Source organism: Ctenopharyngodon idella, chromosome 10 (genome assembly GCF_019924925.1).
Source record: "Ctenopharyngodon idella isolate HZGC_01 chromosome 10, HZGC01, whole genome shotgun sequence".
Lineage (NCBI taxonomy): Eukaryota > Metazoa > Chordata > Actinopteri > Cypriniformes > Xenocyprididae > Ctenopharyngodon > Ctenopharyngodon idella.
In genome coordinates, this window is record NC_067229.1 from 23,861,245 (window position 1) to 23,933,333 (window position 72,089).

The window sequence follows — 72,089 nt, forward strand, 5'->3', positions numbered from 1 at the left end:
TTTTCTGCAGTGCTGATATATAGATAAATTACCTTAATGAATAACTATTGATTTTTACAACAGAATGAATCAATACTGTTTTTAGTTAAGCTGGACAATGACACATTTTCTTTAAGAGCTGCTGTGTAGCCAAAATTATTTGACAAAATCTGCATTGCAAAAAGCGCTATATAAATAAAGGTGACTTGACTTGACTTAAAGCTTTAGGAATAAATGGCATTTACTCAACCTATTACACTAAAAGTGGTACTTGAGGCCCACTCAATGAAAAATTCACTCGTATATCTAATTTTCAAACCAAGTCTGCAAAACTGCAAGCACATTATCTGATTTACACTCATGAAAGATGAAGGTAAAGTTCTCTACATTAGACACATTCCAAACTAATGTCTCTTTTGTTTCATTTTGAAAACACTGCCATTTACTGTGAATGCCACACTATAAAACAAATCACCAGGAATTTACAGGATTAAAGAGTATTATTTTACAATTATTTACTGTAGTCAGAAATTTACAGTGAAATTAATGCACTTTTTTAAAATTAATTACTGTAAATCAAAAGCAAAATTATACTTATATCACAGCAATTTACTGCTCATTTTACTGTGAATTCACATTATAAAGTTGTCTTTAACCATGCCACTGTAAGAAATTATATTGTTTACCACTTAAAAATATCTTTTTCATTCTATATTGTTACTAAAATTATCTTTGTAGGCCTACATATTTCTGTCCATTACGTTTTATATATTCTAGGGCAGTTGTGGTCTGATGGTTAGCGAATAGAATTTGTAACCTGAAGGTTGCAGGTTCGAGTCTCAGTACCGGCAGGAAATGTAGGTGGGGGGAATGAATGAACAGAGCCCTCTTCCACTCTAGTTACCCACAACTGAGGTGACCTTGAGCAATTGCTCCCTGGGTGCTGCAGCAAAAAAAAAAAAAAAAAAAAAAAAAGGGGGTGCCCACTGCTCTGGGTGTGTGTGCACTTGGATGAGTGAAGCACAAATTCCGAGTATGGGACACCATGCTTGGTTACACGTCACGTCACTTTTATGTTTAGGTTTGGGGTAGGTTTAAGGGATCCAAAATTTATACAATAAGTGCAAATATAGCTGTAAATACGTAATAATGTTTACATTTTAGATGTTGTCAATACGTCCATATTGCACATTTCAGCATCTATGCAAATGTATTTTTGTACCTGTAAACGTTACATACTAATACCTACGTATAAACAATGAGACAAGGCAGGCCTACCACACCAATGTTGTACCACAAAAAGCCAATTAAGGTGGCTAGTCAGGTAAAATTAGTTTGCGCCAGCCCTGGGTTTTAGGTTCCACAAAAGTGGTTCAGCTTTTACTGGTGTTCATCTCCATAGTAACTTATGCTTCATTGCAGGTTTTTCTTCTCACTCACAAATCACAAAGAGATATTCAACCAAAGCAGCAGAATGGCTGATCTCCACTGACTATGGGGATACTCTTAAGATATTTGGTCCCAATCCTGGTTCTGGGGTACCCCTAGCACTGCACAGTTTAGATGTTTCCCTAATCAAACACACTTGATTCAACCCAAGACCTCATATGGGTGTGCCAGATAAGAGAGACATTCAAAATGTGTGGTGAACCACTGATCTAGGAAGGAATGATGCCTTACCACAACACCACAAATATTTTTGCTGCTGTACAAATATTACCATTTCATTCTATAATACGGAACTAATAAAAAGCATTAAATGCATTTTCAATTTTTTATTTCATCCAGTCACATTTGTATCTATATAACATTTAATTTACATTTTAAGAAATCAGTTCTCAACTCTCCTTAAAAATGTAATGGTTAAAACATTCTACATAAATGTTTACAGGATTCTACATAAGCATCTACGTAAGTGTTTACAGGATTGACCCTTCAAATTTTTTAGTATCATAGCTAAAATATCTTATTTTGAAAAGCAAATGTACTTGAGGCATTTCTACCATGTTACCAATAAGTGAAGATTTATGCATAAAGTAACATGTCGTTGTTTTTTAAGAAACAGCTTGTGATTCAGCATCTATGCAAGATGCACTAAAGCACTTTCTGTGCTTTAGGCACACAAAGTACCTTCATGATATTAAAGTGAAAAGAACGACATTTTCTTTGATACCAGTTCTCGATGTAATGCAGAATATTTACATGTACGCTTATTCTACAATAAAGTTTTTTCTAGAGCGTTAACAAAAGCAGCGCATTTTAAGCATCACATTACATTATCTAGACTTACACACAAAGTAAAAAGGGCCAAGATGAAGCATTCGAATACATAAATGAGATTGAACATTCAAGTGCATTTAAACATTCCCTTTAAACGACAGGTGTAATTGGACATGAAAATGGGTCCGAAAACGAATGAAAAACTGAGCTGTCTGGCCATATTAGTGTATTAAATTCACAACATGATATTTATGAATTCTTACACATTCTTAAAAGTTTAAGACATGGCAATATGTTACAATGTGTATTTTAAAGAAATAATGTCTATATACAGCAAGACTGCCATCGTTGCAAAGTATTTAAGATATATTTCCAAAGATTGTTTCCAATACATAACATGTAAATTATGTGCAGATAATCAGTTGACTTCAATATACAATTTAAAATTGTGACAAGGAATAATTTTAGTGACAAACCAGTATGTACTGTAGAAACTTGACAGGGACAAATGCAGAGAGCACCCTAGCGAACCAGTGTATGTCACATCCTCTGTCAAACACGCTATGCTGTTGGACTGAGCATTTTTGATCATGATCAAAAATCACATTTCCATCCAGATGAAGCCATCCAATACAACAAACAGAAAAAACAACAACATAAAATTACAAGATAATAAAAAAATGTGCTGATTTAAAGCAGGCTTTCTAATGAGCAAATCCACTTTGGAAGACTAGGATATGTTAACGCTATTTCACAAATTAATAAAATAGTTAAATTCACAAACCGACAGAGTTGGTAAATGTAAAGTAATGTGTAATAATTTAATTGAGTTCAGTTTTTACAAAAATCAATATCAGCAAATGTAATGGAAGGAATTAAGAGGCTTTTTGACTTGCAGTCAGTGAGGCAAGACAAATAAAATGTGGAGCTGCACCTTTTTTCCACAAAGTGAAAGTCACTTGAGACAAATGTTGTTTCAACACTGACATTTTAAAAAAAATATCTTCTGTTTTCCACAGAAGAAAGAAAGGCATACAGGTTTGAAACATTATGAAGGTGAGTGAATGATGACAGAATTTTCAGGGCACACGGATGTTACAAGGTCTGCGTTTTCTGTTGGTTCTGTCCCTGCTTTGAGGTTGGCAAAGAATCAATTCTTTAGGAGAAAAAAAATATTAAATGCAGTCAAAGCTAGCACAATATGTGTCACAACACAGAGCCACAGGAAGAACAAGAAATAAAAAAATAAGCACATTGCATAGTGTATAAGCTCATTTTAGTGTTTTGTGAAAGCATGCGTAATGTTTAGTGTCTTTAGGGTGTGTAGTCCACATAACATCCACTACATTGAATGCTAACGTAAACAAACGTGGTAAAAGTAAATGAAAATGTAGTGTTAAATAATGGAATATCTATCAGTCTAACTTGCGTGCCTTCTTGTATTCTTCATATTGTGTGCTAACTGCATGAGGATAACTGAAGTGACATGAACGACCCTCTACTTTTAGGCCCATAAAAACACAAACACAAAAAAATTTGCACTGAGCACTGCTGAGGGAATGTTTCCCTTCTTAGGGTGTCTGAGATCCAGATCTTTTAAAGCTACCCAGCAGACTCTGAACACCCTTCTTCACACTTGAGCCGACCCGGCGGGCGACAGAATCAGCAGGTGGGCCGGGCAGACAAGAGCTGCTACTGTTGGGAGGTCGAGCATCCAAACACTTCTGATACCTCAGCTGTAAATGATGGAAGATATAATTTAAACTCATTTAAATAATATAATTTAAAAACATTTTAAAAGAACAGCAACATATTTCAACTTCAACTAGCTATTAGATTATACAAAGTCTGTACAGCCATGGCCAAAAGTATTGGCAGTGACATAAATTTTGTGTTTTCTTGCTTATTTTGTGTTTGCTGCTTCAGTATTTGTGGTGTTGATTCACATTGTTTCTAGATTATTGTGCAAAGATTACATTTTAAATAATTGCAAAACGCTTCATTAGCCAAAAAACGAAGAATAAGAAGTAGTAGTAGTAGTTAATTCACAAAAATGCAAATTTCAGTTTTTTGGCCCTGGCACAAAATGTGCCTGAAGCTGAATAGGAAATTTGGAAAGGAAATATGTGAAACTCCAAGATTAAAATAGATAGATTAAAGGAAGATTAAAAATGAGAAAGCAATTCATGCTTACAAAACTAAGTGTCCAGAAGAGATGGGTGAGAAATACTGGAAATAACATGTTCAGCACTTAAAGTGGCAGTTCTTTGAGAGACCAAAAGCCTTAGTTCAGTTCAGTATGTGTCACTGCAGCAGGTTTGCTCCGATTTTACGGTGCCCCTAAAAGGACATGGTGATGGAAAAAATGCGAGATGGGACGAAAAATTTATTGCAATGCTTTGTGTTCTCTTGCAATTATAATTCTATTATTATCAAATAAGCTATCACGCATACTCTGTGTAAAGGTAACGGTGGTACTGATCACACATTTGGCAAGATATTTGTCAATGACACTCAGGATCTGTTGCGCACCAAAGCCTCAGAAAAGGTCCTGTCAGTCATCTCTCCTTACTATCTTCACGTGATTAATGAAATCTGACGCTTGCTGCACTGTGCTGTGACTCAGCAGCTTGTGATGCATGGAGCAGAGCAGACGCTTTCAGTTTATAATTGAAGCGGCCGTTGTCCAACTGAACTAAATGGTTTTTATTTCTATAAAAAGAGCAAAACCACAGTGGAGGCGGTGCTGCTGTGGGCTAGTAATTTAATGTATTTGCTGTCTATGGAGGCCTCACTGAGCCATCGGATTTAGTCAAAAATATCTTAATTTGTGTTCCATAGATGAACAAAGGTCTTACAGGTATGGAATGACATGAGAGTGAGTAATAAATTACATTATTTTCATTTTTGGGTGAACTAACCCTTTAATCCTATTGAGAACCTGTTGTCAATCCTCAAAAGGCAAGTGGACAAGCAGAAGCTCACAAATTGTGGGCACGCACTACAAGATATTCGGGGCGATTTTGGGCCGATTTCTCCCCTTCCGACAATCCTAGGTAAAGTCCTGATTATCTTCCTGCAGTTTGAGGTGTGTTAGGAATGACTGAATCTGCTCGGAAAAACGTCTGGGCCACCCCGATCTCGAACCGCAAATATTCAACATGTTAAATATTTATCCTATTGTGTGAGGGGAACCCCAAGGTCAAACGTGCGCACTCTCTGGAGATTATCACGTGAAATTAATCAATACCCAGTCAGAAAGCGAGCTGACGGAAAACTCACCTCCAGCTCATGCTTTAACATGTAAAGTCCACGTTCACACGTCTCTATGACTTTATCTAAACATTTTACTTTCCCCCACGAATTTTCCGTAAAAAGCAGTCCACACTATAAGCCCCATTTCTTCTTGTCGGTCGTCAGCCATGTTGGTTTACTTTAGTCACAGACGGGACCTCTGCTTGTTTGTGAATGGAATCTCTTAGTGTGTGGTGTGCTTTCCTAGTCACATCATGTCACTCCACACACTAGAGGAACAAAATGGTTAAATCTACGATTTCTTATCGTCATGTTTGTGGTCTGTCACATTTTGAAAATCTTGTAAGATTTGAAAAATCTTTTAGTGTGGCCCCAGCTAATAAGGCAATAACGCATCGCCATCAGTCAGGATTTGGCCCAGAAGCTGATATCCAGCATGCCAGAGTGAATTGCAGAGGTTATGAAGAAGGGTCAACACTGTGACTCTTTGCATATACTGAATGTTTTTGTCAATAAAAGCCTTTAAAACTTATGAAATTCTTATTTTCCAGTATACTGCTACAAATGATCTACATATATTGATGCAGCAAACTGCAAAACACAATTTTTATGTCAATAAATTATGCCAATACTTTTGCCGACGAAAGTATACAGTATATCATCTAATTTATACTGTTAAAACTGTATGCATAAAAAGTGTGTAATTTCAGTGATGACAAACACATGTGAATTAAATTATGAGAGCTGCAGTGGAGGGATTAACAACTTAAACTTTGGGTTTATTCCCTAGACCAAGGATATGACATCAGAAAGCTTGGAATACAGAGCAAAAATCATATGGACCAATTTATGATAGTGTTACGTTGCTTATGTTGTGGAGCTGCCTGCTTTCATTGTATGGAAAGTGTGTACAATCTGTAAAACTTCTCCTTTTGTATTCCACATTCACAAAACTTATGATTTTTGGGTGAACTATCCCTTTAACATAAAAAAAAAACATGTGCAGCTGCTTTAACTAAAAATGTGACGTACTGTGTGTAACAACATGAGCTACCTGATCTCTTCTAAATGTGCAGTGAAGAATTAATTTCACTTACAGTGGGTACGGAAAGTATTCAGACCCCCTTAAATTTTTCACTCTTTGTTATATTGCAGCCATTTGCTAAAATTATTTAAGTTCATTTTTTTCCTCATTAATGTACACACAGCACCCCATATTGACAGAAAAACACAGAATTGTTGACATTTTTGCAGATTTATTAAAAAAGAAAAACTGAAATATCACATGGTCCTAAGTATTCAGACCCTTTGCACCTGAGATATCCCTGTACTTGGTCGCATTCATCTTTCCCTCGATTGCAACCAGTCGTCCTGTCCCTGCAGCTGAAAAACACCCCCACAGCATGATGCTGCCACCACCATGCTTCACTGTTGGGACTGTATTGGACAGTGCCTGGTTTTCTCCACACATACCGCTTAGAATTAAGGCCAAAAAGTTCTATCTTGGTCTCATCAGACCAGAGAATCTTATTTCTCACCATCTTGGAGTCCTTCAGGCGGGCTTTCATGTGTCTTGCACTGAGGAGAGGCTTCCGTTGGGCCACTCTGCCATAAAGCCCCGACCGGTGGAGGGCTGCAGTGATGGTTGACTTTCTACAACTTTCTCCCATCTCCCGACTGCATCTCTGGAGCTCAGCCACAGTGATCTTTGGGTTCTTCTTTACCTCTCTCACCAAGGCTCTTCTCCCCCGATAGCTCAGTTTGGCCGGACGGCCAGCTCTAGGAAGGGTTCTGGTCGTCCCAAACGTCTTCCATTTAAGGATTATGGAGGCCACTGTGCTCTTAGGAACCCTAAGTGCAGCAGAAAGTTTTTTGTAACCTTGGCCAGATCTGTGCCTTGCCACAATTCTGTCTCTGAACTCTTCAGGCAGTTCCTCTGACCTCATGATTCTCATTTGCTCTGACATGCACTGTGAGCTGTAAGGTCTTATATAGACAGGTGTGTGGCTTTCCTAATCAAGTCCAAACAGTATAATCAAACACAGCTGGACTCAAATGAAGGTGTAGAACCATCTCAAGGATGATCAGAAGAAATGGACAGCACCTGAGTTAAATATATGAGTGCCACAGCAAAGGGTCTGAATACTTAGGACCATGTGATATTTCAGTTTTTCTTTTTTAATAAATCTGCAAAAATGTAAACAATTCTGTGTTTTTCTGTCAATATGGGGTGCTGTGTATACATTAATGAGGAAAAAAATGAACTTAAATGATTTTAGCAAATGGCTGCAATATAACAAAGAGTGAAAAATTTAAGGGGGTCTGAATACTTTCCGTACCCACTGTGTATATACCACACCCAGTATGTGTTGAATTTGTACTGTATGTGATTAACTATCAATCGTGTTCTAGACATATCCTTACCATGCAGGCAGCCTGTACGGCCTCACTTAGACTGGCTGCGTTAGGATCACACCAGAACATGTGACAGATAAAGTCTCCAGGTCCCTCTGCCATGATGAATGCAAACATGTGCACATCCTTCCCGACTCCCATAAACGACAGGAAACGCACACGACACTCAGAAAGAACTTCCTCTGTCTGTGTTCGTGACATTGAGAGGTCTAATATTAGTGCAGTGATTCATCCAAGCAGATTTTTATAATACAGCGTTACATATTACATATGATACTGAAGTACTGCAAGATTGTCAACAAACACAAACTTGACCTCAGAAGTTAGAATGGTGAGTGTAGCGGATGCCACGTTCACAGTCACAGCTGTCCAATCCTCCTCGTCTTTGTTGATGAGGGCCGTCTCCAACGCTACATTAATAACGTCCATGCCTTCAGGAGACACATACCAACACAACAACTCCACTTTAGGCAGCTAAATTTGATTTGAACATGACAATAAATAGACGTTATTTTGAGTGCTTACAGGTGACGACATAGCCACATAAAAATGTGACAACAATCAGTTGCGGTGTGGAAAAAAAACAGGTAAAGCATGCATTTTGTATATAATAGCATGAGAGTAAGGCATTAATGAAAAGAGGGCATCCTACCAACTGGCTTTGTCACTGGCACACGACCCAAATACCGCACCTGGAAGCGCTGGACCAGCTCATTCTTGGGAGCTGGGAACTCTGGAGGAGAAAAGATTAGAGTCAGTGATAACAGTATAATTCCATTATCCATTATAATACTCATTTAAGGAGGTGAGAACAAAATATCTGATGTAAACATTTAAAGCAGACACTTGCAACAGTGTTACATACTGTATAACATTTAGATCTGCACTGGAGATCATCCACAAAACAAAAGCTATATTCAGCATATCTGTCATGTTACCCTGGAAAGGGATGTCCCCAAGTCTGGAGAGCTCAGTGTTTATTCTACTGGAAGACTTCCTCTGGGCCATGATCTGGAGAAATACAAAGATAAAGCAATTACCAATCATGAGTGGGATGCTTACGTGTTATGGTCTCTATCTCTAAATTGATCTCAAAGTGCAAGCCACACAGCTGTAAATGCAAATAGAAGTAGTGACACTTGTGTATAATAAATGTTGAAATTGCTATATCATTTTTTATCATGTGTATGACGTTAAAAAATGTTTTGTGCAATGTCATGAAAAAAGGTCTCAATGTGCACTTGCGCTGACTGACACACCCAAAGCGCGCATACACAAAGCCGCCTCTCTCAGACAGCATGTAATCCCGATTAAATTCTCTTTTGTGGCTTATTGCGCTCGTACTCGTTGATCCCGCTCACTGCAATCATAAAGCTTGGATGCTTCAGGATATTTATTAATATATTTCCGATTGTGTTCATTAGAAAGAAGAAAGTCATATACACCTAGGATGGCATGAGGGTGAGTAAAGCTTGGGGTAATTTTCATTTGAAAGTGAACTAATCCTTTAAATGGTCAAATACACACAAAAATCCCCATCATGTGGAGTATTCTCATAAACAAAGACAGTTTTGTCTTAAATAAGCGTATCAAAAACAGGATCTGTGTCAGTCTATTCAGTACGTCCATTCAGTCTTAAAGTGACAGCAGCCTAATAAACCAAACCTGCTGCTGTCTGTCATTAATGTTAATCAATCAACAAAAGGCAAAGAGAAATTCACTCACTGCTAGACTAAATAAATTTTGTATCTTTAATAAGAATCAGTGTATATTTAATTCATACATTATTTAATTTCTGTAGTATTTCTTACGTTAAATAATCCTACTGTAGCCTATCTGAAAGTTAATTTAATTTAATTAATTTACTTTGTTCTATTGTATTCATCCTATTGTTTGAGTTATTTGCTTCTTTGTTCTTATTTTTAATAACTAAAATAGCTATATTGTAGGAATGTTAATTTAGTTTTTTCCCTAACCGACAACCAAAGTTCGTTAATCATTAAGTGTTAAAATAGAATTTAATTAAATGAGAATGTTTCCATGTAAAAAGTTTCTGTGACCCAATAAAATAACAAAATCTGTTTTCCAGGGGTTTAGTTTTATATGTCATAATAGCAGCATAAACAACAGAGCATGAGGATTAACACATCATCACATCACGCACCTGCAGCGCTTCTGTGTGAATGGAGAAATGTTGTTTCTGCTGTTATATGGAAACAATTCAAGTGATTGCATAGATTGTCTCAAGCGTAGACACATATCACTTCTAGCATTGGAACACGAGTGAAGTACAAAGCCTAGTTTACATAATTAATAATAGATACATTGCGAATACCACATTTGGATTCATGCCGAATTAGTGAGATTGTCTACATGGGCCCAACGGTGGTTTCTGTTTCAGTTTCAGTTTAAAAGAATTCATTTTGGCTTGACGTTTATATAGCTACTTTTATTTTTCATTCTTGTTCAGTTCTGAATATCGTTAAATTGAAAGGATTTATTGTGGACTGAGGGGAACTAAAATAGCCTATAGCTATGTTTATAATATTTTTAATGTTTGTAAACATTTAGTTTAATGCAGGCTAATAATAAAATGCAACTTGTATGCAAATTATCAGTTTTTTCCTCTCTCTCTAAAAACAATTTTATAGGTATATTTTTTTAACCATGCAATTTTTAAAAAACCAACCTCAAAAGCAGGTTTTTTATGCTTGTAGGTATGAGCATACCTACAATATTGTGATATACAGTATATTGTTACTGTGAAATACAATCTTATATCGCAAAATAAGATTTTGGTCATATGTTTGGCACACCAAAGTGATATGAATTGAACATATTTGCTAACACAATTTGGTCCAACACCTGGATGATCCTCCAAAATAAACAAGCAACCTAGAATGGTTCAAAACAATAACAATTTTGGGCTCTGATTAAATTAGGCGAATTTTTGTGCTATTAGTTGATTTAAGTCTCTCCATCCTGTTTGACAAAATTACACAAGTCAATTTGATAAAATCAACATTTTAAAAGATGGTAAAAATGAAAAAACTAAATATTAAGCTTTCCTTACATCCTCATGTAAGCTAATTGTCAATCCCTCTGAGCAATGACTAAGTTTAGGTCTTTAATAACTTTTTGTAACTACAACACAAGCATAATCAATTTTTAAAAAGAGTACAAAATGCTCTGCAGCACAGGAAACACTATTTGAATATATGCTTGTACCTGTTGTATATAGTGATAAAACATACGCTATCATCACAAGTGCTCCTAATAAAAAAAATTTAGGAGCACAGTCAAAAATTTGAGCACTTTCTGGTCAATAACAGACATTAACTTTCCCATTACAGGGCAATATTTGCCCCCTTTAAATGAATTTCCAGAAGCATTTTTACCATTATAAGAGCAATTTTTTCTAATCTTATTAAATGTATGCATCATATTTCATCAATTTCTTAAATTAAAATAGAAAATTTGTTTTTAAATGTTAAACAATAAATTCAGTTCGAACAATAAGACACAATCAGACTGTTACCAATCAAAAGAAATCATCAAAAAAATGCATCTTTGCACTGCAGAAGTGGCACAGATGCTCGAACTGAAGTGGTATTATTTAGAGATTTACATAGACTGCTTAATGCAGCTCATTGGTAAATAATGTTGTACGAACTTTTAAATATAATTTTTTTAATTTAGAAATATGTAAAAATTAAACTTTAAAAGTTTGATATTTTAAATAGAAGCAGTCTATGTAAAGTGTAAATATGAAAATAAAATCCCCAGTAGGTGTGAGTCATTCATTCAGTCATTCAAAAATGCAGATTCATTCAGGAATCACCGTTGCTTGGAGATGCGCAACAGTTCTGGTGTGGCTTTGTTTAAAACTATTAGAGCAATGAAATAGAGCAAAAACAGACAGTATTGTGGCTAAAATGTTAAGTCACTTAATATCAACTTGTTTATTGGACTTTAATCAGATCAGTAAGTACCACATTTGCAATCATGTCAATACTCAGAGAAACAGGAGTCTACTCCTACTACTGTGTGATATTAACATTACTTAACTTATATATTAGGCTTGCTGCAATCGACGGTGTTACCGGTGTGCAGCCGCAACACCGGTTATAGGCTATCACTTGCCTACCGTGACCGTGGCACCACCCCCCACCGTCATTTTGATTTTATTATTGTAGGCTAATAAAATGTATTTAGTTCAACTAAATGTATTTAGTTAGAGAACACATACAGGTAAAAACTGAATGCATGCGTCTGCTCAATTCAGCGCGAGCCGAACGAGAGTCGCAGCACAGATCAGCAGCAGGGGTCAGATTTCACCTCACTTCATAAAAGTTTGGGGTCAGTAAGAATTTTTATTTTTTTGAAAAGAAATTATTCAGCAAGGATGCATTAAAATCAATCAATCAATCAAAAGTGACAGTAAAGACATTTATAATGTTACACAAGATTATATTTCAAATAAACGCTGTTCTTTTGAACTTTCTATTCAAAGAATCCTGAAAAAATATGTTGTACACAAATATTTTGTACAACTGTACACAATAAATGTTTCTTGAGCAGAAAATCAGCATATTAGAATGATTTCTGAAGGATCATGTGACACTGAAGACTGGAGTAATGATGCTGAAAATTCAGTTCCCTTTCGAAAGGGAACTTTTACTCTGCATTTGCAAACGCTATGAGGAATGTCACGTGACTCGGTGTCTGAAAGCCAACTATCCAATAACTCCAATGCCTATTGGCCGGCGACAGCCTATGATGTCATACGGCGCGACCCGGAAGTATAAAAGGCGCGCCTGGGGAAGCAGTCATTATCTCATCGTCTTTCGGGACTGTCTGTGTCTTGCCACTGTCGTGTATAACTCTGCTATACTTGTGTGTACATCTCTGATTATGTCTGAGGACAAAGAGAAACGTGTTAGGAAGTGTGCGGATCCACGCCCGAGATTTTTGACTCCGGATGATCCGCACACCCTATGCGTACACTGTCTGGGAGAAGAACACGCACGGACAGTGCTTGAAGGCGCTGTCTGTGAGAGTTGTGAGCGTTTTCCCATGAGAACGCTCCGTTCCCGCCTGGCCCTCTTCTCAAGGGAAGAGGCGTCAACATCTGCGCCTGGTGGGTCCGGCCCTGCTCGTGCCGAGGCAGAGCGGCGGCTGCACTCATGGGGCTCGCAGGTGGAGCTCGCCGCCAAGTTTGAGAGAGGTGTCACAGTCTCTCAACCTCCGGCGGCGGCTGGCGGGGATGAGCTCTTGGATGACGATGATGTCTTATCACTGACATCATCGGATCCAGGAGCGAGTGTTCTTCTGGCTGCTAGCCCCCGTGAGCAGGAGATGGCAATGGAGGAGGAAGAAGTTGTGACTTCTTTCTCCAAGCCTCCTTGCCCAGCATATGCCGAGTTACTGGAGGTTGTGGAGCGCGCTGCCGGCAGGCTGCAGCTGCCGTGGGAGCGCGTGAGGAAAGAGCCCGTTCGCGGCAGGTTAGACGAACGGTTTCTTTCTGACCACAACCCCGTAACTCCAGTGAGCCTTCCATTCCTTCCAGATCTTCACGTAGAGATCAAGAAGGCAAGGAAGAACGAGATAGTTGGCAAACATCTCGTCAATGGGCGGCAGCAACACATACCCATGCTGGCCTAATCCCTCCACATCAGCGAAATTCCTCCGCTGATGTGGATGAATTCTGGCCGAGTATGGGTATGTGTCGCTGCCGCCCATTGACGAGACATTTGCCAACTATCTCGTCACGGGCAGGGCACTGACACTAAAAGCTCCGGTTCGGATGTCCAGACCCCTTAAGCTGACATCTCGTCTGAACGGCAGAGCATATGCTGCTGCAGGTCAGGCTGGCGCGGCTTTGCACACTATGGCGGTGTTGCAAGCCTACCAGGCTGACCTGCTGAAGGACCTGGATCAGGGGCAGGGTTTGTCCCCTGATGCGGTGGCTGAGCTGCGCCGCACCACAGATCTTGCTCTCCGGGCCACCAAGCAGATGGCCGCCTCGATTGGGAGATTGATGGCGGCCATGGTGGCCACGGAGAGGCATCTGTGGCTGAACATGGCGGACATCGGGGAGAAAGAGAAGGGCTCTCTCCTCGATGCCCCGGTTTCGCCAACTGAACTTTTCGGCGGCTCCGTTGAAACGGTTGTCGGAAAGTTCAGGGAGGCGAAGGCACGCTCAGCAGCATACAAAAACTGCATACCGCTCAGGTCCGATTCTGGGTCTAGACAGCCGGGAGGCCCTGGCCCGTCTCGAGCCGAGGCTCAGAGGCAGGGCCAGAAGTCTAGTGTCGCCGCTCGAGCGCCTCCTCCACCTCGGAGCAAGTCGCAGAAGCGGCGGGATACGAGGAAGAGGAAGATGGACTTAAGGGAGGTGATTGATCACCGGCGCCAGTAACGCCGCTGTTCGATCCCCTCTCTTAGCGAAGGTAATTCTACATCTGCCTTCGCCCCTCTTCCTCGGCCTCCTGGGCATTTTTAATCACTGTGCATGTTCAGGACGACACCTTTGAACAGTCAGGCTGACGGCCGGGCCCATGATGAAATTTTTCTGAAGGCCCGCCTTCTGGCTTGATAGTGAAAGGGTTCTTTGGGCTTTTAGAACCATGGATTTCATCCTTCCCATTTCAAATAAGTAAAGGAGGAGTCTTTGGTCTTCGAGCCACAGGAAGGTAAGACAAGGTCCGATTTAATTATTTAAATGTTTGACCTTGTGTTGTTCCTGTATAAATTTCCTGAACATGTAACAGTAAAATGTAAACTATTTAGGGATTTTTTGGGCAAAACTGGAGTGTTGAGACTGACTGAGCAGGCCACAAAATGGCTGCCGCTTAGTTTTTTCTCTATATAGGAGTAGCCTCTCGGCTATTTTTCAGTATAGTTTGAGTTGGCACTCATTATTTCAGTTTATATGTCTACGACATTTTAGCTTTGAGCTTCGCTTTATTTCTCTCATCATGAGATTTGGAAGTGAAGATCAGGCTTTTGTTATGGGCCTGTTGTAGTATATAGGCCTATAGCTTAGCGGCCAGGCTAGAGCTAGGTGATGTGTGGTATATGAAGTAACCCCATATGTATTTACTATCCTTTCAGGATGTGTATTTCCTAGTTCTGGCTTCCTCCCGAGGGAGTTGTTTAGGCTGTATGCCCAATTATCCCCTTAACAGCTACGTTGTAGACTGTTTTTGACTCCCTGATGCTGTTTCTCAGGTGGTAGGCCCTTATCTTCATGTAGTTAAGTTATGCAGGTGTGTGCTAGGCGCCACTTTCTAGAACTTTCATGCTAAAGGAAATGATTTTCTTCTGAGCCACTTGATGTTTTGTATAAGTTATCAAGTTTGAGTTGACGTTGCTAGTTTTTAGCTCCTGTCCTCTAGGGCTTAGATCAGATTTGAGAATCTGTACAGAGAGCGTTTTTCCTTTCAAAGACAGCATGTATATCAAAGTTTGTGTTACTTTGAGTTCTAGACTTTTGCCCTACATTTGTATGTGAGCTTATTTATGCTGCCACAGGTTAGCACCTGCTCTCATAATAGCAGGCCCTTTTGCTGTAAAGTGGCCTCTATTTGAGTATATGGTGACTTATATTCCCCAGTTAAGAGGTTTATTTGTGTCACTGAGTGCATCACCTGTTGGATTGCATACTCAGGGTAGTTAGAGCCACTTTTTTGAGGAAAGTTGGTATCTATTAGCTCCCTTTTTGGTGATCTTGTTAACAGCTATGCATATAACTTATGATACTTGGCCTCCTTCTAGTTAGCAGTTGTTTTTACAATGCTGTTTAACTGATCATAATATGCTCACATATTCTCACAGATTTACGCTGCCACAGGCCCTGCCACATGTCTGTTTGAGGTAGTAGGCTTGTATCAGCCTCCCTTAGACCATGTTGGCTTTGTTTGGTTCCCTTTAGTCACAAATATTTAGGGTACATTGCCTGTTGGAATGTGTAGCCTAGCGCAGGTCGCAGTTAGCTTCCCATAGCTATTTGGGTTAGAGCTGGTTCCCTGTAGCTTGGTTCCCTTAAAATTCACGAGCTAAAGCCACGTGTTATTGAATTAGCAGGCCCCTTCAGGCCTCCTTTTTGTTTAATTGATGGCACAGTTTGTATTATTTAATCTGTGAGCAGGCTGATCGCCACTTGATGCTGGAATGGAGGCCCCTTAAGGCCTCCTTTTCTAGTCGACTTGTTGGCAGGATAGGCCCTAACAGACCTGTTCACGATGTTCGGCAGCGTTTTTCATGTATTAATCATCTTGGAAACTTCTAATACATGGCCTTTGGGTGGTATGGTTATGGTAGCCAATTGCTGATGCCACGTGTTTACTAAGGCAGGCCTACTTCGGCCTCCGGTGTAATATGTGGAGTTCAGTCATGTACTCCTCTCGCTGTGAGAGTAACAAGGTGCTTTTTACCGAGTATTCAGAGTGGCTAGCCCCTCAGGTTGATTATGGTAGTGAAACCTTACGGAAGGTTGGTTTAACCTACATCTGCCTCCCTGAGTCTGATTCTAATCTAGTTGAGCTAAGAGACACCTAGCGCCTAGGGTGGATCTTTTGTGCTCCTAGAAACGGCCATAAGACTTACGGGCCGCCTTTTTTGAACACACTGGAGTATGTTTGGGTGTATTTCTATTTGAGAATTATCTGTATACACTTTCGTTGGCCAGAGGCATAAGTGATAAATCCAACCTCCTTTTTGTCTGGTTGTTTATCGTCCTTGGGGCCTAAACACTGCCACGAGCTGATGCCACGTGTCTGTTGAGGTTATAGGCCCCTCCAGGCCTGCCTTAATACGTGTTGGCATACGCTGTACTCCTCTTGCTTTAAAGAGTAAAAGGTGCTTTTTACTGAGTACACTGCTCGTTGGATTGTGTTAGGTGGATTGTCATGCGGGCACTTTGCAGCCTCTTATGCTGCCATTGAAGTCGTCTGTCTACCCCAGAAAAACAAGACAGGTGTTCAGGGTGGCCCTTAAAACCAGGCCACTTTCTGTATAAGACTTCTGTTTTCACATAACTACTATCATGCTGTAGGCCCCTCCTCGGCCTCCATGAGTATGTGCCCATTGTATGGTCTACCTGTTAGGTGAGCTTCGTACTTCCCTTTTAGGGTTACGTTTGTAATAGTGCTTAGCTCCCTAAGCTGATCATAGTGGTAGGCCTTAATCAGGCCTCCTTCTAAGATTCAGCCTCAGGCTGGTTTGTGCTCCCCTGGATCAGGGTTCTCTAGCGCACAGCCTCCTCAGTGCATTAATTAAGCACTGAGTAGATCCTAGGATGAGTGGATTGTACTCCTCTCAATACAAGGGTTCATAGCACTTAGCTGAGTTCTGCTCTCCGGGATGCCCGTCTCTACGCGTGGGTTTGAGTTTGTTTCTGCCTCTTTGCAGTCACTCTTACTTATTATCTTCTATGAAGAATGCGTTTTAGAGGCTCTGTATTCAGACAGGATTGGCCAAGACTAAGTTTGTCTCGTGACAGACCAGGTCGGCCTCCCTGGTGGCATTGGGGGGGACTTTGTTTCCCTCTAGATTGGATGGAACTGGAATAAATACTTTGAATGTTGCGATCCTGTCGGACTTATGATAGCTACCTGAATCGTAACAAAGCACTGTTGGCCAGAGGCGAACTGGCCCCCCGACTAAGCCTGGTTTCTCCCAAGGTTTTTTTCTCTATTTAAACACCTATTTGCCACTTGTCTGCCACCTGATGTCACCTGATGGAGTTTGGGTTTCTTGCCGCTGTCGCCTTTGGCTTGCTTAGTTGGGGACACTTGACATTTGACTTGACATTTGATATTCAACAGTGCTTTGATCTGCCTGCATTGACACTATTCTTTTAAGAGCTGCTGTGCAGCCAAATAATGTACCAGTTATCAATGTAAAGCTGCTTTGACACAATCTACATTGTAAAAAGCGCTATATAAATAAAGGTGACTTGACTTGACTCTAGTGACTGGCCGAGGTTCCCTTTGGTTCCTTGGCCACATTCCCTTAAAGGGACCGCTTTCTCTTCGGAAAAGCTGGTTCCAGACGCCTTAGCAGCTTCTGTAGGACCTCTGAGGAAGGCCTTCTTGAAGTTCAGCTTGGGCTGTTGGCCAAAGGGAATGCTGTCACTGACAGCCTGGTGTGACCCGAGGGGGAGTTGCCAAGCAGTTCTCTAACTGCTCTGGAGCCATTGTCTCACTCTCCTCAAGCATGGCGGCGTGGGTATATCGTTCCCCATAGCGTTTGCAAACGCAGAGTAGAAGTTCCCTTTCGAAAGGGAACGTCTCAGGTTACGTATGTAACCATGGTTCCCTGAGAACAGGGAACGAGACTCTGCGTTTCCTTGCCATGCTTCGGGCTGCCCGCTGAACAGTCCCTCAAGACGATGGATAATGATTGCTTCCCCAGGCGCGCCTTTTATACTTCCGGGTCGCGCCGTATAACGTCATAGGCTGTCGCCAGCCAATAGGCATTGGAGTTATTGGATAGTTGGCTTTCAGACACCGAGTCACGTGACGTTCCCCATAGCATTTGCAAACGCAGAGTCTCGTTCCCTGTTCTCAGGGAACCATGGTTACATATGTAACCTGAGACGTTTTGCCAACACAAGAATAAATTACATTTTTAAATATTTTCAAACAGTTATTTTAAATTGTAATAATATTATATATATATATATATATATATCTCTTCTCAAGGGACAATACTATAGAAATTAAACTTGGATATATTTTAGAGTAGTCAGTGTTCTGCTTGTATAGCAGTATAGATTTCTTTTAACCATGCAAAGCCACGTGTCCTATTCATCATGTTCATTTTTTTGTCTGCTTAATAGGACAATACAAATTTGTGTATCTTGTATTAGAGCAGTTAAAATTTGGTGCTTTGAGTACAATTCTCTCAAACTGACCACTGAATGTTCAACGTGACACCTCATGGCAAAGAACTCTCTGAGAATTAGAATTGTTGCTCTCCACAAAGTTGGCCTAGGCTATAAGAAGATCGGTAACACCCTGAAACTGAGTTACAGTACAGTGGCCAGAGTCATACAGAGGTTTTCCAAGACGGGTTCCACTCGGAACAGGCCTCGCAAGGGTCGATCAAAGTAGTTCAGTCCTCATGCTGTGCGTCAGGTGCAGAAGCTGGCTTCAAAAAACAGATGCATGAGTGCTGCCAGTATTGCTTTAGAGGTTGCAGAAGCGGAAGGTCAGCTTGTCAGTGCTCAGACCATACGTCGCACACTGCAACAATTCAGTTTGCATGCCCGTCTTCCCATAAAGAAGCCTCTTCTGAAGCTGGCTCACAAGAAAACTGGCAAACAGAAGACAACCTGTCCAAGAGCATGAATTACTGGACCCAAGTCCTGTGGTCTGATGAGACTAAGATAAAGTTGTTTGGGTCAGATGGTGTCCAGCATGTGTGGCGATGCCTTGGTGAGGAGTACTAAGAAAATTGTGCCTTGCCTACAGTCAAGCATGGTGGTGGTAGTATCATAGTCTGGGGCTGCATGAGTGCTGCTGGGACTGGGGAACTGCACTTCATTAAGGGAAACATGGATTCCAACATGTACTATGACATTCTAAAGCAGAACATGATGCCATCCCTTCAGAAACTGGGCCGAACGACAGTTTTCCAACATGATAACAACCCCAAACACACCGCCAAGATGACAACTGCCTTGCTGAGGAAGGTGAAGGTGATGGAGTGGCCAAGTATGTCTCCAGACCTGAACCCTATTGAGCACCTGTGGGACATCCTCAAGTGGAAGGTGGAGAAGCGCCATGTGTCTAACATCCAGCAGCTCTGTGATGTCATTATGGAGGAGTGGAAGAGGATCCCAGCAACAACCTGTGCAGCTCTGGTGAATTCCATGCCCAGAAGGATTAAGGCAGTGCTAAATAACAATGGTGCTCACACAAAATATTGACACTTTGGTCACAGTTTTGACATGTTAACTTTTGTTGCCAGTTATTTAGACAATAATGGCTGTATGTTGTGTTATTTTTAGAGGACAGTAAATCTGTACTGCTATACAAGCTGCACATTGTCTACTATATATAAAGCATCTTAAACATGTTTTGCTCAAACCTCCACTGAATGTGAGGGTAGACTTTTAAGATTACATATATACATATATATATGTGCAGCTTGTATAACAGTGTAAATTTGCTGTCCCCTCAAAATAACTCAACACACAGCCATTAATGTCTAAACCGCTGGCCACAAAAGTGAGTACACCCCTAAGTGAAAATGTCCAAATTGGGCCCAAAGTGTCAATATTTTGTGTGGCCACCATTATTTTCCAGCACTGCCTTAACCCTCTTGGGCATGGAGTTCACCAGAGCTTCACAGGTTGCCACTGGAGTCCTCTTCCACTCCTCCATGACAACATCAAAGCGCAAGGTCTCTAACATCTGGTGGATGTTAGAGACCTTGCACTCCTCCACCTTCCGTTTGAGGATTCCCCACAGATGCTCAATAGGTTTTAGGTCTGGAGACATTCTTAAGCAAGGCAGTGGTAGTCTTGGAGGTGTGTTTGGGGTCGTTATCATGTTGGAATACTGCCCTGCGGCCCAGTCTCCGAAGGGAGGGGATCATGCTCTGCTTCAGTATGTCACAGTACATGCTGGCATTCATGGTTCCCTCAATGAACTGTAGCTCCCCAGTGCGGGCAGCACTCGTGCAGCCCCAGACCATGACACTCCCACCACTATGCTTGACTGTAGGCAAGACACACTTGTCTTTGTACTCCTCACCTGGTTGCCGCCACACACGCTTGACACCATCTGAAACAAATACGTTTATCTTGGTCTCATCAGACCACAGGACATGGTTCCAGTAATCCTGCTTGTCTTTAGCAAACTGTTTGCGGGCTTTCTTGTGCATCATCTTTAGAAGAGGCTTCCTTCTGGGACGACAGCCATGCTGACCAATTTGATGCAGTGTGCGGCGTATGGTCTGAGCACTGACAGGCTGACCCCCCACCCCTTCAACCTCTGCTGCAATGCTGGCAGCACTCACATGTCTATTTCTTAAACACAACCTCTGGATATGATGCTGAGCACGTTCACTCAACTTCTTTGGTCAACCATGGCGAGGCCTGTTCTGAAAGGAACCTGTCCTGTTAAACCGCTGTATGGTCTTGCCAACCGTGCTGCAGCTCAGTTTCAGGGTCTTAGCAATCTTCTTATAGCCAATGCCATCTTTATGTAGAGCAACAATTCTTTTTTTCAGATCCTCAGAGAGTTCTTTGCCATGAGGTGCCGTGTTGAACTTCCAGTGACCAGTATGAGAGTGTGAGAGCGATAACACCAAATTTAACACACCTGCTCAACATACGCACCTTAGACCTTGTAACACTAACGAGTCACATGACACCGAGAAGAGAGGAGAGAAAATGGCTAATTGGGCCCAATTTGGACATTTTCACTTAGGGGTGTACTCACTTTTGTGGCCAGCGGTTTAGACATTAATGGCTGTGTGTTGAGTTATTTTGAGGGGACAGCAAATTTACACTGTTATACAAGCTGTACACTCACTACTTTACATTGTAGCAAAGTGTCATTTCTTCAGTGTTGTCACATGAAAAGATATAATAAAATATTTACAAAAATGTGAGGGGTGTACTCACTTCTGTGAGATACTGATTATATATATAAATACATATACACACACACACACACACAGGGACAAAACATAAAAAAACATCCATATACTAATGCACTAAAATGCCAGAGAATACAAATATGATTTTAAATGGTCCTTAAAAACATTAAGAGTTAAGGAAGATCTAACATCCAATGGCAGATTATTCCACAGTCTTGGGCCAGCGATAGAGAAGGCAAGATCACCCTTCAATTTGACACACGCTCAGGAATTTTGTGTATTTTATTACCTTTATCCTCATACCCAACAAAAGTTAGGTTGTCATCTACATCACATACTATTAGTCACCTCACTCTCAAGTAGTTTTCTGATGAACCACTCCATTTATTATTCTTTGCTCATAAATACCTGAAACGTTATAATTTCAATAAATCTAGGATATTTTGCACTCTACAGCAAAATGCACAACAACTTCAATGTTTAAACAAGAATGTGAATATTTTCAGCCAGCAGCTAAGGTGTCCTTACCTTAGAGCAGATGTCATGCATGCTTGTGGCAATGTTTTTCGCAGGGGTGTCACACCGAAATACATGACACTTGAGCACATGAGTCAGCTTGTCTCGGGCCACATATGCAAAGTCCCTGCAATAAGAGACAAGAGACAAACCTAAACAGCTGCATATATGTTGTGATAGAAAACATTTTATGTCAACATGAAATCTACAGAAAATGCAGACTAAGGATGCTCAGGTCAAAGACCATGAAGACTAGGGGTGGGACGGTTTGCTGAAAAAAAAAACAAAAAAACAACAACAACAAAAAAAAAAAACGAACCGTTCAGTTCTCCACACACGGTTCGGCACGCACAAATCTGACGATGCATCTATAATATGGTTTGTTGAAAACAACGTGCAAAACAGACAGACGGATTCGGCTAATGTATGTTTCAGTCGATGGATATGCATTGTGGTTTCCCAATACGTTACAACAGTGATGATCAAAAGAACATGGACAAAACAGTCACTCGTTGTAAACAAATGTTCAATGACGTGCCGAATGCTCTATGAGCAGTCATTTACGCCGTCATCACCCGGGTGTAGATAGTGCGCGACGCAAGCGCAGGTGAGACCTGAACATCTCACATTGCTATCTGTGTTTAAACAAAACTCATTTAAACCTTACCAATTTAAACATTCATCCGTAAGACGCGAAAGACAACTCGTGCATGCTGTGAGGAGATTTGTGTGTGTGTACTCATCCGAAGCGCGTACATGTAGAGCCGCGTCACAGCGCGCAAATACTCTCGCGCAAATTCTCTTTCAAGTCTTGAATCTAAATGGACAAATTCACACAAAAATTATGTCAACATGCCCATCTTAGCGAGTATCCTAACAAACATAGTAGGTTATGTCTTAAGAGAAAAACGAGACAGACAACGCATGTGTATCAGTATCAGTGTACTGGATCTTTGAATTAGGTCTTAAAGGGACAGCAGACTAATATTCCTGTTCTGTGTGTTTTAATGTTAATCGAATGACAAAGCATGAAGAAATCACTCTTGACTGAATAGCTTTTGTAACTTCAATAATGTTTCATCTTTATTTAACTATTCAAAGAAGTTTATATGCAGTGTTATTTTATATTTGATTACTTTATTCAATTTCTGTACCTGAAAGCTGTTAGATACCTGAAAAACCTGTAAAGCATTGTTTATTTTATTTGTATCTTAGCTCTCACGTATATTTGTGCTGTTTCTTGTAGTTAGATTATTTGTTTTTATTTTCTTTATCTTTATTTGACAATTGTCCTATTTTTTTTTACTGAACATAGCACATACCGAACTGTACCGAAACCGTGACACAAAAACCATGATACAAACCGAACCGTGAGAAATCTGAACCGTCCCACCCCTAGTGTAGACTTACCCAAAAAGTGCTTAACACAGTAGAACAGTCATATGATTTGCTTAGATCATTACAAACCAATCACCAGAACAAAACACAGTGAAGTGTTTTACTCCACTGTAAGACTTAAAATGTGCAAAACTAAAACTCTCTTCGATACAAAAACATGCCCTTCTGTGAGTTATTGTTTTCATTGTTGATCATTATTATACGAGCAAGAATGCAATGTTTCCCGAAAATCCACATGATTTCAAATGTGACAGTGACTGTGCACACAGTGAAACACGCGCTTTGTGCTTACAATGTTCAGTATCGTTTTACCTTAAATGCTCTACAAAGACATAATTTATGCTGTTTGGAATGCAGTTGACCTTTATATTTCAATACACGAAACTAACTTAACGAAGCAGCAAGAGACAACTGTGATTGCATTGTGTAAGAGTCCAAATCCATCTGAAAATGTCATTCGACAGACATTTCAAATGCTGCACAGGCAAGATCTGATGGAACTGACCAGGCACCCATCTAGACTTATGGCATGTCACATGACTACCTGGAACAATGTCCATGTCACTGAGCGGTGCATGAAATTTTTGACATTTTTGACACAGAGCCCTGAAACAACATTCAGAAAACATATTATCTGAGAAGGACCTTGCAGAAAAACCTTAGTTGTCAACATCAAGCCAATACATCTGTTAGGACGAGTCCATGGGCCCCAATCTTTGGGAGGGGGTACCAAAGCTGCTGCATCACTCTTCTGCTCCCCTTGATGCAGAGGAAGAATGAGAATGACTCACAGCTGGCACAGGTTCTCAAACACTACAAGGAATAAGTTGCTGAAGCGCTGCTGACTGTTGTGCCTCTGTGTAGTAGTTACTACATTAAATATTCAACAATATTATTGATCTGACTGCATTGACACTATTGTATGAGAACTGAACTGACATGGACAATGACATCACTGTCTTTTCTCCAGAGCTGCTGTATAGATAAATTAAGTAAATTAATAACTAATGATTTTTACAATGGAAATGAATCAACACTTAACTTACTTAAGCTGGACAATGACACTACTTTCTTCTAGAGCTGCTGTACAGCCAAAACAAACTTTGTTGCATAATTAATTAATTTATTAACCCTGGTCATCGCTCTCCGTGTTCCCCCTGTGCAGCGCACAGCATCACGTGTCAATATAAACAACACGAGGCGCCAGTGATAGTTTTTATTTTGCCTCTAGAGGCCCCTCTCTTTCTGTATAATGCCATCAGACCACACCAATGCTCAGCACTCTCATACTGTGTAATGACAGCGCACCCTTCTCAACCGCTCCAGCAATGGATGCAACCCGGAAAAACTACTGGTATGGATTTTGGCCGATAACCGATTGTTCCATCAATCAACTATCTCTCAACTAATGCTGTAAACAGGAGCAACAGTTGGTACATCATTATATTATTAAAAGGTTAAAATTAAATCGATTTGTACACTAAATATAAAAACATTATTTGAAAACGATTTTCTCTTTCATAAACATTTAACATTTCCTTCGTTAAACATTTAAATGGTGGCTGCCATAAAACGGATTTATTCAAACATACATTCAATATTGAAGCACATGTTAAGTACAAATAAGGGATATTATCTAACGAGTTTTTGGACACTGAACGGCTTTTCTGAGGTAAATGCGACAGTAAACGTGACACTTTTTACAATCTGTTTTATTGATGTATTTCTGCGGTTGAAACACTCATTGAGCGATTACATGAGACATAGTACAGATTTTTTTTTAAGTTGTACTGTATCTTTCAACATACCTTCAGAGGTTCATTCATGTTTATTTCATGTTGTAACAATAAAGTGGAAGAGATGATCGGTTCGTGCGCGCTGCTTGAACTGATGGCACTGTCACGCGCCACAGAACGCCAGGAAAGATCGCGACAGAGACGTGATGTCTATGATCTCACTCCAGTTTATGGGAAAGTAGCCTATTTTCGATTCTTGTGAGGTTTATTGTGATGCTTGCCTTGATTCAACTTCTCGTGTCGACTGCGCAGATATCAACAGCGCAACGGGGTTGTAGGTTGCCAGGTTGAGGTCACAAATGGGTTTGAATTTGTATGTGTCGATTGCGCGAGTAGAATGTGTTTCATACAAAATCTGGCAACTGGACAACCTTGGAATAATATAATTATTTGATTATTCTTATAACGAGGTTTGGGCCATACAAATTATGGGAGTTTCCATAGAAATAGCAAAACGGGAGGGGGGAGGGAGATGGGTGTGAAAACGGGAGTGTTGACAGGTAGGCTATGTGGTTGGTTCATGTGCTCTCTGCGTGAACTTAAGCGCTGCAGCGATCAGTCACTCTACAGAGTGCCAAGAAAGATCGCAACAGCTCGAGAGACGTCCATGGTCTCAACCCAGTGTATGGGAAAATAGTCATTCACTCCTTGTGTTTGATGAATAACAGGTGAGCTGAAGGATAGCACAAAATTACACAAATCTCTAAAATTACTACGCAATAGGCTAATGTGTGTGTGTGAAGTGAATGAGTGTAAACTGAGCACAGCGCAAATCAAATAGCCGCGCTGTTTGTCTCTCAGAAATGAGTGCTTTGACAAAATTTGTCTAATACATCAATAAGATACTGCATCATAAACATTTTCTACTTTATATGTATTTAAATGTTTAAACCTTGCGAGATGATAGACGATATGATACACAAATGGGTGAAAATTCTAATGAGCAGCGCGTTCGTAAATCAAATAGCCACGTTTCTCTTGCGTCTCTCAGAAATCAGCTTTGTCAAAAGTAGGCTGCTATCAACTAAAACACTACATCATACACACTTTTACTATTCGATTGTACAATATGATCAATTAATGAGTACAAACTGTATGAATGAAATGAAGCACGATAGGAAGTCAAGACAAATGTAGGACTATATTTTTTTCCGCAGCCAAATGCCGCACGCTGGAGATCTGGCACGGTGCCGGAAAACTTTAAGCCCTGTATTTAAATAGCAGTCTTTTTGCATTTTAATATTCACAGACACTAGTCCATAATCACGATTTAACCCTCTGGGGTCGACGAACGTGCAGGCGCGTTTTGGTGAATTTTTTCAAGCAGCAAAATAAACAAAATGCTCCATCATTTATGGTCATATTGCAGATAAATGCAATAAATCATTTGAAACTGTAAAGGGTCTAATTTTTTATTTGTGTCCAATTACAATCATAACATTGTGCTTTTGTAAAATAAAAAACAGGGCGTGCATTCTACCGTCTTGGTCTCTGTAAACGTTTTTCTGGAGCGCGTCACAAAAATGAACAAAACTCAGCGAATGCTTGTCACACAGACATGAGCAATATATCTATAGAAACATTTAAGTGTTGACTTATAAATTATCTAATTCAAAACGAAAACAAATATTCTGTTTATGTAATCTGTATGAAAACAGAGAGATGTACAGTCTTTCCTGTGTGAGCTCATCACCGCTAACATGAACACGTCTACAGACACTGCGCTATTCATACGTTAATGATCTGCGGCGATCCATGCAAACAGTCAACACCCACATCAACTTGATAAAAAGCAACAAGTTTAATAAGATTAATTTACTTTACATCGTTTTGGGACGTGATGAGAAATAATCCTGGAAGAATCATAGGGTCTTATATTTATAATGAGAAGCATTTATAAACCTGCTGTCAACTGCAGTTTTCCATCAAAATAATTTTATCTTCTGGAAGTGAAGAATAGGCAGCATTTCATTAATTTATATATTGGAAAATAAGGAATTGTTAACCCTATGAGGAAAAAATTGTCATCACTTACTCCAGGGTTTCGACTATAGCTATACTATAGCACAGGGGTATTCAATTAAAGTTCCAAGAGGTTCTCTATATTTCCTTCCCAGGGGATTTTCGGACAATACTTTTTTTTGATCAGTTATACATTTCCATCGGGGCAACCGTAGTACTTTGTAAAAGAAAAAAAAAAAAACTTAAACGCTCAAAATAGAGAATCTTGGGCCCCGAAAGCCAAAGCGGTGATGTCTAAGAATTTTTACCAATATTCACCAAAAAAAAAAAAAAAGTAAATATTTCTCCCAACTGGATATGAATATAAAATGTTAGATCAGATTTTTTAGCAGGCTATTTTATGCATTTATTTATTTATTTTTACATTTAGACACCTATGTGTATGGCACATGGACTGAGAAAACATACTGGGGGTGCAGGGTTTACCTCTTAAGAAAAGTATGGGCTGTTTTTATATTTTTGCTCAAAGTAATAAACTACTAAAAACAACGTACATAATCTAATAAGTTAAACTCTCATCAAGAGCACAAAATAAAGTTAACTAGTAGTTTCAGGTTTTGTTGTCTTCCCTTGTCTTAAATAATCAACTAAATAATTCTTCCAAATTATAACATTGTTCATTATGAAATGCTCTTAATATGCTAAGTAATCATGCTAAATATGGGAGAAAAACAAAACGTAGAAAGGTGCCACACGTTAACTTGGTTGTCACAAACATGTTTACTTAAACAGTTGGAGTCATCTGTATGCAAACAATAAAACAATAAATACAATACACAGCACACTACCTCTCCCTGGGATCCATGATGCAGCAGGACAGACAGAATGAAAACACAATAACATAGTAATTCAGCATCATATTAATTATATATTAAAAAAGCTTCAGTCAGAGTATTGCTGTTACTACAGAAGATAAAAATGAGGCAAAAGAAAGGTTAAGATCAATTATCTCTTATGCCGGCAACTGAGTTGCTTACAGACTCACCTGCCATCATCGCGTCCCACTCCCCAAACACGGATGCTGACGATTGGCTGAGAGTGGAGCAGCGTTCGCTCACGAGGCTCGATCAGATTCAGAGTCTCATTCTCCAGCACCAGCAGCATTTCCTTCCCCTACAAACCAACACAAACACAAACAATGGCATACTATCATATAGGCCTTTATCACACTTCCGCGTTCGAAAAGCGGAAGCTTCAAACAGCAGCATAAAAAAAAAATTCCGTTGCAGCCTGTATCAATTGCTGTGCCCATATTTTGTGATTTAAAAGGGAGTGCGCAAGCTATACTCTATGTGTATGCCCAATACTTCAGAGTCTGATCACCTTATTTTATAGCAGAACTGCAAGAATACAAAATATAAACAATATATCACGTTAAAGAGCATTAGAATTAGACAAATCTTAAAACATTAATTACGACTAGTCTATTTTGGGGGGATTAAATTAAAGGTTTTGGGGAAACATTGTATTAAACAATGTTTACATTTTTTCATGCACTTAGCCCCTAACAATAGTTATATAAATAAATATATTTATAAATAAATGGTCAGTTCTTTTTTGTTACAAGAACAAAACGTTAATAAACATATGAAGACAACACTTAAGTTTAACTTTTTGTAACTTAATTCAATACTGATAATACTGTATACTTGACAAAACCTTCAGCAATTATTGTGATATGAAAAGTTGATACAGTCACATGCCTAACTGTTATCAAACATAGCCAATGTCTCTTTTATCCATTCATTCTTTCAAATTCTAACGATTTCCACACATATGCACATACCTCACCCCAGATGCCAGCTGTGTCATCTAGATTGTGTTTCTGGTAGGACAGTTGTCGAATACAGTTATTAACGGCAACACTACTCCTGCCAGGAGCCATTTCCTCCTCTGATATCTCCACCCAGCCCAGAGAACGCACTGCAAAGCACTGCAAAACACACACACACACACACACACACACAAAGAAAACAAACATGGAGAAAACAAACATCTTGATGATGTGCATGTGATCAGTCATTTGTGCGTTTACCTTCGCCCCCTCAATACTGCTGACATAAGTCTGTTCCTCTTCCTCCTCAGACTGAGAAAAACTGCACACAACAAGATGATGACACAGAGAAGGGTCAATGCTCCTGTAACTCAAACAGTAGAGCAGAGGTGCCCAATCCTGTTCTCTTCCTGCACAGTTCAGTACCAACCCTGCTCCTACAATCTTGCTTCTACAAACATTTGTGCAAGAATGGGTCGCTCTCAGGAGCTCAGTGAATTCAAGCATGGTACCGTGATAGGTTGCCACCTGTGCAATAAGTCCATTTGTGAAATTTCCTCACTACTAAGTGAGTGGCTTTAGATAAGTGTCTACGAAATGCATAAATGCAATGCAACGTAAATGTTATTGTGGAGTAATACTGTTTCATGCTCAGTCGTCAAGTCTGTGATGTTTGATCGATCTTGTACCTCAGATTGATGGAGGCGTAGCGTAGAGTCGCTCCCTCAAACTCCTTCAGACTTTTATCAGAAGCTACATCCTCCTTCTGAGCGATAAAAAAAAAGCATTATATGGACTTAAAAAAAAAGAAGAAAAAAAAAGAATGAGGTGTTTGTCAAGTCAAGTGACTCCATTATGAACCTACCTGCCAGAGTTCTTCAACACTGAATGTGTTTGGTTGTGAAACACAGCTCCATGTAATCTAATTAATGTTTAAAGACACGTACAAAGACATTAGCATTCACATGGGTTAAAATAATACTTATTAATATTAATAACTGCAAACCATTTAAATAAGAAAGAAATATTTTTGTAGACATATATATGATGACATGCATGCACCTGTGGCTCGTCAGTGGGTGTGAGCGCAGGCGATGCACTGGCTGGTCTCTCCTCCAGGGGCCCAGGTGGCTCCCACTGTGTGGTACCTGTGGGAATGTGCCAGTAGTAGGTGCCTGATGTGTCCTGCACTCGCATCCAACCAGCGGGCAGGTCCGTGTCTGTTTCAAATGCACTGCCATCCCAATAGGACTCTACAACCAACAATGAAACATGTTCTCCTTGGGCCTGTTTACACCTGGTATTAACATTTCGAGTGATCCGATCACAAGTGGTCAGGTAAAGCAGATGGCAGTAATATGCGTCACAAATGTGAATTTCAATAGTTCTCAATAGCTTACTCGCCAAAACCAGTTTATAATGTATGGTCGTTATGGACTAAACAGTTAATAAGAGGTCTTTTTTTCCCTATAGGCACAGCTCAGTTACACAAGATGAGCCTGCTTGTAGTAGATATGATGTTCATTGTGCTCATTGTTATTTTAGTCAGTTTCCTAGATTAAATTCATATAATCAGTCTCAATGACATCAGGCATACAGAAGATGCTCTGTGAAATCTTGTGTATGTTTATGTTTGCCACGATATAATTGGTTATACTCTTTACTCAGGTAAAAGGGAAAAACACTGAATAAAACTTAATTGATAACAACAGTTCCTATAACAATAGCCTAACAAACACTTGAGAGCTAGATATTTTTATCGACATAATTAAAATCACTAAATCACAGGCAGCATAGCATGTGTACTGACAGAAGTAGTTACCTTTTATTTTACAGGAACAACAGCGCAAAAGTCAGCAAGATATGATTAATCTGGTTACACAACTAATACTGAGGTTTAGTGAACGACACACAGTTTAATCTGACTACACTTTTTTTACTTGGGAATTTTCTCTGTGATCACCTGCCATTCTGTGTGACCTACCTGGCTCTTCATCGGGGGTGCTGCTTGCAGTGCTTTCCTGTGACAGCGACATGCAGCTGGAGTCCTCGTCACTGGTAACGCCGTTCTTGCCAAACAGCAAACAAGCATTTCTGCTGCCACTTTCGCCTCCTTTCTTCTGAATTTCAGATGGGTCTATGTTCACGCATCCACTGGGATTTAAATTTTCCTCTTCCTCTCTTTCTGCTTCCTTGTCTCTCATCTGCTCTTGGTTTTCCTGATTCTTCTCCATCATGGCAGCAGAAGAGTAAATCAGAAGATGTTCATCAGCCGCCCAATCATGCAGGTCAGAGCAGAGCGCTTTCAGGGTCTTGTTCTTCTCTTCATTTCGCCGCTGTGAGTTCTGGTTTGGGTTTCTATCTGTGGATTCATTCTTGTTTTCAACCAGATTGAGATTCTGGTCTTGCTGCTGCTGTTCTGCTAGCTTGCATATTTGGTTCTGATCTTCTTTCATCCACTTGGTGTTGCTCTCAGAGACTGGAAGACCATGTTCATTTTCCTGATTTCTGCTCCATTCATCTTCCTGGTGCTGGAGGGATGCATCATCATCTAGTCCTCCCATGCCTTTGAGGAGCTGGATGGAGGTTGTACTGGCGTAATTGTGTCGACTCTTTGGAGAGAAAGAGGTTGACCCAGGAGTATCTTTCAGGCCCAACTTTCTTTCATAGGATAAGCAGAGGTCAAGAGTCAGTGAAGGTGGTATGTACGTGTTTTCATTGAGTAAGTCTGAGGGGCTCTTCACAGACATGACACAGAGCTGTAACAACACCACACATTATATGCATCTTTAAAAGGCACACCTTCACTGTAACGCCATCAAAGACATGAACATTTCACACACAAACACACACAAACTCACTGTGACAAACATGCTAATCCTGGGCACTAAAATTGGGAGTTAATTATTTTACACTTCAATTTCACTATTCATAGCTAGGGATGACTGATCCTATACCCTGATCTGTCTCAGCACTGAAAAAAAACAAAAAAAAAAAACTTTTTTTGTTGTACTGGGTATGACTAATTGCGTCTCTGAGCAACACAGTGTTTCCTTACCTTGAATGAATCAGCTTTTTGAATGAATCAGTTTAATCAATGACTAAGAGTGGCTGTGTCCGAAAACTGGAAAATGCTGCCTTCGGAGGACACTTTTCAAGGTAGGAAGGCATCAAGGCACATCCGAATCCAATGTTAGCTTCACTTCGTGCAGTAATTACTGTAGTAATTAAATGTTTGTTTAGTTCTCACCAAAGCTTGCGCTATTTTGTTGTAGATCATTAAACTGTTACGCTGCCTCAGTAGTCTGTACGAAATCAGTTTCGTCAGGTGCCTTCATGCACAAACGCTGCCTTACACGTCATTGCCTGATAAGGCAGTGAGGCAACAAGTCAGCTGCCTAGGTTTTCGGATGCAGCCATAGATTATTTAGGGATGCACCGATACCAAGCTCACGTACTTCTACTCGTACTCGTAAAAATACCCCCGATACCAAAGACCGATACCTCACGTGACGTAACTGGCAGATTTTTCCGTGTACAGAGACACCGATGGCAGCAGCAGAAACAACGTCAGCCTCGGGGATGTGGAAATACTTCAAAATTAATGATGACAACCCACACATTGCGAACTGCATGCAAAACATGCTGAATGACACAGACCAGAAGCGCTCTCTCTCTCTCTCTCTCGATCCCAGTTCTCTTAGACGGCGCACAATCAGTTCTCCTTGTGCCTGAATGGTCAAATGCACAAATAGCTGTCAAAATGTCCTTAGTGTGGAGTATTTCACGTAAATACAGTCGGTTATGGCTTAAGTGGACGTAAACAGGTGGGTGAAAAAAAGGGTATGTCAGTAGGCCTATATTATATCCATAGATTTGGCCTTAAAATGACAGTAGCCTAATTAAATATTTGTCTGTCATTAATGTTCATAATATATATATATATATATATATATATATATATATATATATATATATATATATATATATACACACATACACACACACACAGTTGCAAGAAAAAGTATGTGAACCACTTGCAGAATCTGTGAAAATGTGAATAATTTTAACAAAATAAGAGAGATCATACAAATGCATATTATTTGAAAACCTTTGAACAGGATGAAGATGTATCAATTATCCTTATTTTGTTGAAATATCATTGTTTTTCATTTAGTACTGCCCTTCGGAAGCAACAGAAGATACTTGCATGCTTCCCAGAAGAAAAATTAAGTACAATTTAGATACTATTTATATTTTATGCTGGCAGATACATACATTAACAGGATGCAATAATAACAGTGTAAATGATTTTATCATTATTAAACACTCGTTAGGCAATTTACTTCAATATTTAGAACATTTTCTGAATTTTTATTGAAAAATAAATGCTTTCTGATTTGATATGTGATGGGAAAAGAGAGAAAAGCGAGCTTGGCAAAAGGCGGATTTGAGCCCGGTCAATCGCGTCACATGTTTGTTCTCCGCGCCCAACATGCTACTCTCTACTCCACTGAAGCCATCAATCACGCTTGTTGTTTTTAACTTTGTGTGACATTGGTGGGCAGTGGCAGTGCTACTATAGATTTGCACTTAAGACACTCTGAATAATCATGTTATAATGTTTTCCTTTTGCATTAAGATTATATTTATAACCACACTGGCAGATAATTTTACAAAAGTAAAATGCACTTAATTTAGATACCCCCCAGGAAACAATACTAAATATCTTATATCATTTTCTTAAATCAAGATGGATTATCTAGCCTATATAACAATTTTTAGATATTTGTACTTGAAATAAGACAAAAAAAATAGGCTACTCAGTAAGAAAAGCATTTTTGCAATGTGAATGAATGATTTAAATATCACTTGCACTTTAAAAAGGGGGAGGAGACCGAAAGAAATTCTGAGTTTACCGAAGAAAACCTGCTCGCGACCAGGTAACTGACTGAGTGTAAGTTACCTCTCTTCCAGAAACGGGCTTGACTTACCCTGCTTTCTCGGGTTTGACATACCTCCCATTCTGAAATGGAAAACCCAGAGTTTAACCCATTTTAGGGTTAACATACTCAGAGTTTTCACTTAACCTCCTTTCTGAAATGGGCCCCTGGGGCTCTGAGTTGACTTACCCTGAAATGGGAAACTCTGAGTTTTCTGTTTCAGAACAGTTGAATTGAGTTAGTTCAATCGACTCTGAGTAGGTTGACTTGGAGTTAAGCGCGTGCACCACGACTATGAAAAGCCATCATCAATGGAGCTCCGATATTACGATTCACCATGGCAACAGCACGTGACAAAATGACGTCTGCATACTTCTGAGTCAATGCAAGTTTAATTCTTATCACTGTTATAATATCAGAGGTGAAAACTGGTAGAATGGTAAATTATTAAACTAATATTCGTTTTCATGGTATCCCACATGCAAAAAAGAAGAATAAAAAAATAATAATTTAACAGGATGCAATAATAACAGAGCGTAAATGATTTTATCATTATTAAACACTCGTTAGACAATTTACTTCCATTTTTAGAACATTTTCTTCATTTTTATTGAAAATAAATGCCTTTCTGATGTGATATGTGATGGGAAAAGGGAGAATAGCGAGCTTGGCAGAAGGCAGATTCGAACCCAATCAATCGCATCACAAGTTAATTCTCTGACCCAACACACTACTACCTACACCACTGCAGCCACAAGTACATATGTCAATTTTAACCTTGTGTGACATTGGTGGGCGGAGCTACTGTAAATTTGCACTTAGTAATAGACACTCTGAATAATCTTGTTTTCCGTTTGCATTAAGATTATTTTTATTACCACACTGGCAGATATTGATAATTTTACTTAAGTAAAATGCACTTAATTTAGATCCCCCCATGAAACAAGACTAAATATCTTATATCATTTTCTTATATGCAAATTCCATCTTGATTCAAGAATTTTTAGATATTTCTACTTGAAATAGGACAAAAAATACTCAGTACGAAAAGCATTTTTGCAGTGTGAATGAATGAATGAACGAACTATTTAAACATCACTTGCACTTTAAAAAGGGGGAGGAGACCGAAGGAAACTCTGGGTTTACTGAAGAAAATCTGCTCCCGACCAGGTTAGGTTCACAAAGTAAGTTACCATGGTAACTGACTCTGAGTATAAGTTACCTCTCTTTCAGAAACAGGCTTGACTTAACCTGCTTTCTCAGGTTTGACATACCTCCTATTCTGAAATGGAAAACCCAGAGTTTCCCTCATTTCAGGGTTAACATACTCCGAGTTTTCACTTAACCTCCTTTCTGAAACGGGCTCCTGGTCACCCTAGGTTGTTTACATTGGTTCACAGTGTTATGTTATAAACATTTGTTCTGTAATATTTGTTTAGCACATTTTTGAAAGGCAGATTAAAAAAGACTTGATGTTTGTTTTTTATTATGACTTTGGTAATTATGCCCTTTGAAGGTTATTGGACACTGTGAAATTTGTGCTTTAAGTTTGTGACAAGCACATACAAATTATTACTTTTTTCATTGGAGTAATAATCAAGAAGCTGTCCTACATTCATTAGTTTCACTGTGTTGTGCTTGGAAAACTGCCACATGCGTCTCATGTCCTGGGGTTCGCAAATGGATGTAGCAGCGGGGTTAGAGACGGGCCCTGCCTTATCTCTGCCTTCACCTGCTGCATCCGGTGTGTCGATTCGGAGGCAGGAAGCACGCGTTGCGGTTTCTTCCGCTCCAGTCGACACAGTCACGTTAATGGCGTCTAGTTCCGAGGAGCTGGACGTTGTTAGCGTGACAACGGGAGAGACTGAAGACTCGCCACTTCACTCTCCCGCGAGCGAGGAGCTCATGGAGGTGCTTACTCGCGCTGTTGCCAGGCTTAATATCGATTGGCAGCCGAGAAGCAAGAGCAGAGAACTGGAAGTAAACTTGATGAACGCTTCCTACCATCAAGGTCTGCTCTACCTCCACGTCGGGCGCTACCATTTTTTCCCGATCTCCACACTGAGGTGTCGAGATCGTGGAAGAGACCGGTGTCATCCCGTGTTTACTCTCCTCAAACCTCCACATACAGTAACGTGGTGGGCATGAGGAAACACGGGTATGGGGCGATGGCGAGAGCGGAAGAGACGCTCGCGAGCCATCTCTCTCCACAGGCGGCATCGTCCCTCAAAGCCCCGACGTTGCCCACTAAGCCGCTAAAAACTACATCAGCATTAGTGGGCAAAGCGTACTCGGCAGCAGGTCAGGCTGCGGCATGCTTACACACTATGGCCATCATTCAAGCATACCAAGCTGACCTGCTGAAAGACTTGGGCGATAGTGAGGAAGTGGGGGCTGATTTCATCCATGAGTTGCGTCAGTCAGCAGATTTAGCGCTCCGTGCCACCAAGGAGACGGCCAAGTCAATCGGCCGCTCTATGGCAGCCCTGGTGGCCACGGAGCGCCATCTCTGGCTAAATTTGTCTGACATTAAAGATCCCGACAAGACGTTTCTCTTGGATGCCCCACTGAATCCGTCTGGCCTCTTTGGTGACGCTATCACGTCTGTCACCGAGAGGTTTCAGGAGGCAAGGAAGCAGGCTGCTGCGATGCAGCAGTTTCTTCCTCGTCGTGCCCAAGTCCCTTCGGCTGCTGGGCGGGAGCAGCCGAAGCCGAGTACGAGCACCTCGCAACAGCACAGACAACACCAGAAGCAGAGCGTTGCTACCCGTACTCCCCCTCCGAGGAGCTGGGAGTCGGAGCAACGCTCGCAGCCGAAGTCCTACAAGGGCAAGACAGATCTGAGGGCTGTCACTGCGGCTAAGAGGGCTTCGGCAAAGAAATCCTGACGCCAGCAGCGTCAGGATCCTGAGGCTGGTCCCCTCCGGAGTCAAACAGTGTTCACCTCTCTCAACGGTGCCTGTTTGTCTTCGGTGCCCTCAGGGGGGAGCTCTGCCAACCCCGCTATCATACCGGGGCGCAGTAGCTCCTCGCGGGTCACCCGAGGGTGGCGTGCTTTCTCTGCAGTCAGTTCAGTTGTTCCCTGCCGGGGTTCCGCTTCAGGGCACTGTGCTGGCTGCCCATATTCCACCAGAGGCCAGCCTCGAGAGGCTGGTTCCCTTAGTAGATTTTTTGTCAGAGTGGAAAAATCTGTCAAAAGTATCTCAGTGGGTCCTGCACACGATAGAGAGGGGGTATGCGATTCAGTTCAGAACACGCCCACCCCGATTCAACGGGGTCCTGCCCACTATGGTGGGCCCCGAGCAGGCTCTGGTAATGGCACAAGAAGTACAGACTCTCTTGCAAAAGGAGGCTATAGAAAGGGTTCCTCCTCCCAGCAGGGAGTCAGGGTTTTACAGCCGCTATTTCATTGTGCCAAAGAAAGACGGGGGATTGCGTCCAATTTTAGATCTACGGCAGTTGAATCGAACAGTAGCAAAGCTCAAGTTCAAAATGCTGACAGTCAAACACATCGTGTCACAAATCAGGTCCGAGGACTGGTTTGTCACGATAGATCTAAAAGACGCATACTTTCATGTATCAATCCTCCCGCAACACAGGAAGTTCCTAAGGTTTGCTTTCGGGGGCGAAGCATACCAATATCGCGTTCTTCCCTTCGGCCTAGCATTGTCACCTCGCACCTTCACCAAGTGTGTAGACGCGGCTCTGACGCCCTTGCGTATGCAGGGCATCCGCATCTTAAACTACATAGACGATTGGTTGATTCTGGCTCAATCAGAGCAGATGGCGGTCCAACATCGAGATGTTGTTCTCGCTCACATGAGAAGGTTGGGGTTGAGATTAAACACAAAGAAAAGTGTGCTTTCTCCTGCGCAGAGGACCACTTATCTAGGCGTGGTGTGGGATTCGGTGATTATGCGCGCCCGTCTATCTCCGGCTCGCATAACATCGATTCTCTCGACTGTCTCAGACATAAAGCTAGGCCAGTCACTCACTGTCAAACAGTTCCAGAGATTGTTAGGTCTTATGGCAGCAGCGTCCAACGTGATACCTTTTGGCCTGCTGAACATGAGACCATTGCAGTGGTGGCTCAAAATCAAGGGGTTCTCACCGAGGGGGAATCTTTTTCGTATGATCAGAGTCACGCGGCGATGCTTACGTGCTCTAGTCATATGGAAGCAACCTTGGTTTCTGTCCCAGGGACCTGTGCTGGGGGCTCTCAGTCGTTGCGTCACGCTAACGACAGATGCGTCCCTCACGGGCTGGGGGGGCGATCATGAGTGGTCGCTCGACTCAAGGTCTTTGGCAGGACCATCATCTTTCGTGGCACATAAATTGCCTGGAGATGCTGGCGGTATTTCTAGCACTGAAATATTTCCTTCCAGACCTCAGGGACCATCATGTGTTAGTACGATCAGACAACACTTTGGTGGTCTCTTACTTGAATCATCAGGGGGGTCTGAGATCACGCCCATTGTACAAGCTGGCGAATCAGATCCTCCTGTGGTCCCAAGGGAAACTGCTCTCCCTCAGAGCAGTATATATCCCGGGGTACCTGAATGTGGGAGCAGACATCCTGTCGAGGCAGGGGCCGAGGCCCGGGGAATGGAGACTTCACCCAGAGATAGTGAAGCTTTTATGGGAGAACTACGGCGAAGCTCAAGTGGATCTGTTTGTGTCTCGAGAGACGACTCACTGTCCACTGTGGTTCTCAATGTCAAACCCAGCACCTCTTGGGCTGGATGCTTTGGTACAGCCGTGGCCGAGGCTGCCACTGTACGCCTTTCCCCCGATTGCGCTGCTCCTGGGGGTTCTGGAGAGAGTGCGCCAGGACGGGGCCCGTCTGTTGTTAGTAGCCCCATTTTGGCCGGCTCGAGTATGGTTCTCGGACCTGGTATCCCTTCTCGACGGGTCTCCGATGGAGATTCCGATCAGGAGGGACCTTCTCTCTCAGGCGGGCGGTCTGATTATGCACCCCCGTCCGGAGCTATGGAAGCTGTGGGCATGGCCTCTGAGGGAGCACAGCTCAGAGGTTCCGGTCTCTCAACCGAGGTTGTAGAGACCATTCTCCGATCCAGAGCTCCCTCCACGAGGAAACTCTACTCTTTGAAGTGGAGATTATTCACTTCTTGGGGTGAAAATCACCAGTGGGATCCTGTTAACTGCCCGGTTAGCGCAGTACTGGATTTCCTACAGGATAGATTTTCTTTAGGGTTATCCCCCTCCACACTGAAGGTGTACGTGGCGGCCTTAGCTGCTTACCACGCTCCTTTGAGTGGGGTATCTTTGGGGAGACACCCACTTATCACTCGTTTCCTCCGTGGCACTTTGAGGTTGAGACCCGCAGCTCGCACGAGAGTACCGGCTTGGGATTTGGCCATTGTGTTGCAAGGCCTTTCTATGGCCCCCTTCGAACCCATTGAGGAGGTGCCAGAAAAATTCCTTACGCTCAAAACTGTGTTTCTGCTTTCTATTACGTCTCTCAAGAGAATTGGAGACATTCAGGCCCTGTCGGTGTCTCCATCATGCCTTGAATTTGCGCCTGGTAATGTTAAGGCTTTCCTTCATCCCAGACCGGGATACATACCTAAGGTTCTCACTAACCCTGTGAGACCTATTGTGCTGCAGGCCTTCTGTCCTCCTCCTCCTTTTACGTCCTCGGACCAGGAAAAGCTAAATCTGCTGTGCCCGGTGAGGGCGCTGGATGCTTATGTCCACAGAGCTGCCATGTGGAGAAAAGCTGATCAGCTATTTGTATGTTTTGGAGCACCTAGGAAGGGTCTCCCTGCATCCAAGCAGAGAATGAGCAAGTGGGTGGTCGAGGCCATCTCACTTGCTTATGAGTCATTTGGACAGCCTTCACCATTGGCCGTCCGGGCTCATTCAACCAGGAGTATGGCTGCCTCTAAGGCTTTAATCTTTGGAGTTTCCCTAAATGATGTTTGTGATGCGGCAGGCTGGTCCTCACCGCATACATTTGTGAGGTTTTATGAATTAGACCTCGGCTCCACTCTGGGGGCGCAGGTGTTACTGTGAGTTGAGCGCTGAGGCCTTACACGAACGGTCACTTGCTCGTATGGCGATGTTGGGATTTCGTTCCCATAGCGACTACGCAGCGCGAGTTCCCTTGAAAGGGAACGTCTCGGTTATGTATATAACCTTAGTTCCCTGAATAGGGAACGAGACGCTGCGTTGCCCTGCCATACTCCCGTCATGCCCGTAAGCGACTTGCTTCAGTATTTCAGAAGCTGAATGAGTGTGTTTTCGGGCTGGCTTTATAGTTCCTGGTCAGTGACGTCACCCGCCTATGACGTTCCGTCTCCTGATTGGACAGATTTCATACGTGCTTCATGACGACATCACGCAGAGGCGTTCCCATAGCGACTACGCAGCGTCTCGTTCCCTATTCAGGGAACTAAGGTTATATACATAACCAAGACGTTCTATGCAACTGAGTTGACAGAAAAACATGATATATATTTCTAGTTCCAACATTATTTGTTCTTCAGATATTCCTCTTCAAAAAAAAAAAGTATCAGATGTATGCAAAATGGCCCACATTTGGTTTTTTTGACCACTGAAAATGTGTATTTACGGATTTACTCATGGAGCCGCGTTAGAATAGAATAGAATAATTTTTATTGTCATTGCACAACTATGCAATGAAACTTTGTGCTTCTCCTCAGTGGTACATCCACATAAAAAAATAAATAAATATAGACAAGAAGAACATAGAGTTAAAAAAGAGAGAGAGAGAAAAAAAGATATCCATATCTCTGGGATTGAACCATTGAAGGTCTTTAAAGGATTAGTTCACTTCAGAATTCAAATTTCCTGATAATTTACTCATTTGGACCTTCAACCCATTGGTAGCCGTTGAAGTCCACTATATGGAGAAAAATCCTGGAATGTTTTCCTCAAAAACCTTCATTTCTTTTCGAATGAAGAAAGAAAGACATAAACATCTTGGATGGCATGGGGGTGAGTAAATTATCAGGAAATTTGAATTCTGAAGTGAACTAATCCTTTAAAATCAAGATATCAAAAGGAAAGTTTGTTAAGAACCAGAATCTATAAGGATATTAAGATATATTTAATACTTCTAGAGTTACAGGCATGCAAACTAGAGGCAAAAAACAAGAAGTTCTTTTCGCCATTTTTGAACCGTCACCGTTGGCATATAAAGAAACAAAGATTGCTAAACATATTTTACTAATACATCTATCAATCTCTGTGTAAAAATAAAATATTGATGCTGCCATCCTTCACAAGTCATTTTTACACCCCTGTGTATGGCTCCAAATCTCAGGTGAAAATTGTCATTTTGACCCCCCTCTGCAAAACAGTGGATTACTCAGTAACACATCTATGTAATACATCTATGACATTTAATATTTTGGCTTTCATCACTATTTATATTTGTCTTTCTACAGATTTTTTTTAACAAAAATTTGAGCTGGTGAAGTTCTGAAATTTGGTTGATTTGACACAAAATGACTTTAGTTTAGTTTATTGATTTATTGATTTATAAAGCACATTTCAAAACAACAGAGGTTGCAACCAAAGTGCTGTACAGAAAAATTAAAACAAAATTAAAACACACAAGCACATACAAAAAAAGAATTAACACACTGAATCAAAACCTTGAGGACAATCGAAAACACCCTTAATTAAAACATAAAGAATACAAATAAGTTTTTAAAGAGGATTTAAAAGTAGAAACAGAAGGGGAAGATCTAATATTGAGAGGAAGACTGTTCCAGAGTCGAGGAGCAGCCACCGAGAAAGCCCGATAGTCAGCAGCAAGAAAAAATAACAAAACTAATTAAAGCTGCAAGCAGCGATGAAAGGGCCCTCGCACCCAGGGCCACCACCACCCGGTGGCCTTAGGAAAACAGTGAATAGTGAGTGACATGCATGTAAGCGAGTCAATACAGTTGAAATATGGCAAAGTCATTTCGACTTGCCACACTTCCTGCTGCCACCAGGTGGCACTTTGACTATTACTGAATATTGCCATTTAGATGTCTTCAGGCTAAGACTAATATCAATCGTGTGAAGTTTGGAGCAGATCGGACATTGTTTACCTGAGTTATTACAACAACTTGTTTCGTGGCATTAATCGCAAACATTAGCACTTAGCCAAGTGTTGCATGATTTAACGTGTTTCTAGTATGTTTGATACTTCCTGGCATATTTAAATGTGTTTCTGTTGTCAGCAGGTAGCGCTATGATTAGCTGAATATTGGCATATAGATGTCTTCAGGCTAGGACTCTTATCACACATGTGAAGTTTGGGGCAGATCGGACACTGTATGCCTGAGTTACAACAGCTTCCTCCTTCATGGCGAAACATCTAAGTTTGTCAGGCCGCCACAGACAACGCCCTTCAGCTAAAACTCTAAATCTTTGCAATGTAACATCACGAAGGCCTTAAGATTAGACTGATCAAATATTATGTTGATCTGATTAAATCTCTATGAGGAGTTAATCACAGCTTTTGAATCCAAAAGGTTTTAATTATATTTTGCTACATATCAAGGTATTTTAAGGATTTTGAAGTGTCAAAATGTCATTCAGTTAAACCGCCTAATACAGCCATTTCATTTGTGATTTATCTTAAAAAGTAATAAATGTATATAATTCTTATTCTGGCATGATTTTATAACATCATATATCAACATAGTGCAAAATGGTATTAAAATTATGTGTAGAAGTCGTTGCTTTGTTATGAGAAAGAATGTCCGGAAAAATTAATTTCATTGATGTCATTCGGAGTAACCAATATAAAGGGGCCATTTTGGATCAAGTCATGCGGGCAATATCACGTGATATGATGTGACATCATTCAGACACCTGCAAAGGACCACATGGTTGTGAAGCAAAGTAACTAACTCTCTCTTAACTATATGAAAAATTCAGGTTTTCACTTGCTCATACGCATGTCCCGAAACATCAAGTCATTTGGTACAACCGCTATAAAACATGGAAAATGGGTAACACTTTATTTTGCAGTGCTGTAGTTACACGTTACTGCATGTACTTACTATAGTAATAACAGTAAATTATGCATAATTACAAGTAACTAACCCTAAACCAAACCCTAACCATAACTCTATAGTTACTCTAAGTACATGTAGTTAATTTATAGTACACAGTACATATTTAAGTAATTAAAATGTAACTACGGCACTGTAAAATAAAGTGTAACCAGTAAATGTTGTAATATTTTAAAAACTTGTACTAAATATAAAATTACAAGGACGTGTGGCTAGTAAATTACATTTTTTTTTTTTTTTTGTCTATTCAGAATCATGAGAAAATTATGATTCTCAATTTCCAGAATCTTGCAGCTCATTAAGTAAAAACAGCATCATAACCTCATGTGATTCTTTTTAGAATGCACATCAGCTTCCATGTCCATTAAAACTGGATTCCCCTTTAAATGTCTTTTCAAAGTAGATATACTAAACTGAGGTAGCCATCCAAACATTCTACAGTTTTTTTTTTAACCTGAGGACAAATGTATAATGTTTGTGACCTGTTCAATTCAGTATGCACCACATATGTAAATTCCTAGACAATGTATCTTTAATTTGGCCAAAATCAAACAGGTAATTTACTCCAAGCAGAGATTCTGCTGAATGAACATGTTTGTGCCACACACAATTCATAAATGTTGTTCATTGACCTTTCATGTGCTTGCTTGATAATTAAGAAAACATTGTTTGAAGGAAACATCAAATAGGCCTGTTTAATGTTATTATAGAATATATAATATTTTATATTTAAATACATCTGGAAAGTCATTGAAAGTATATATATATATATATATATATATATATATATATATATATATAAACACGAATAAATTAATAAATAAATAAGAAATCTTCCCAACTAGAGTCCCCCCAGTGAATCTCAGCCATTTCCAGCCCTGATTAAAATATGATAATAAATCAAAGCCTGATTCATGACATCCGCCTAATATCTGAACACACATACATATATACTTTCGGTTTAAAGATTATGTCAGGACAGGACTAAAGAGGATCGTAGATAGGATCTGTCTGTCTCTCCCTGCTGATGTGTTTATCTGTCGTTCACCCAATCGCATTCACACATTCATCATTCACGCCATATGCGATAAACACAACGCACTCATTGTGCATAAGAAAACATTCACTTACCTCACCATTAATAAACTCGTCTCATGAATGTCGATCTCCGTTGATGTGTTTCAGAAATCTTCACCTTCCACCATCACTGTTATACAGCTAACGCTGCTAAAGCTAGCCCACGCAACACCCGAGACGTCATGATGACGTAGTTACAGCGATGCAACTAATGCTGCAGACCATATCCTACTTGGGAATAATGCTGCCTTCACGTGCTATCGGAAATTTGATAATTCCCACATCTGAAGTCGCGATTACGAGCTCATCGCATTCAAGTTTCGAAATGGAAGGGCGTTCATGTGCAGTTTTTTTTTACTTAGGAAACTCGTATAATTCCGAGAGCACGTGAAGGCAGCATTACGTCTGGACCGCCGCTCGAATTCGGACATTTAACCTGTGAACTCGGGGCAGATCGATCAACCAAGCCAAAGAGCTTAGAACCCAAGAGGCGACACTTTGATACTTTTTGTGTAACAGCCACTAGAAGGCGCTCCGGTAGCGCGGCCGCCATTATGGGCTGAAAATACTAACTGGACCATAGAATCCTTTACATCTTACGCACCCAAAATCGGCGAATTTCACTGCCAAATCAGAAGCGCAATAGAACAGTTTCTTAAATTAAGTCACCAGTAAATTGTATGGCTCCTACAGTAAATGTTGTATTGTCTTATATATGTTTTATTTTACCAGTTGTGGAATCCAACCATTCAACCATCTGAGGTAACGTAGTTAGCCTACTTTATTGAGTATTTCTATTTTATGCAACTTTACACATTTATTAATAGTAAATTAATAATTAATAAATTTAAGATCATCATGTTTGCAGCGAACAATATATTAGACCTAGTGGAATAATAGTAATAATATCTAGGTCTGAATTGAAATAGGCTATAGTGTACGTTTTAATGGATCACGCTACAAACATAATGATGATACATGGTGCATTGCTGTGTCCGTTATCGCATAAATTCCCACTTTTGTACACTTTTGCTTTAACGGACATTAGACAAAACTGCAAAAACAAGCTGTTATATTCATATATTTATTGTCCAACATTCCCAATTTTTCTGATGCATGTCCTTAATTTAATTTAATATGTTGGTAATAATTCAGTGTTTATAAGCCTTTTAAAGAATTTTAACCCAAACTGACTGGGTTTCTAGAGAGCAAAGGTTTTGTGAAAAAAGTGGAATCTTAAACACAAAGTGTGTAAAATAAACTGTAAAAAGGATTTGATGATCAGTAGTGATAGTATTTTATTCTGCGTTGTCATCATTCAGGTTGGATTTCAGCTTTAATCCACTTTTTTTTTTTTTTTTAACAAAGCAGCTAATATTGCCATAGAAACTAGTGGACTGCCGACTCGCTTTCACCCCAAAATGGCGGAAACGCAGGGCTGCTGCTGGGCGCCGGTGTTTCAATGGAATGTTCTATTGAGTGCCGCTTCTTGTTAGTGTATATTCTTTGCCTCAGCGAGACGCGTCATTTGATCTTACTTCCAAGATGGCGGCAAGTCCTTGTTTGCTGTTTCGGGCATAATATGGAGCTAATTTGCGTCAAATGGAAAAAACAAACTTTACCATTAGACATTAGACTAAGTTAATCAGTGTGCACAATGGGATTTTATATGGTGTGCTAGAACAATTCAATAATATACAATTGGAAGGAAGTGTTGAGGAAAAATATAATAAAATAGTAGAAGGAATTATTTTTGAACGAAATAGAGTCTTTAAATAGGATACAGTGGAAAGAAAGAAAAATGTACCATGGTGGTCTGAAGAATGCAAAGTGGCAATTAGATAAAGGCATTTAGTATTTTAAAAAAGATTAATACATCAAGATACAATTGTAGAGTATCAGAAGAAAAGGGTTGCAAGAATTAAAAATGCAAAAGGAAAGGCTTGGCAGGAATTCTGCAATACATTCGGGAGAGAGACTGAAAGGCATGTGGTTTGGAGAAAGATTAGGAAAATGAATGGTATTAATAACTATAAGCAGATCCCTGTAATTGAAGAGAAAGGGGAAATGGTCATCACAAAAAAGAAAAAGGCAGAAGTCAGTAAAATTCACAGTAGTGAAAACTTAGCTTTTAGAAGTTTTTAAAAAGAAAACAATAAGTAAAATATATATAAGAATGTCCATATTAAAAAAAAATCAAGGACTTGATAGCAATGTGGGTGAATATTTGAATTCTTCTGAGTTTAAAAATAGCCATAATTCAAGCAATACAACATAAGGGAGAGACATGTTCAGTTATTGTTATATAACTTACCATAAGATAGCAATTAAAGCATTATATTATAATCATATATGGCAGTGGTTCTCAAATGTTTTACAATGGCGTACATCCTGAAGCATTTAACATCCTTCTGCATACACCCTCTCCTCCACTTAGACTGCAGTCATACCTTTTCCATTAAGGGATGATATTTGCCCCCTTAAATTGATTTTCAGGTGCATTTTTTTATCTTTTATAAAGGGAAAGATTTTCTGACCCTATTAAATAGATGTCATGTTTTATGTCAAATTCTTAAATTAAATAAAGCAATAAATTAAACTATATCAATAATTTCAATCAAATGAAATCTGTATCAACAAAAGCCATCTTTGCACTACAGTGGTACAAGCTGGATCTAAATGTATACACAACGTTTAATGCTGCTCAGAAGTAGCATGAATGCAATCATAATGGCATAAATAATGTTATGAGAAAATGTTTTAAATAAAAAATGTTAAGTAGAGAAATATGAAATGATGGTAAAAATGGACTGATACTTTTATGCATTAAACTAAAACCGCCAGTAGGTGGCGGCCAGTCACTGTCTTAAGTGACTGGCCAGAACCAGTGGGCAGCCAATGTTTGCTGTGGCACCGGGGAGCTGGGGGTTCGGTGCCTTGCTCAAGGTTCTCATTTCAGTCATGGTATTGAGGGTGGAAAAGAGCGCTGTACATTCACTTCCTCACCAACAATTCCATGCGGACAGGCTCTCTGTCCATCTTCATCAATGTTTAACGTGTGTAAAGTTTAATCTGTGATATTCTCCTGAGTCTGTCATTAAATTCCTGTTTGCTATTTTTCTCCTTTGTCGTGCGATTTACTACCCACCGTTACGTGGCACTTGTCTTTCTGGGAGAAAGTGGGAAAGAAAGACACCCCCAAAAATGTGGCTTAGTTCTGTAAATTGCTCAAACCTCAGTTCTGTAGATCAGTAGAATGTTAATTCCCAGAGCCTTTCTTACAGGGGATGAGAAAGTTGTGCCAAAGTTTTACTACAACAACAAAAGAGATTTAAAAATTTTGAAAAGTTTTAAATAAAGGTAACATATCTTATACTATTTTTTTAATAGTTATGAGTTAATAGTGATGAGTAAATGTTTCAATGCTGTTGATTTGTCTTCAGTTGTTTTTCACAGAAATATAGTAAAAACTTTATGCTCTTTTCACTATTGCATTGCAACATTTTTTAACATGAGCCATTATATGAATTGTAAGTTTACCTAAAAATTACATGACATAGGCTGGTGTACAATAAAAAAAATGGGAATGTGATTTAAAAAATTTATGACTGGCAGTTAGCATACAGTTTGGATTGGCGGTATGGTTCTGTTCTGGGCAAAAACTCCTTGCCCATCCATGCAACCTAGCATGGATAAGAGCACGGAGAGCAGCGATAACCCCCTTTAGGGTAAACAGAACAGAACCAAGTATTGCAATATCATTAATTTTCTTAATGACAATAATTCATGTAACATAATTGAAGAAATGAGTTTGATCAAAAGAAATATCAGAAGGTCAAGTCCTGACTGGACAAAGGAGGAGCTGGGGACGGAGGAGGGTAATTAGCTCCTGAGCCATGCGATAAAGCTGCTGATAATACTGAATGGACCATATATATACAAATGCGGTGATAGGCGTCGTATTCTATAGGTCAATGTGAATCAGCTGAGCGTCACCTGATTCGATGCGAGCTTGCGAGCTTGACTAACGTGACATAGTTTAAATTTTGCTACATTTTCCCCTTTTGTTTCTTTTTGTTTTTCATCCATGGACCTCCCCGCAGTTCAATTACTCTGCCTGGAGCAGGGTGACAGTCCGCTGGAAGATCATAGACGGGACTTTATACATGACTTTATGCACATGACTTTAATCTAGCGTGCCTCAAGCACTACCCGAACTGCTCTCTCTGTGTATTTTACCACACCATGTCACCATCCTTATTCATCCTCATCCCGAGGTTACCGCAGTCAGCCAGATCCGGGCTGTATCCAGATCAGATGGAGGACCTGCATATTTTTGCCGCATTGTACGTAAGTGGGTGCTGGTAAATAACAACTTCCCAGAACTGGACCATGGAGCAACGGAAGAAGGTGGCCTGGTCTGATGAATCATGTTTTCTTTTACATCACATGGATGGCTGGGTGCGTGTGGGGAAGACATGGCACCAGGATGCACTATGGGAAGAAGGCAAGCCAGTGGAAGCAGTGTGATGCTTTGGGCAATGTTCTGCTGGGAAACCTTGGGTCCTGCCATCCATGTGGATGTTACTTTGACATGTACCACCTACCTAAACATTGTTGCAGACCATGTACACCCTTTCATGGAAATGGTATTCCCTGGTGGCTGTGGTCTCTTTCAGCAGTATAATGCACCCTGCCACAAAGCAAAAATGGTTCAGGAATGGTTTGAGGTGTTGACTTGGCCTCCAAGTTCCCCAGATCTCAATCCAATCGAGCATCTGTGGGATGTGGTAAACAAACAAGTCTGATCCATGGAGGCCCCACCGCGCAACTTACAGGACTTAGCAGGAAGATTTGCTGCTAACACCTTGGTGCCAAATACCACAGCCCAACTTCAGGGGTCTAGTGGAGTCCATGCCTTGATAGTTCAGGGCTGTTTTGGCAGCAAAAGGGGAACCAACACAACATTAGGAAGATGGTCCATTTTTCCGTCATAATTTGGTTAGCGTTACATTATATGATCACGCTCTTATTCTCGCAAATGCTTTCAAACCATTCAAGCGCCACAAGACAAACGAGAACGCACTGTCTGTGAATGTCGTGTCTGTGTGACACACACAAGACTCTTGTGCACAGAAAGACGAGCACCAGTATCGAATTCTCTTTCGTGCTTGAACAAACAATAACACAGAATTATGCCAAAATGCCCATTTTGTCGATTATCCTCATAAGAGTAGTCTTAAATGAGTTAAATAACACCTGTTTTCTTCTTAAAATCTAAATTTTCTCTATTATTTTCTCTGTTTCACAGTGGGTGAACATACCCCCGACATTATTCTATATAAAAAACAGGATCGGATTGCCTTGATATTGCTAGTTTTATCCGACTTCACTCTGGCGCCGACACATGTGAGTGTAGTACAGTCTATAGAGACTGTGTCTATTCCCCAAATAGTGAGGTCAAACAATAAATCTATAGGATCTAGAAAAAAAATCTGATCGTGAAAAAACTAGAAAATCTCAAAATTACTGAACAAAAACAATTTCTAAAGCTAGGGCTCCTAAACAATAGATCATTGACACCTAAGGCGGTTATTGAAAATGAAATGATCACAGATAATCATTTTGATGTACTTTGCCTTACTGAAACCTGGCTTAAACCGAATGAATATTTTGGTCTTAATGAATCTACTCCACCAGGCTACTGTTATAAGCAAGAGCCCCGTCTGATTGGTCATGGCGGCGGTGTTACAACTATCTATAGAGATATTCTTAATGTTACTCAGAAAACAGAACACAGGTTTAATTCTTTTGAAGTGCTTGTGCTAAATTTTACACTCTCAGATATAAGAAAAAAGTCCCTATCATCTCTTGCTTTGGCTACCGTTTATAGACCTCCAGGGCCCTATGTTGATTTCCTAAAAGAGTTTGCAGATTTTCTCTCAGACCTATTGGTCAACGTCGATAAAGCGCTGATTGTTGAAGATTTTAACATTCATGTGGACAATACAAATGATGCGATAGGGGCTGCTTTTACAGATTTACTAAACTCCACTGGGGTCAAGCAAAATGTCACTAGACTCACTCATTTTAATCATACACTAGATTGAATTATATCACAAGGAACCAATCCTACTGATATAAAAATTCTACCGCAAAGTGATGATGTTACTGATCACTACCTTGAAACCTGGATACTGCGTACTGCTGATATTTGCCATATTGGGCATGTTATCGACTAGGTAGAACAATTCTGCCTACAACTATAGATAGATTCACAAATAACCTGCCTGATCTGTCACAGCTGCTCAGAATACCCAAACACACAAATGAACTTGAGAAAATGGCTAGCAGTATGGGCACCATTTTCTCTAGTACATTAGAACCTGTTGCACCCATTAGATTAAAAAGTTTAGAGAGAAAAGTACTGCACAATGGTACAACTGTATTACCCACGCTAAGAGAGAAACTCATAATCTAGAGCAAAAATGGAGACAAATTCGTTTAGAGGTCTTTAGAATTGCGTGGAAAGACAGCACTTCCCATTATAAAAAGACTCTAAAAGCAGCCAGGGCTGAGCATCTCTGCAAACTCATAGAAAATAACCAAAACAGTCCAAGGTTCTTGTTTAGTACAGGGGCTAGATTAACAAATAAACAGGCATCACCAGAACAAAATATTGCAGTACAGTTTAGTAGCAATGACTTTAATTAATTTCTTCAATGAGAAAATCGAAAGCATCAGAAATACAATTGTAAATGTACAACCTTTGACAGCGTTTTATGATTCAGCCTCAATTATTGCCCCTCAAGAACAATTGCAGTGCTTTACAACTATAGGACAGGAAGAGTTAAATAAACTTATCATCGTGTCTAAATCACCGGTGTCAAACATACGACCCGCGGGCCGAATACGGCCCACAAAAGTGTCCAATCTGGCCCGGGGGATGATTTGAACAATAATAAAAAACAGTTATGCATGGTCCACCGGCCATAAATCCAACTGGTTATTAGTTTTATTTTTGCCAATATCTATTCTGGACTTGCAAACAAACTGCTTTGCAATCATTTCCCAAACTGTCATTTGTGTGGAAATATTACGAAGTTTGTAAACAGGACGTTAACACAGCCACATGCTGAATACAGACGCAAAGAGAAGAACACAGATGTGCCAGCAGAGCAAATACTGTACCAGGCTTAGGTCACTGTGAAATATAGGAAGAAAAATATAAATATTGAATTGGGTTTTATATGAATGTAACTTAGAAGGGAACTGTCTTCAGAAAAGTTTCGATCTTTGTATAAGTAGCCTATTTTATAAGCGCAGCGCTGCTTTGTGTACAGCAGTGACCAAAGAAAACGCTATATCGCTGGTGTTTCACAGTCCGTCTGCTATTTTTGTTTTGTGCAGGTTGTCTTATGTAGCATAATTTTACAAAGCTTTAAAGTCAGACCATGCCGTTTTTTTCTTGAAATTATAATTTAAATTCAATTTAAATAAAAAACAACTGCTCATGCTCAAAATGCAGTGGTGCTTGTATACCAAATGTCTACACATATTTTTTGTTTAAGGCCAGTTTGGCCTGTTATAGAACAAATAAACAACAAATGAATTTAAAAATTAAAAAAAAAAAAAAAAAAAAAAAAAAATAGGCAACCGGTATCAAATTTGCTAAAAAAAAATTGGAATTGGCCATAATAAAAATAAAAAATCATTAATAAAAAATATTAAATAAAACATTATTTTAAAAGTCTAATAAAGTGTAGTTTGTATGGTTAATATTAATGTAACTGTCAGCTCACTAAGGTTTACAAAAAAAAAAAAAAAAAAAAAAAAAAAAAAATCAGCCCACACATGGTTACATTTTTTCCCTTCTGGCCCTCAACCTAAAATGAGTTTGACACACCTGGTCTAAACCAACAACATGTTTATTAGATCCAATACCCACTAAACTACTGAAACAGAGTTTCTACAGGTTTCATCAAATCTAATTTAATGCTTTTTAATGCCTTTTTAATGCCAATTTTTAAATTTTTAATGCCATATATATGTCGGTAAATGTTGATAGATGACATCAAAAAGCAATTAGAATATTCATCATGTCATTGTTGCATTCGCATTCTGCCAAGTGTCAGCCCTTTACATTTGTTTGCTTCTCTGGTGCTACCCTTTTTGCTCACATAATATATTTTAATACAGCCAAATTCCCAATAAAATTGTTTCATCTATATATTTTTCTGTTTTTGTTGTCAGAAAATATGCAATGGTGCCTGAAACGTGGCCCATCAAGACTACATACAGGGCTCGACATACAGCCTTTTCATTCACTTGTACGATTCTTGTATGATTCATGTAAAATGTATGATTCATCTTTCATTTTAAATTCTTAAATTCGATCAATAAATTTAATTAGAATAAGACACTAAGGGCTGTTACCAATCAAATTAAATAATTTACGAATTTACAAAAAAAAAAAAAAAAAATTACAACTGCATCAAATAATGTTATGGGATTTTAAGAAATGATTAAACAATTAGAAAATTAAACTAAACCACCAGTAGGTGGCGTAAAGTAACCGTCTTAATAAGTGAGTCATTCATTTAAACGATTCATTCCAATGGTTGATTCATTCAAGAATGAGGCAGTTGTTTATGATTGGGTCATTTAATCTTTGACTCAACCAATTCATTCAAAACACTTAATCATTCAGTAATGAAAACAAGGCTGAATGTTGCGCTTTGGTTCTGCTGTGATCTTTGTTTGAAACTATTTTTGCTGCTAAAATAGAACAAAAACAGTTAATGTTCCTTCTAAAATGTAAGTGACTTAATATTAACTATTTGTTAACTGAACTGAACAGTTGTATGAAATCAGTGTCACGTTTTTAATCGTGACAGTAGCCTCTTTAGGAAAACAGCATTCTTGGTCATATGATTTTGCTTACCTGTATCAAGTTATAAAAACTTCTTTTTGTGTGTGCTTCGCTCATGTTTCCATTTCTCCTCAAGATGGTGCGCGAGCCTCAACAGCGCAACCTTGTTATCGTCACTACATTATACAGACTATTACTATCCACTATGGATCGCCACTTAAACTAAATGAAATAAAATCAGTCATTTTTTTTTTGTTGTTTTTTTTTGGTATTGACGTTTTAATCAGGTCCTTAATCAGGTCTTTCACTTGCCCCTTCAAAAAATCCACTTATCCCGGACTAATTGACAAGCATTAGTGTCGAGCCCTGACATGATAAACCAGCGCTAAAATCCTGATTTATAATCGAGACGTTGTCTGACAAAATCACCATACACATAATATTAAGACATTTGCTGTGATTGTGGCTATATGTACACGTAAAATGATCACTCAGGTTAGAAGCAATAGTATCCATTTTATTTGTTCTCTGACATCCTCAACTGAATGCGCTGCTCCTCTCAGTCACTCACTGAACAGAGCAGACGCAGGTACGCCTGCGGCAGGAAAGCAAGATCTCATGCTCGTGCGGTAGTCTCGGAAGCTAGATCAGGTTAACAAGTCGCTATATGTCACAACGCGCTTTCTTGGAAAAAAGTCGCAAAAGGGGTCTGAAAAGTCGCTAAGTTGGCAACACTGATTCAACCTTCCGTCTCCAGGTCCCAGCCCACCGCTGTCCAAAACGGCATTACGGCAATTTTGTACTGGCCGGAGGCAATTACCAAACTGGTTCCGTGCGTGTATCACACCAATGTACATATTTTAAGACAGCAAATCAAAGTTATTAATTATGAAGGCTATATTCAATATAAACTGGTATTATTTTCCTTCAAAACTATCTAAAAAAAATTAATGCCTGTTGGAATAAAATTTAATGCTTTTTAATTCCATGTAAGGCCTTAATTTTCGCAAAATCCATTTAATGACTTTTAATGCTTTTTAATGCCCCGCGGATACCCTGTGAAAGAGTTGTTACCTGTTGCAGAAGAGCCTCTTCTCAATATTATTAACTCATCTTTATCTCTAGGTCATGTCCCAAAACTCCCTCTCATTAAGAAACCACAATTAGATCCAAATGTTTTAGCAAATTACAGACCCATTTCAAATCTTCCATTTATGTTTAAAATACTAGAAAAAGTTGTGTCGTCCCAATTGTGCTCCTTCTTGCAAAAAAAAAAGAAAAAGAAATTCAGGATTCAGGATTTAGGCCTCATCATAGCACAGAAACTGCACTCATTAAAATTACAAATGACTTACTTTTAGCTTCTGACCAAGGCTGTATCTCAGTATTTGTTTTACTTGATCTCAGTGCTGCGTTTGACACTATAGATCATAAAATACTCCTAGACCAACTACAAAATTACACTATTATTCAGGGACAGGCATTAAGGTGGTTTAAATCGTACCTATCAGACCGTATATGATGCATACATTTAATAAGATTAGAAAAAAAAAATTATCTTATAATGGTAAAAATTACTGTAGAAATTAATTTAAAGGGGCAAATATCGCCCCTGTAATGGGAAAGTTAGTGTCTGTTATTGATCAGAAAGTGCTCCTAAATTTTTGACTGTGCTCCTAATTTTTTTTTTATTAGGAGCACTTGAAAATTGAAAATTTAGCATAGAGCCCTGGCTTTCTCTGCATATTTCGGAATGAACCGTCTGTAGTAGCTTGTGAGGCCGAGAAATCCTCTCACTTGTTTCATATCTGTCTGCGTTCTGAAATCTGTGACTGCTTTTTCGGGTCAGGAGAAATACCAACCGGAGTGACCCTGTATCCTAGAAAGACGAGTTTACTCAAACAGAATTGACACTTATTCAGCTTGAGAGTAAGACAAGCTGACTTTAGTCTTGACAGGACTTCTCAGAGGTCTTCCAAGTGCTGCTCAAAGGTTGGAGATGCAACGATGATATCGTCAAGATACACTGCGCAGCACTTATAGACCAAGCCAGCGAGGACATTGTTCATTACCCTCTGAAATGTAGCTGAGGCGTTAGAGACCAAAAGGGAGAACCTTGAATTGAAATAGGCCACAGTGTGATGCGAAAGCTGTCTTTGGTCTTGACTGTTTCTCCACTGACACCTGCCAGTACCTACGAGCCAAATCAAGAGTTGAAAGAAATTTTCCACGAGCCAGGAAGTCCAATGATTCGTCGACTCCGGGCAGTTGGTACGAATCCTTGTGTGTCAGAGGATTAAGGCCTCTGTAGTCTACGCAAAACCTGTGGTCTCCACATGGCTTTTTGACAATTACTACAGGTGCTGCCCATGGACTGGAAGAGGGTTTGATGATGTCTTCTTCAAGCATCATCTGAATTTGATCCTCAATTATTTGTTTCTTAGCTGGTGAGCTCCGGTATGGTGGGAGGTGAACTGGTCGCATCACCAGTGTTGATTTCGTGCTCGCCCAATGAGGTATGCCCTAGGTCTCTGTCAAACAAGCTCCAAAAGTCTTTAAGAAGGTCCCTCAAATCTTCTTTCTGTTCCGTTTTCAGACAAGCCATCTCAACTTTCTCATCCAAGGCAGACTGGGAGACATCCAAGAACATCAAGCTTCCAAGCTCAAGTGCTTCCAACCACTCACTCCAAACCTCTTGTGGTGTGGGTTCACCGAGGGTCACTGTCCTTGATGGGATATGAACGCTAACCGACACTCGTAGCATAAAATCCATCCCTAGGATGAGTGGAGAGGATAGATCAGGGATAAAACAATGGTAGAAATTTTTACCCTGGAGGCTAACGTTTAACCAGACAATACCAGTCGGAGTGCAAACAGCACTGTTGGCAAGCTGAATTGGGGAAAAAGTCCAAGGTTGAACCTTCTGAGAATGTTGCAAGACATCAGAAATCATGTTTGTAAGAACTGCCGAAAGTGAGGCACCTGTGTCCAGCGCTGCGTCAATGGCCTTGAGACAGAAATTAACTTTAATAATAAACGGTGTGTTCCAAAATGAAGGAGAAGAATGGTCCTCCACATGTCCAAGGACAAGTGACTCAGGCGGGGAAACAAGATAGGGGTGAGGCGCATTTATCTTTTGGAGGGAGGATTGCCTCGTTGAAACGCCCTCCCTCCCCTGAAGTTTACCTGCTGCTGAACAGAATTTTGTTTTTGCTCCTCCATTTCTGCATATGTCGTGGCTTTAGCCTCCTCCCTAGGGTTCTGTGGCTCATTCGAAACTGGACTTGTCTGTTTGTCAGTGGCTGGAAAAGACACAGTCTGTTGCGCAAAGTTGCAGTTGGGACAGTTTCTAGATGTGAAACCAGGAGCAGAACATTTGAAACAAGTCTCTCGCATGTTTTTGCTTTTCTGTAACACTGGTTCATTATGGCTGTCAGGGCCGAGAGTGGAGTCCAGCTCGTGGGCACACATCAAGAGGTCTATGACTGAAGTAATTTGTGTGCCATACAAAGCAACTCTGTGGCGCTCAAGTGCATGCTTGCAGATAAGATCAATCTGTTCCTGCTCTGGAGGTGGTGACTTAAGTTTCTTAAAATCAGATAACAAGTGTGCAACAAAATGTTGGGAATGGTTCTCCTTGAGCTTGAACGCGGTCAAGAATACCTCTCCAGACCCGTTCTTGGTTATCCGAAGGAGGAAATACAGTCTTGAACAGGGTGCAGAACTGTGTCCAAGATTTAACGTGTGAACTCAGTACAGTAAACCACTTCCTGGGCTCTTTAGCTAAGAAACGTGGCAATTCAAGCAAAATTTGAGCATTGCATTGTTCAATTCAAGAGAATTTTGAGCCAAGCCAAAAGCATTTTCCGCTCTGGTGTTCCTTTCCCCTTTAAAGGACTGAAGTCCGTGTTTTTGACCAGTTTATGCTTGAGCGTATGGGGTTGACAAAGCAACAGGCCTGACTTGTAAAGGCAATTGGTATGAAAGAGGTATGTGCAAGTTTTGTGTGCAACTGTCAATAATACCTCTCTGTAGTCAAGTCACCTTTATTTATTTATTTATATAGAGCTTTTTACAATGCAGATTGTGTCAAAGCAGCTTTACAGTGATAAATGGTATATAATTTTGGCTGCACAGCAGCTCTTAAAGAAAATGCTGTCAATGTAGGCAGATGCAAAGCACTGTTGAATATCAAATGTCAAATGTCAAGTGTCCCCAACTAAGCAAGCCAAAGGCGACAGCGGCAAGGAACCCAAACTCCAACAGGTGACATCAGGTGGCAAATAGGTGTTAAAATGGAGAAAAAAACCTTGGGAGAAACCAGGCTTAGTCGGGGGGCCAGTTCTCCTCTGGCCAACAGTGCTTTGTTACGATTCAGGTAGCTATCATAAGCCCGATAGGATCGCAACATTCAAAGTATTTATTCCAGTTCAATCCAGTTCAATCCATCGTATTCATCACGCCGGTATGGATGGTTTGTTGAGGAACTGTGCCACTGGCTGTCGTGTCGATGAGACCTTCACAATGGATGATCTAGTTGACTCAATCTCTGCTGACACTTCAGGGGTGCGTTGTGGTCGTGTCAAGGCGTAGGTCCTCAATCTCACCTGGATACGGCCTGGATCTGGTTGACTACGGTAAACCTCGGGATAAACAGAAAGACTAATATTAGCGTAGATGCCATTCTTCTTCTGATGTAATGAGTACATCTAGTGTTATAGGAAGTGTTCCCGGTTCCGGCTGACCTAATTTCCGGCAGCCTAATAATCCTTTAACGGATTTGAAAAAATAAATTGATAATGTGTTATGTGTATGCCAGGTTAAAGAGATGCGTTTTTAGTCTAGATTTAAACTGACAGAGTGTGACTGCTTCCCGAACAATGCTAGGAAGATTGTTCCAGAGTTTAGGTGCCAAATAGGAGAAGGATCTATGGCCTGCAGTTGATTTTGATATTCTAGGTATTATCAGCTGGCCTGAATTCTGAGATCGCAATAGACGTGAAGGACTATAATGCATTAAGAGCTCGCTCAGGTACTGGGGAGCTAAACCATTTAGTGCTTTGTAAGTAATTAGCAAGATTTTAAAATCTATACGATGTTTAACAGGAAGCCAATGCAGTGTTGACAGAACTGGGCTAATATGGTCATACTTCCTAGTTCTAGTAAGAACTTTAGCTGCTGCATTTTGTACGAGCTTTAGTTTGTTTAACAGGCGAGCGGAACAACCACCCAGTAGAGCGTTACGGTAATCTAGCCTTGAGGTCATGAACGCATGAACTAACTGTTCTGCATTTGTCATTGAGAGCATATGTCGTAGTTTAGATATATTTTTAAGATGGAAGAATGCGGTTTTACAGATGCTAGAAACATGGCCTTCAAATGAAAGATTGGTATCAAAGAGCACACCCAGGTTCCTAACTGACGACGAAGACTTAACAGAACAGCCATCAAGTGTTAGACAGTATTCTAGGTTATTACGTGAACAAGTTTTTGGTCCAAAAATTAGAATCTCTGTTTTTTCTGAATTTAGTAGTAGGAAATTACTGGTCATCCAATTTTTTATATCAGCTATGCATTCCGTTAATTTTGTGAATTGGTAAGTTTCGTCAGGGCGCGAAGAAATATAGAGCTGAGTATCATCAGCGTAACAGTGAAAACTAACGCCATGCTTCCTAATGATTTCTCTCAAGGGTAGCATTGGGAGATAGATCTCCCAAGATCAAGAGATCAAGAGTCTCACTCTGGCCTTTCCGCAGCATGCAGATTGGTCAGTTAAGTCAGTCTCGTCATCAACACGTCTGTTCATTGCAACAAAATCAGTTTGTGTCAGAGCAATATGAAATTCAAAGCAATAAATAAGAGAAATGATATTTAACATCATATAATACAAAAAAAAAAAGTGGCATGTGCAAAAGAAAAATCTTTTATTTTTTTTGCAAACAGTGACAAACAGTTCAATATCACTGAACTTCAAAACAGAGTCCAATAAATTCTCTTCCGATTTCTTTTCAGGTTTTTTTTTCCCTCTCAGGTCTGAAACAGTAAAAGTACACAAAGTCAAATTCCCGATTACCTCAACGAACCACAATCCTACGTGCAAATTAAATCCACGGAAATTGTATCCATAACTACATAAATCCGCTGGAATGTGAAGAAATATCAGCTGCTTCACGCACACAAAATGTCCGCTGCAGCGTCGGGCAGTTGTTCGCACTGGAATGGGCCTCGTGCAGACTCACGCATGTCGGCGAGGAAGATTGCAGTATTTTCGGCGTCAGTCGTCCCAAACCGGTTCTGCATCCGTGCAAACCTCTCAATAAATCCAAGGCCAAAGATAAAATGTTCGGGCGCCACTTGTAACGCGGTGGTTACTGTCGAGTTATTTCCGGATGTCACACATCAATCTGCCTCTAACTCGAAAAAGGGCTTAGTCAACCACGGACACAAGGATCAACTCAAAAAATGGCTTTACTTCCAGTCTTCAATAAACTTCTCACAGTCTGACTTGTATTGCAGTGTGTTGATTTTTATATCCATTCACATCCAACAACAGTTATCCAACAGATGGAATTTAGCTTGGTTTGATTGTAGTTAGTTTACTTGAAGATAGATATCTTGGCAGTTTAGGCTCAAATTAGGTTGATAACCTTTGAGAAAACAGAATAATATACTAAATTATAATAATATACTTAAATCTAATGCATTGTAACAAGTACACATAATATGAACACTTAGTACACTTAATAGTAGCCTACACATTTTAACTGTATGCACGCTAATTCAACATTATTATAGACAATATGAATCAGCAAACTTCTGTTACACCACAAATTGTCTCTTCAATACACAAGAAGACATTTACCTAAATATAAATCACCATATATAAGCCAACATTTAGCTCGCTGAAACACTTTTCATCCTACCATCAGCGTCTCGGGTTGACTCATCACTGACGTGCTTTCCGATCTTTTCGTCTTCTCTGGCTCACAACTCTCTTTAGATGCGGCAATCTTTTTTTCTAGAAGACACTTGTGCGACAGGACACTCACTGCGTCACGACTCTTTTAGGATGAATGCTTTTTAATGTCTGTCCATGCGCTCCGTTTTCAGCGCGCGCGCCTCACGAGCTCTCTTCTCTTCCGCCTTCATCGGCTGTTTTCGACGCTGTTCGTAGATTTCCATAGCTTTTCCTCTGACGCAACAGATTCGCCACTCGGAACGTCTCTCCTCTCCTCCAGTCACCCGAGATAAGTCTCCAAATTCACTTAAATTACACCTAAGTCATTACTGACTTTACAGTTACGGAGCAAACAGGGATAGCTCAATTGAATTTAGACAGACTTCACAGAGACGATTGGCATTACACAACTGGCGCTTTATTCCCCATGAAACTTGTGTGACTGTCACAAACGTTGTGCCGTCCACAACATTACTTGATAAATAAAATAACTTAAAAGGCGCAACAGAAAAAGACTGAAAATAACCCGCATACATGCGGTGCTCGTATCACACGTACAATGCAGATCATCAACAGTTCACCAGGAGCGCGCAATTCTTAAAAGGGCCACACTATATTTCTACTCGTTACACCTATCTTCAAACCTTTTTGAAATCCAACGGTAACAAAAGCTTTTTTTCGAAAATGGCGTTACATTTATTAATTGTACAAGAGGAAGAGCAGCTACATTTGATGCACTACCGTAGTGCCACTACGAGAAACGGCAGACACCGCAGACACATTTTCGGCAACTTTTGCCCACTCTTTCCTTATCTTCGTCCTTATCAGCGAAGGTGAAAACTTGCTGAATAAAACAGGCTTTACCTTTTCAACGGAGCTTATCAAAATTTCAATCTCTGGCGCACTGAAATTAAAGGCATGCCATAGTTTCTCCATTTTGAGGTTTACCCAAAGTCGCGTTTACCTCAGAAGCAGTTTGCGCGTCGTTGGTTGCTTGGTAACAGACCTGACAGATGATTACCGAACTCATGGAGTGGTTTAAGATTTCCTAACTACAGATAAGATGCGATTTTGTAAGATAGGATAAGAATCCTAAATCAAGTTAAGATTTGCTACTGTAATACGAATTTGTGAAAATCCTAAATTAACTTATCTTTAGTTAAGACCTAAGATAGAAATTTTCTGTAATACACTGTAGTTTAAATTTAGACTTAAATACAGAGTATGTATAATAATTGTATTCTAATAATTGATGCTTCCTCATTAGAGAAAAAACAGGCGCATCCTATACAGAAGTCTTGCGTGTTGAACCACTTGACAGACTTACATGACTTCTCTGCAGTTTTAAACAAGGGTGCATCTACCTTATTATTTCTGTTCTTTTGTTTTGCGTACTTTGTTATTTGCGTTTGATTTGTATTGTTACTGACTGTGATACATTAAATCAAGACCGTAACCATGACCAGGACTTTTTTTTTTTTTTTTTTTAATAAAGCATAAAGAAACAAAACAGTGAACGAAATTGCTGCTAATACAATGCTATATCAGATATGTACAATAACAATTGTAGAAAAAAAATATTACAGAAATAAATCAATTTCAATAATACATTGAGAACTCATGTTTAATGTGATAATTTCATAATACAATATATTGTTAGTTCCGAGATTTTTTCAATTCAGTGAATAAATACATAGATCCGCAAGTAACATTCGGATTTCCTGGTGGTCTAGTGTTAGAATTTTTGTTAACAGTATCAAAGGTTGCGTGTTCTAATTCGCCCTCACATAGTTTTTTTTCCCTCATTAAAATCAAAGATGTCCATCAATGGTTGTATATCAAGAACAGGGACACATTTGTGTGCATTTGTTTTGTGATTTTACCGGAAAAATAGAACCTCCACAACGGCGTTAAGCGATCGATTGACGCGCCCGTCTGTGCTGTGAAGACTGTGCACGAGCAAAAAGAGAACATAAACCCCGCCTACTTTTTAATTTGACTGGCCATCTCAATCATTTTGACACTGACGAGCGTTCTTAGACCGCTGAGGCAGACCAGACTAAAAATGTAACTTTCAAAACTTTTTGCCATCCTAACAACATGCAGAGTGCTGTAATGAAGTGCAGCAGAGCAGTGCAATTAAGTGCAGCAGAGTGCTGCAATTAAGCATTGATTTTTCTACATTCTTAAAAACATGCACCTTGCTTTAGTAATGTTTATTAGGAATTTCCTGAATAAAGTGATTTAACAGATTTCTTGAAGTGCAAGAGACATGAACATGAGCAAAAATGTCACACTTCACATATAGCCCATGTCTTGCATTCATGCTTACAGAGCATTGCTCCTTTAGTAGGAGTGAAGGCAAATGAAGATGGACAATAAATAAAAGAGAAGCACACTCCTGATAATGCTGACATTGATACATTGAGTTGTTGTTGACAACATAATCACCTGATCTGGGACTTGATGCTATCCTGTTCTTTAAATCCTTATCCCTGATTACTGCTTAATCAGGTAATCATTCATATTCCTGAGTCATTATTAAATTTGAGGAATGTCCACATAGTTTAGCCTGTTTCTACTGAAACACAATCACAAAAAAAATCGTGTGTTTATTGAGAATGTGACTGACATGGCTATTTTGTGATATTTAAAGAGATTAAGGTCTACATAAGGTGAATCTGCAGCTTTAAAGGAATAGTTCACCCCAAAATGAAAATTCTGTCATTATTTACTCACCCTCAAGTTGTTCCAAACCTGTATGAATTTATTTCTTCTGTTGAACACACACAGACAAAAAAAGATATTTTAAAGAATGTTGGTAAGCAGACAGTTGACAGTAGCCATTGACATCTATAGTATTTTTTCCTACTATGGAAATCAATGGCTACCATCAACTGTCTGCTTACCAACATTCTTTAAAATATCTTCTTTTGTGTTCAACAGAAATCATAATGCTTCAATATCAAAAGAAAGCACTAATAGATTTTAGAAAAATAGATTACAGAAACGAGTTTAATGATTCTATATATCATTGTTAAAATATTTTGTGTTGAGCAATCTTTTTTTAAAAACGTGATATATTGTGTTTAGTATATTAACATTCTTGAATGTGACTGTATGTTTGACAACTGAATTGACTTGTTCTTAAGTAACATCATGTTTTCTTTTTCAGACTTTAGAGAACCCAAAGGAAAAAGGCAGTAGTCTTATGTAAGACAGCTTTTTAAAACCTGAACCGTTGGACCACCTGTAGTGTGTCGTACTCTCACACCTCTGGCTAGAGATGTGACATACTCCCAGTGCTGGGAAACTCATACGCCCCTTAGACATAACTTTGCTCTACTCAACACTCATTCCCTGGACAATAAAGGTACACTTCTGAATGACATTATCATCGAAAGAAAGTTGGACATACTACTACTCACTGAAACCTGTAAATTACTTAATGACTTTATTATGGCGCTTAACTTGTTGACTCCTCCTGGATACTGCCATCTGTCTAAACCACGTCTCACTGGCAGAGGCGGTGGCCTGGCAGCGGTGATTAAGAACAACTAAAAGACTGTCAACGTCGACTTTCATGCTGTTGTTAGCTTTGAATACCTGTCATTTAGAATTGCTGGTCCCACACCACTCTTGAATTTGCTGATCTACAGACCTCCTAAACATCATGCAAACTTTCTCTCTGATCTCTCTGAGTTGCTCACTATTGCTTGTGCTCATTATAACAATATTATTATGCTCAGTGATTTTAATATTCATGTGGATTCTGACTGTACTTCTGCTAAAAGCTTTATGGCTATATTGGACTTTTGATTTAACACAGCACATTGATTTTCCTACACATTACCATTCTCATACCCTTGACTTAATCTGCTCCGTTGGTATTAATAATGTTTGTGTCCAGGGTCTCGAAGTTGGCATATCTGACCATAAACTCATTGACTTTAGTTTTTCTCTCCCCCTTGCTAAACCGAAAATCAAATCTACAATATCTTATCGAAACCTGAAAAACATAAACACTGACAATTTCTCTATTGCTACTGCTGCTTCCTCTTTGCCTCTCTCTCTTGTCCTGGTGAGATTCTCTCATTATATAATGAAGCTACATCTAATGTCTTGGAGGCTCTGGCTCCATTAAAGACCAGAACTGTCCCCTCAGCTCATTCTTCCCCTTGGTTCACCCCGTAGCTCAGATTAATGAAAGCGAAGGCTAGACATCTTGAACGCCTCTATAAGAAGACTTGTCTTCCTGTTCATGCTACATATATATCACAATATAAAAATGCAGTATAAAAACACTGCACGCGCTACTTACTTGTCTACTATTATGAACAGAGCAAAGTGTAAACCCAGGACCCTATTTTCAGAGATCAACAAACTTGTTAAACCACCATCACCACTTCTTAATGGTTCTTCTGATCTTTGTGAAAAATTTCTGACATTTTTTACACATAAAATTGACAATATCTATCACATCTTTTTCTTCTTTCGTTCCTCCAGAAACTTCTACTTTCCAGATACTCTACCCACTCTCTAACTTTACTTTCACCATACATCTGTGGTTGAACAGCTGATTATGAACTCTAACTCCTCTACCTGTCAGCTAGATTTGCTTGCAGTACCCAAGTTCTGTCTATCTACTGTGGGTAGTAGGGCTTTCAGCATTTCAGCTTCCAAGCTCTAGAACAAACTACCACAAAAACTTTGTGTTGTCTCTTCACTTCAGACCTTTAAAAACTGCTCTCAAAACTCACTTATTCACATTATGTTTCTGTTAATTGATTGTTTGCCTCAATTTTTCAGCTCTATGCCTGCTTTTGTAACTTCTCTTGTATATTAACTATCCTTGGGGTCATGAATGCATAAACTGTTCTGCATTTGTCATTGAGAGTATATGTCATAATTTGGATATGTTTTTAAGATGGAAGAATGCAGTTTTACAGATGCTAGAAACATGGCTTTCAAATTAAAGATTGGTATCAAAGAGCACATCCAGGTTCCTAAATGTTGACGAAGACTTGACAGGCCATCCATCAAGTGTTAGACAGTATTCTAGGTTATTACGTGCAGAGGTTTTTGGTCCAATAATTAGAATCTCTGTTTTTTTTCAGAATTTAGTAGGAAATTTCTAGTCATCTAATTTTTTTATATCAGCTATGCATTCCGTTAATTCTGAGAATTGGTAAGATTCATCAGGGCACAAAGAAATATAGAGCTGTGTTTTAACAGTGAAAACTAATGCCATGCTTCCTAATGATATCTCCCAAGGGTAGCATGTACAAAGTTAACAGCAATGGTCCTAGTACTGAGCCTCGTGGTACTCCATACTGAACTTGTGATCGATATGACATCTCTTTGTATACTACCACAAACTGATAACAGTAAGATAAATATGATTTGAACCATGTGAATGCGATTAGACTAATGCGAACATAATTTTCGAGTGTATTCAAAAGAATGTTGTGGTCGATAATGTCAAATGCAGCACTAAGATCCAGTAACATTAATAGAGAAATACAGCTGTGATCCGATGATAAAAGCACATCTTTTGTAACTCTAATGAGAGCCATCTCAGTACTATGGTATGGTCTAAATCCTGACTGGAAATCCTCACAGATACCATTTCTTTCTAAAAAGGAGCATAGTTGTGAGGACACTGCCTTTTCTAGTATCTTTGACAGAAAAGGTAGATTCGAGATTGGCCTGTAATTGATTAATTCAGTAGGATCAAGTTGCACTTTTAACAAGAGGTTTAATAATAGCCAACTTAAAAGTTTTTGGTACGTATCCTAATGACAAAGATGAATTAATGATATTAATAAGAGGATCTATGACCTTTGGAAGCATGTCTTTCAGTAGCTTATTCGGTATAGGGTCTAACATACATGTTGTTGATTTAGATGACTTAACAAATTTAGACAATTCTTCCTCTCCTATAGCAATGAATAAATGTAATTTTTCCTCAGGGACACTACAATGCATGATGTGATACTGTAGTAGACAGTTGCATAGCTATAATTTTCTCTCTAATATTATCAATCTTGTAAGTAAAGAAGTTCATAAAGTCATTACTGCTGTGCTGTTTGGAAACATCTGGGGTTGAAGCTTTATTTCTCGTTAATTTAACCACTGTATTAAATTAATACCTAGGGTTGTGTTTGTTTTCTTCTAAGAGGGTTGAAAATAATCAGATCTAGCAGTTTTTAAGGCCTTTCTGTACGCAATCATGCTCTCTCTCCACGAAATGCAAAAAACCTCTAGTTTTGTTTTCTTCCAGCTGCGCTCCATTTTTCTGGCTGCTCCCTTAAGGGCCTGAGTGTGCTTGTTGTACCACGCCGTTGGACTATTTTCTTTAATCTTTTTTAAGCGCAAAGGAGCAACTGTGTCTAAAGTGCTGGAAAAGAGAGAGTCAAAAGTTTCTGTTGCAACATCGAGTTCTTCTAAGCTATCTGGTATGCTGAGGAGTTGAAACGGATATCATGTTAGTAACTGGGAGTCGGCATTGCAGCTTTGGCTAAATGAAGAATACATGAGACTAGATAATGATCTGAGATGTCATCGCTCTGCTGCAGAATTTCAACGGTAGACCTCTGAGTAATACTGAAGATATTGCTATAAATTACAGCAACACCTCCCCCTTTGCCTTTCAGACGAGGCTTGTGTTTATAATAGTAACCTTGAGGGGTAGACTCATTGAAAGTAATGTAATTGTCTGGTTTTAGCCAGGTTTCTGTCAAACATAGCACATCTAGGTTATGATCTGTAATCATATCATTTACAAAGGGTGATTTTGTAGAAAGGGATCTAATATTAAGCAAACTGAGCCTTATCATTTGTTTATCTGTATTATATCTGTTTTTTATTTGTTGAACGTCAGTTAAATTTTTACCCTTAAATGGGTTTGAGTGTTTTTTGTATTTACTAATTCAGGGAACAGACACAGTCTCTATGTGAAGATATCTAGGTCAAAGAGTCTATATGTGTTGGGATTTATCTGACTTCTGTGACATGAGACAGCTAGCAGACTGTCTGTTTAGCCATTCTGTCTGCTTCCTGACCTGGGCCCCAGTTAGTCAAGGTTCATCTCTAAGACTATGTGCCATATTACTAGAGAGAAGAGCAGCACCACCCCAGGAGGGATGAATACCATCCCTTTTCAACAGGTCTGCCCCAAAAACTTTTCCAATTGTCTATGAACCCTATATTATTCTGCGGACACCACTTAGACAGCCAGCCATTGAGTGATGATAGTCTGCTAAGAATCTCATCACTCCAATGAACGGGAAGGGGTCTAGAGCAAATTACAGTGCCTGACATCATACTTGCGAGTTCACACACCTCTTTAATGTTAATTTTAGTGATCTCCGGCTGAAGTCGAACATCATTAGTGCCGACAATAATAATAATCTTTTTGTTTTGTCCCGTGACTATGCTGTCTCACAGTCACCCAGTTGCACGGGCTCTACAGCTGAAACCAAACAATGTTCAGAGTTCACTAAGCTAGTCACATCCAAAGCAGTATCTAAAGCCCATGTATTCTTACTATCCTCAATTAAAGTTTGGATGCGTGTCTCTAATTCTGAAATCTTCTCCGTCAGCCTGACTATCTCCCTGCATTTATCACATGTGTAAATCTCACCGCTGACAGAGAAAGCTATATACATGTGGCAGGCAGTGCAAATGACAATAACTGGTGAAGATGACATGAATTACCGTGTTTGTTGACTGATCCAAATCACCACATTCACGAGCGCGCCGAGAAAAAAAAGATGGCAAGCATGTATGGCAGGTTAACAGGCTAGCAAAATGCTAGCGTGTTGTGCTAGCAATAACGATTTGGATTAAAGCTAGCAATGGCAGATTAATATGGTAGGCAATATTAGACAACATCTGATATATGGTGATGAGTAAGTTATATTTAACAATATAAACAACAAGGAATGATAGTAAATAGAGATTCAAAACAAAATCTCTCCCCCCAAAAAAAGCTCTTGTGAGGCAACCATAATGGAGACTCTGGCATTGCAGGCATGATGTAAAGAGGCTCTGGTGTGGCGGCTATGATGGCTTGAGTTCATCAGGAACAAATGTCTTTTTACACTGTCCCCTTTTACCTACCCTGTTACCTCTTTTACATGTGGCTGTTTATATTATCCTGAGATTCTGATTGGTGTGTCATCAGTTTTCCTACTTAATGTTTACACATGGATAAATGTGTGGTATTTGAGTTCAGTGTGACACTTATGTGTTTGTGTTTTCTGAATGAGAACATGGTTAAACCTGTGCAAAATGAGGGCATTTTTGTGTAGAGTTTTGCAGAAAACATTGAGAAAATTGGAATGTGTGTGAAAACAGGTGACGTGTTAAACGCTTTGAGAAACATGACTGTTTCTAGAACTGAATAAATGATTTGGGAAATTAGGCCAACTGAACCAGTTATTGTCTGTTAGCAATCGAGTAAAACTGTAATAAGAAACAGTCAGTGTTATTTTAGTATTAAATAAAAAAAATAAAAAAATACAAATAATGTCCTCAATCTTTACTTTTGACAATGTGCTAAATCTGAACGTTAAAAAGCACACACACACAAAAAAAGAGTTCATACTGTAATTCTTATCTAAAAAATGTTTTTAATTAGTTTCAGTTTTTGTTAAAATCACTAAATCAAATGTTTATTTTAATGTTTTAATGTTTTTTTATTTTGAATCAAATAACGACACACATTCAATTGTGCCTTCTGCCTTTTATTTGTGGCATTTGGAGAAATATTTATGTATTCCCAAATGTTCACTTTATTAGTTTTTTTTTTTTTTTTTTAGAAAACTTTATTTATTTATTTACTTTCATGAACATACCTTTTTGCATGCCCTGATACCTGGTTTGTGTTAAGGTGGGTGTGTCCTGTGCCTGTTTATGTGCACTTATTCCATCGAAATCCATAAGATCAATGCATTCAGGAACCACTGTGCATTCGGGTGTTGCTGAAGGAGTGCGCTCCTTCTGAAGGTGACACCGATTTCTCCTGATCAGCTTTCTTTCCGTCATTTTCACTACATAAGGCCTTGGTGTTGAAAAAGAACCTTGAATGGTCCCCTGGTTGGTACAGGTTTTTTTTTTCATCCACTCTGACACGGACAGCATCTCCTTGACTTATTGCAGGTACATTTCTTACTCCATTTCTGCGATTGTGGAAGAATGCTTTCTACATTTCTATCTGTTTGCCTTTTGCCAGAGCATCAGCGTTTCTGACTTTTTCATCTTCTGGCCAAGCTGGTTTTAGGTTCTCTTCCAGTGTAGAGAGTGTGGTTCTAATCCTCCTCCCCATGAGTAGTTCTGCTGGGTTGAACCCAGTGGACGGTGACTGGGTGGACATGAGAGCCATCACTGGGTCTTTCTGTCTCAGAATGTTCTTGGCCACCTGTATAGCCCTCGCCGCATGGCCATTGCTCTGTGGGAAGTGTGGGCTTGAAGTAACATGAACAAAGCCGTATTCAGAACTGAAGTCTCTGAATTCTTTACTAGAAAAACTGTCGGCCTTGTCACTTCTCAACTCATGTGTGATCCCAAAATGTGCAAAGGTGGCTTTGAGTTTCTCAATCACTTGGCTGGTAGAGGGGGCAAGAAGTGACAGGATCTCAACGCATCTTGTGTAGTAATCTGATATTATAAGATAATAGCATATATTTGTGTTCGCACAGATCTACAGTTAATTTATCCCAGGGCATACAGGATAATTCACTTGGAATCAACATTTCCTTTTGTTGTGCTGCCTTTGTCTCGATGCAGTATAAGCACTCTTGCACATGCTGTTTAATGTCCTGTGAGATGTTAGACCACCAAACTGCCTGATAAGCCTTTTCACAACACATGTGTAGACCTTGGTGTAGTGAATTAACTCAAAGGGGAAATATTAATAATTATTCATAACTCATTATGATTATTAATTATGATTAATTATGAATGTGAATCAGTTAATCAGATTAACTTGATGTAGCTACATTAAAATGAATATTACAATCAATTAACCTGTTCGTCCAGTGAACACTCAGTGTTAATTGTTTATTCATTTTAAGAAATGTTCATTTCCAGGTTATGAAAAAACAACATTCTTATTGTACAGTACTACTCAGAGCATGTAATCAAGATTTAAATCATTTAAGAGGCAATTTATTAGCAGACGGAGTCAGAACCAAACATGTATTGTGCACAAACATTATTAACTAACTCACAAACACATAACTAAACTAACAAACACATAACATACACGCAGGTCACACACATACGTAGGTAAAAATGAGCAATGATAGAGTTGAACTGGAAGTGGGACCGGAAATGGAGCTATGGAAAAAAAGTCAAAGACAATCTGGAAAAGAATCATCAGTTTCCTCAGTAATAAAACACCTTTGCTGACACAGGTGGTTTACAAATTAATACTAAATCGCTGTTTAGTGATACTTGCAAGATGCCTTTAGGCTGAGGAGCATCGGATTTGCAGGCTGAGGAGAAATCTTGATGATTCGGTCCGAAGTTGTAGCCAGTATCTTCTGTGTTGGATGAAGTGATATGAAATAGCTTAAGCTGTTAATTTGACTCTTAGTGGGGAAAAAGTTCTCTCTCTCATAGATGAGCACATGGCTGGGTTGCAGGCCTTGGCCTGAAGAGGCCTGGAGCAAAAGGGGGTCTCTTCAGTCGTCCAAGAAGCAAGAAGGAGAGAGGGAGGGGCGTTGTGCACTGGCTTTTAACCTCTGGTCAAAGTCACACCTCTTAGGGTTGACCTGACCAGTAAAGATGTTGTATTTCCGGGCGACAACACGCCTCCTGTCAGGGATTTTACGACCGAGCAAGATTAACTGGCTGAGTTTTTGAAGAAGAACTATTAAAGATTCTTGTAATACTGATGTGTTGCACAGGTATCAACATATCGCATACACAAGCATTTAAATCTTCTCGATACGAACCCATAGACACTAAACATGGCATAATTGAGGTTACCTTAAATGTATCATAAAACATGTGAATACAATACTGAGTACAGTACAACAAACAGTAATAATAGATACCATTTCCTGGGGATATGCATGTTAATTTATAGAACAGTCTGTCTATAAATTAATGCAGGAAAGTCTGTTTTCTGTGGGAAAGATGCAGGTTTTCTGTGTGTCTCTTTGTCTCTGCTCTTCCATGTGGCAACCAACATTCTTTAGCGCAATAAAACTTGTAACTGAGAACTTCTCGGGGGATGGGGGACAGACCCCAGAGTGATCTTTAAACAATTATTGGTTAACTATAACAAATAATTGTGTCTGATTTGTCTCAGTCGTTACATTGGTGATCATTGTGGATTCTATCAAGAATTTCCTTTCTTATACAGGTAGGAATAAACTATATGTTTGCCTCTCACGACTAAGCCTAGGAACTCAGACAGCTCTCCTCTCACCTGAAGATACTCTTGGATGGTATCAAGTCAAGTCACCTTTATTTATATAGCGCTTTTTACAATGTAGATTGTGTCAAAGCAGCTTTACATTGATAACTGGTACATTATTTGGCTGCACAGCAGCTCTTAAAGAATAGTGTTAATGCAGGCAGATCAAAGCACTGTTGAATATCAAATGTCAAGTCAAATGTCAAGTGTCCCCAACTAAGCAAGCCAGAGGCGACAGCGGCAAGGAACCCAAACTCCATCAGGTGACATCAGGTGGCAGACAAGTGGCAAATAGGTGTTTAAATGGAGAAAAAAACCTTGGGAGAAACCAGGCTTAGTCGGGGGCCAGTTCTCCTCTGACCAACAGTGCTTTGTTACGATTCAGGTAGCTATCATAAGTCCGAAAGTATCGCAACATTCAAAGTATTTATTCCAGTTCCATCCAATTGAGGATCGTATTCATCACGGCGGTATGGACGGTTGTTGAGGAACTGTGTCGTGGCTGTCGTGTCGATGAGGCCCTCACAGTGGATGATCTAGTTGACTCAATCTCTGCTGATACGTCAGGGCTGCGTTGTGGTTGTGTCAAGGTGCAGGTCCTTGGTCTCACCTGGATATGGCCTGGATCCGGTTGACTACGGTGAACCTCGGGATAAACAGAAAGACTAATATTAGCGTAGATGCCATTCTTCTTCTGATGTAACGAGTACATCAGGTGTTATAGGAAGTGTTCCCGGCTCCGGCTGACCTAATTTAT

The 72,089-nt window shown here is 39.8% G+C and overlaps 1 protein-coding gene and 1 long non-coding RNA gene across 7 annotated transcripts; one reads left to right on the forward strand and one right to left on the reverse strand.

The window, feature by feature from the left end:
* Positions 1 to 1,739: 1,739 nt before the first annotated feature.
* Positions 1,740 to 44,484, reverse strand: apbb1 (amyloid beta (A4) precursor protein-binding, family B, member 1 (Fe65)). 6 transcript variants are annotated; one of them, XM_051908822.1, is made up of 14 exons: positions 44,131 to 44,484; positions 30,977 to 31,751; positions 30,055 to 30,245; positions 29,858 to 29,914; positions 29,682 to 29,758; positions 29,254 to 29,314; positions 29,005 to 29,151; positions 28,204 to 28,331; positions 22,015 to 22,129; positions 8,808 to 8,880; positions 8,522 to 8,602; positions 8,185 to 8,300; positions 7,879 to 8,055; positions 1,740 to 3,935 (listed from the first exon to the last, which is right to left on the reverse strand). In XM_051908822.1, exons 1-14 carry the CDS (start codon positions 44,131 to 44,133, stop codon positions 3,771 to 3,773), a joined length of 2,166 nt encoding a protein of 721 aa, XP_051764782.1. In that variant the 5' UTR covers positions 44,134 to 44,484; the 3' UTR covers positions 1,740 to 3,770. The 6 variants fall into 6 exon arrangements, with proteins under 6 accessions (XP_051764782.1, XP_051764783.1, XP_051764785.1 ...); XM_051908823.1 differs by having other exon boundaries at positions 44,126 to 44,483; XM_051908825.1 differs by having other exon boundaries at positions 30,977 to 31,649; positions 44,131 to 44,477.
* Positions 44,485 to 62,082: 17,598 nt separating this feature from the next.
* On the forward strand, positions 62,083 to 64,896 carry LOC127520600 (uncharacterized). The gene is made up of 2 exons (XR_007932158.1): positions 62,083 to 62,415; positions 63,077 to 64,896. It is a non-coding gene; the product is annotated as an uncharacterized LOC127520600 (long non-coding RNA).
* The last annotated feature ends 7,193 nt before the right edge of the window (positions 64,897 to 72,089 follow it).

Excerpts from the sequence above, each read along its gene's own strand:
- apbb1 (XM_051908822.1), bottom strand. Across the intron at positions 22,130-28,203 it reads GTGGGACGCGATGATGGCAG|GGACTTTGCATATGTGGCCC; the intron begins GTGAGTCTGTAA and ends CTCTTATTGCAG. Across the intron at positions 8,301-8,521 it reads GCCAGTGACAAAGCCAGTTG|GCATGGACGTTATTAATGTA; the intron begins GTAGGATGCCCT and ends TGTCTCCTGAAG.